This window comes from Eschscholzia californica, unplaced genomic scaffold (assembly GCF_041429995.1).
Source record: "Eschscholzia californica isolate CP2 unplaced genomic scaffold, dmEscCali1.0.p SCAF_2, whole genome shotgun sequence".
Classification (NCBI taxonomy): Eukaryota; Viridiplantae; Streptophyta; class Magnoliopsida; order Ranunculales; family Papaveraceae; genus Eschscholzia; species Eschscholzia californica.
This window is the reverse complement of record NW_028238309.1, coordinates 44,339,868-44,400,815: the sequence shown is the minus strand read 5'-3', so window position 1 is coordinate 44,400,815 and position 60,948 is coordinate 44,339,868. Positions and strand designations below refer to the sequence as shown.

General features: G+C 37.1%; 6 protein-coding genes, 1 long non-coding RNA gene and 2 other non-coding genes across 10 annotated transcripts; 6 read left to right on the top strand and 3 right to left on the bottom strand.

Moving 5' to 3' along the window:
• Window positions 1-1,325: 1,325 nt before the first annotated feature.
• LOC147558224 (uncharacterized) lies at window positions 1,326-3,265 on the bottom strand. The gene has a single exon (XM_086664597.1). The coding sequence runs from the start codon at window positions 3,216-3,218 to the stop codon at window positions 1,674-1,676; it is 1,545 nt and encodes a 514-aa protein (XP_086520723.1). The 5' UTR covers window positions 3,219-3,265; the 3' UTR covers window positions 1,326-1,673.
• An 8,884-nt stretch (window positions 3,266-12,149) lies between these two features.
• LOC147558223 (uncharacterized) lies at window positions 12,150-13,831 on the bottom strand. The gene has a single exon (XM_086664596.1). The coding sequence runs from the start codon at window positions 13,768-13,770 to the stop codon at window positions 12,484-12,486; it is 1,287 nt and encodes a 428-aa protein (XP_086520722.1). The 5' UTR covers window positions 13,771-13,831; the 3' UTR covers window positions 12,150-12,483.
• Window positions 13,832-16,917: 3,086 nt separating this feature from the next.
• Window positions 16,918-19,251, top strand: LOC147558222 (translation initiation factor). The gene is made up of 6 exons (XM_086659783.1): window positions 16,918-17,402; window positions 18,027-18,124; window positions 18,205-18,276; window positions 18,486-18,610; window positions 18,696-18,768; window positions 18,957-19,251. Exons 1-6 carry the CDS (start codon window positions 17,102-17,104, stop codon window positions 19,059-19,061), a joined length of 774 nt encoding a protein of 257 aa, XP_086515909.1. The 5' UTR covers window positions 16,918-17,101; the 3' UTR covers window positions 19,062-19,251.
• Window positions 19,252-19,452: 201 nt separating this feature from the next.
• Window positions 19,453-19,525, top strand: TRNAR-UCU (transfer RNA arginine (anticodon UCU)). Its single transcript has one exon. It is a non-coding gene; the product is annotated as a tRNA-Arg (tRNA).
• A 774-nt stretch (window positions 19,526-20,299) lies between these two features.
• On the bottom strand, window positions 20,300-27,178 carry LOC147558220 (serine carboxypeptidase-like). The gene is made up of 10 exons (XM_086659782.1): window positions 27,139-27,178; window positions 23,143-23,816; window positions 22,613-22,781; window positions 22,170-22,289; window positions 21,871-22,014; window positions 21,634-21,784; window positions 21,358-21,446; window positions 20,997-21,255; window positions 20,766-20,899; window positions 20,300-20,643 (listed from the first exon to the last, which is right to left on the bottom strand). The coding sequence occupies exons 2-10, from the start codon at window positions 23,469-23,471 to the stop codon at window positions 20,515-20,517; spliced, it is 1,524 nt and encodes a 507-aa protein (XP_086515908.1). The 5' UTR covers window positions 23,472-23,816; window positions 27,139-27,178; the 3' UTR covers window positions 20,300-20,514.
• Window positions 27,179-29,160: 1,982 nt separating this feature from the next.
• On the top strand, window positions 29,161-30,619 carry LOC147558219 (uncharacterized). The gene is made up of 3 exons (XR_015234036.1): window positions 29,161-29,279; window positions 30,154-30,237; window positions 30,514-30,619. It is a non-coding gene; the product is annotated as an uncharacterized LOC147558219 (long non-coding RNA).
• A 10,071-nt stretch (window positions 30,620-40,690) lies between these two features.
• LOC147558218 (putative xyloglucan endotransglucosylase/hydrolase protein 32) lies at window positions 40,691-42,974 on the top strand. 2 transcript variants are annotated; one of them, XM_086659780.1, is made up of 4 exons: window positions 40,691-41,182; window positions 41,290-41,390; window positions 41,484-41,701; window positions 42,180-42,974. In XM_086659780.1, exons 1-4 carry the CDS (start codon window positions 40,993-40,995, stop codon window positions 42,544-42,546), a joined length of 876 nt encoding a protein of 291 aa, XP_086515906.1. In that variant the 5' UTR covers window positions 40,691-40,992; the 3' UTR covers window positions 42,547-42,974. The 2 variants fall into 2 exon arrangements, with proteins under 2 accessions (XP_086515906.1, XP_086515907.1); XM_086659781.1 differs by having other exon boundaries at window positions 40,873-41,182; window positions 41,290-41,372.
• Window positions 42,975-46,105: 3,131 nt separating this feature from the next.
• TRNAY-GUA (transfer RNA tyrosine (anticodon GUA)) lies at window positions 46,106-46,194 on the top strand. The gene is given in 2 exon segments: window positions 46,106-46,142; window positions 46,159-46,194. It is a non-coding gene; the product is annotated as a tRNA-Tyr (tRNA).
• A 13,170-nt stretch (window positions 46,195-59,364) lies between these two features.
• Window positions 59,365-60,120, top strand: LOC147558216 (cyclin-D1-2-like). Its single transcript, XM_086658999.1, has one exon. The coding sequence runs from the start codon at window positions 59,365-59,367 to the stop codon at window positions 60,118-60,120; it is 756 nt and encodes a 251-aa protein (XP_086515125.1).
• Window positions 60,121-60,948: the final 828 nt, after the last annotated feature.

Here is a 60,948-nt window from a genome sequence, read left to right as displayed (position 1 = left end):
TCACCTAAAGGCCAAAAGTCGTCCTTAATATGTATTTAGGACGATCTCGAATCTATCGCAGATACCTTGCCACGAATGGTACTGGGGACAGAGTTCGGATGACCTGTGTTATCTGAATAATATTTGGGACGTATGGACGAGTTATATCTGTCCCGAAACATCATAGGGACGAATTTAGGGACCTATATTTGGTTGCCCCAACTAGGATTTTCCACGGATTAAGCGCAAAGTAATTCTGTCACTAATAGTTTAGTGACGGTATCGCTCCGCCACTAATAATTGTTTAATTTTGTCAGCATCCGAGAAAACCATCATTCGCTCTTAGATTCATTATATTGTGTTTAATCGATGGCTTCATACGTTCATGAATAAGTTAGGCTTATATTAACAAGATCTTTGAAGATAGGGAATTAGGGATCTTTAATACTTATATCTATGTTACTTCCAGAAGTAAGTCACTCTTTTGTGGCTTGATTATCAGTTGTTTTATTCTGAGGATTTATGATGTAAAGAATGAGTTAGGTTTGTTAATTTTTATTTAAGGAAACTGATGTAGAACGCAACGGAATTGGAAGAAGATGATAATAATAAACAAAGAACGATAAAGTAAGAATCAAATAACTCTAAATACTCAAAACTTTCTTAAACTTCAATGAGTTTTCTCTTCCACTTGTGAAATAAAGACATACTAGACCTCTTTTTATAGGATATTAGACTTTCCTAGATAGACTCAAACTAGGATTCCTAAATATTAACAATACTCAAACATAGAAACTTCCTAAATAATATAAATACTAACATAACGTAATTTCCTAAACCTGGATTCATTATGAACCTTACTAAACTAGGACTCTTTCTAAACTAATCATTATGGCCGATTGGCCTACGTGGCCGTTAGGTCCACGGTAAAAGTATCCACGCCGGGTGCCCCTGCATCAGAAACCCATCTATCTTAACATATATAATAATGGGTCCACCAGTACCCTTTGGTGTAACGGTTGGGCACCCCTCTTAAGTCCATGAGGTCGTGGGATCGAGTCTCGGTGGAAGAAGTTTCCATCAAGATTTATCCTATGTAATTTAGGCTATAAATAATGTAATAATTTGTCGTGCTTTAGGCCTCTTTGTTGTCGGGCTTTAGGCCTCTTTGTTGTCGGGCTTTAGGCCTCTTTCATTCTTGGTTTAAATTAGGCGGTTATCGTGCTTATTACATCTTCATGATGCATCAATGCCTTGTAACGACTAACGTAGATCGTAGTCGAATTATCAAAAAAAACAAACATATATAATAACGAAAAACAAATCAAATGTACTAGTAAGAACAATTGCAATAATTAAAATAATCTTTATTGAGAAAAATTGGAGCATACTCATGACATAAAATGGAAAACTAATAACTCCCCATGGGAAGGAGAAAGCTATGAAATTTTTCATAATAACTTACAAACACATCCCACTTTATAACCTTAGCACTGCAATGGGAATCAAGAAAAGAAAAATCATGTAGCCCCTGGGAACAAGTGAACACAAGTAAAAACACCCTCTAGTAGAGCAATTGTAATGCGGTGGATGATAGCTGTTGGACTAGTTAGCAGGGGGTGGTGTATAAGAGTATGGCGGTGGTGATGAATCATATTCATATTGGGAGCTATTATGAGCAATGGCGGGAATTTCTAGTAAAATGTTGGGGGTGGTGGAGAGTTGTATACGTATTTAGGAGCAACTGCCGGTGAAGGAGGAGGTGGAGAATTGTAGTAGTATGGCGAGGGTGGTGGTGGAGAACTGTATTCATATTTAGAAGCAACAATCGGTGAAGGTGGAGGTGGGGATTTGTAGTAGTATGCTGGTGGAGGTGGAGACTTATAGTAGTATGTTGGTGGGGGTGGAGAATTGTATATATATTTGGGTTCAACAACGGGTGAAGGGGGAGGTGGAGATTTGTAGTAGTATTTTGGTGGTGGTGGAGAATTGTATACGTATTTGGGAGCAACAACAGGTGAAGGAGGTGGTGGCGATTTGTAGTAGTATGTTGGTGGTGGTGGAGAATTGTATACATATTTGGGAGCAACAACTGGTGAAGGGGGAGGTGGAGATTTGTAGTAGTATGTTGGTGGTGGCGGAGAACTGTATACGTATTTGGGAGCAACAACAGGTGAAGGTGGTGGTGGGGATTTGTAATAGTATGCTGGTGGAGGTGGAGATTTGTAGTAATATGTTGGAGGTGGTGGAGAGTTGTATACATATTTGGGAGCAACAACTGGTGAAGGAGGTGGTGGCGATTTGTAGTAGTATGTTGGTGGTGGTGGAGAACTGTACACATATTTGGGAGCAACAATAGGTGAAGGAGGTGGTGGCGATTTGTAGTAGTATGGTGGTGGTGGTGGAGAGTTGTATACATATTTGGGAGCAACGACAGGTGAAGGAGGTGGTGGCGATTTGTAGTAGTATGCAGGTGGTGGTGGAGAATTGTATACATATTTGGGAGCAACCATAGGTGAAGGAGGTGGTGGCGATTTGTAGTAGTATGCTGGTGGTGGTGGAGAGTTGTATACATATTTGGGAGCAACAACTGGTGAAGGAGGTGGTGGCGATTTGTAGTAGTATGTCGGTGGTGGTGGCGAGTTGTATACATATTTGGGAGCAACGACAGGTGAAGGAGGTGGTGGAGATTTGTAGTAGTATGTTGGGGGTGGTGGAGAGTTGTATACATATTTGGGAGCAACCACAGGTGAAGGAGGTGGTGGAGATTTGTAGTAGTATGTTGGTGGTGGTGGAGAACTGTATACATATTTGGGAGCAATAACTGGCGAAGGAGGTGGTGGCGATTTGTAGTAGTATGCTGGTGGTGGTGGAGAATTGTATACATATTTGGGAGCAACAATAGGTGAAGGAGGTGGTGGCGAGTTGTAGTAGTATGCTGGTGGTGGTGGAGGAGACTTGTAGTCATAACTAGCATAATGATGTGACTTTGCCGGTGCGGGTAGAGGTTTGTGTTCTTGACCAGAGGGAGTGTACTTTGGTGGTGGTGGAGGTGAAGTGTAATGGTACGCAGGAGGTGGTGGTGGTGAATTGTAAGCGTCTGTGTGGAGGGTCGCTTCTACGTCTAGAACCGGTTTCTTTGGAGTTTCAGAGTAAGTGTAAGGGTTGTCGGCCAAGACAACTGTAGCTACCAAGCAGATAGCCAAGGCACGAACTAGACAAGGCATAAGCCGTGCCATTTGGGCAGTGAGATGAGAAGATGAAGAGAATTGGTTGGTTTTTTTTTATGAATACCAAGTGATTTCTAAACCCCTATTTATAGAAAAACACATCACATTTGTTTAATCTAAAATTGAAGGTTATACTTTGATTCTTTGAATGGGGAGGAAGATAATGGAGATACCATTCAACTGAGCACGTCTTGGTAAAATCCTTGGGAGTGGTTGGTAGTAGACGTGGTGACATGTTTGGAAATTAGTCAATAGAATATAATGTTTAATGTGCATTTGGTCTGGTAATTTTGCTCATTTGTTGTTGTGTTTCTCTTGAGGCCATGGACATCTGGAAATATGAATCTCAAAAATATGACAATGAGCTGCCAATTTTACAGTGCAAAAAGTAATGAATCTTTCAAAAGGAAACACTATGACCGTTAGCTTAGGTGCAAGTTCAGTTAGTATTTACATTTATGTTATGAATAATTAAAGATCTCTATCTCATTTGCAATCACTTGAAATCAATCAGATGAAGGTGGAAGTCAGGTAGAAATCAAACGGGTATGAGCACCCATGGACATGAACGTCATTAGGTAGTACGGGTCACGTGCAACTTCACTCTATTGCTATTAGATACGGCCCATACCGGTGGGCTCGGGTGCATGACTATACTCAAATCTCACCCTAGCCCATTTAAGAAGCCGTGTAAACTAGGTACCAATCAATAGGGCTTATAGTTTTCATCGAAATTTTGAAAAACTAATTTTTTAAAAACTCTCTCCAATGCAACACTTAACTTGGATCTCAAAATGATATGACATCATTTAATGTTAAGATATCTCAAGAAGAAATTCAATATTTGAGATTTCTTTTGAGAATCTCAACTGGCCACTCAATATTAAAAGTAAATGTACCCATTTAGGAAATGACCTAAGTTACTTTTAAGTTTTTAAAGTGTTGCATTAAAGATGTCTTTTGGATTGAGGATCTTAATATTGACATCTAGGAAAGAAAAACTCAATTGAGCCTTGACACATAGGACAAATTGAGTTTCTTTGGAGTTTTGCATTGGAGATGCTGAAAAAGCTAAAAGCTTTGAAGTTGTAATTTCTCTTATTAAGCTTGAAAAATTAATCAATCTAACAAAGTGGTAACCTATCTCTCTTTTATACTATTACAAATCAAGAAATCACTTAGAGAGAGAATGTCGGTTTAAAGAAGATTAACTAACTATTAACTAACTGGAATTAGTTGTAACTAACTGTTATTAGTTATCAACTAATTCATCTCAGGTAATTCACACATGTAAGGTGAGTGCTTCTAAAATATGCAACATTTGTGTGATACCCTTCATGTGAGTGCCTCTAGACTCTGGTAGGTAATTCAGTTATGCTTCATCCTTTTCTTCTTTACTTCTCTTCTTCCTTTTCATCTTGAGTGAGCTCTCTCTTACATCCCCCCTCAAACAAATGGTTCACAGCAGGAAGAACCATGAGTTTGCTACGTATAAAATCAAACTGAGATGAGAGTAATCCCTTGGTAAATATATCACCCAAATTAGCTTCAGAAGGAACAAATTGAATATCCAATGTAAAATCCATGACCAAATCTCTGATGAAATGGAAATCAATCTCTATGTGCTTTGTTCTTGCATGAAACACAGGATTTGAAGCAAGATATTTGGCACCCATATTATCACAAGATAAAACCATAGGTAGCTTAGTTGAAATACCCAATTCTGCAAGGAGATAGGTAAACCAAAGTAACTCAGAAGCAGCTAGAGAGAGTGCTCGATATTCAGCTGTTGTGGATGATCTGGAGACAGTTGCTTGTTTCTTAGATGACCAAGACACCAAGGTTGACCCTAAGAAAACACAATAGTCATTGGTGGATCTCCTTGTGTCAGGACATCCTCCCCAATCAGAGTCACTGAATCCAGATAGTAAAGCACAATCACCAGGTGTGATTGTTATACCAGCTCCAATAGTCCCTTTCAAATATCTCAGGACTTTCTTCAAGAGAATGAGATGCCTGGATCGAGGCTGGTGCATAAATTGAGATAAGTAGTTCACACTAAATGTCAGATCAGGCCTAGTCAATGTAACATACTGCAAACCCCCCACCGTACTCCTATAGAAGAAAGAGTTATCAATTGGTTCACCATCAAATTTCGACAGTCTTTTATCAACTGAAACAGGAGTAATGCTAGGTTTTGAATCTGAAAGACCAGCCTTCTCCAAAAGCTCATATATGTACTTCGTCTGAGTAAGAAGTAAGGAGGAAGAAGACCTTTGAACCTCTATTCCTAAGAAGTAATGGAGATCCCCAAGCTTTTTCATTGCAAACTCCTGAGTCAGATTATTGAACAACTGATTAAGGAGAGAAATATGAGAGCCTGTGAGTATTATGTCATCCACATAGAGCAAAAAGATCATCCAGTCTCTGTCATAGTGATATATAAACATAGAGGTGTCTGAAGTACTCTTCTGAAACCCCCATTGTTGAAAAAATTGAGTCATCCTATAAAACCGGGCTCTAGGAGCCTGTTTTAGGCCATAGAGAGCTTTGGAGAGATGACAAACATAATCAAGGCAATGATCATCCAAAAAACCAGGTGGTTGTTTCATGTAAACTGTCTCATTAAGCTCTCCATGAAGGAAGGCATTAGACACATCTAATTGATGAATAGGCCATTTCTTAGTGACTGCCAAAGTGAGCACAACCCTCACTGTCTGAATTTTAACAACAGGACTGAATGTCTCCAAATAATCAACACCTTCTTGTTGGTTGAACCCTTGAGCAACCAATCTTTCCTTATATCTCTGCAAAGTCCCATCTGAATTGTGCTTGACCTTAAAAACCCACTTACAACCTAAGACATTCATATGAGGTAGCCTTGGTGTTAAGGTCCAAGTTTTGTTCTTCATAAGAGCTTGAAACTCTTTTTCCATTGATTTCTTCCAATGAATATTCTGAATGGCCACTTTATAGTTTGTGGGTTCAACAATCTGATGGACAGATGTGTTAACAGACAAAGCATGAGGAACTGAGTAGTGAGCCACATGATCTGGTATACTCTCAGGTTTCAAAATACCACTTTTCAGTCTAGTTTGCATAGGATGTGCATTCAAGTTAGGTACAGGAGAAGTGGGTATGTTAGGTTGTTCAGCTATTGAGTCAGAAGGGATGGGTGAAAGAGAGCAGGTAGATGATGAGGTAGAGGGAGATAAAGGTACTGAGGAAGAGGAAGTAGTGGGTGTTGGGAAGACCTGATCCTCCAAGGAATATGATGTGTGATAAGATGGTACAGAGTTATGCACATTACTTGGTAAGGGTGGTAAGGGAAAAATTTGATAGGAAGGAGTTACTTCAGGAGAAGGGGGTGGCAGAATGGATTGGGTGGAGAAAGGAAAAGAGGTCTCATCAAAAATAACATGTCTTGACACATATTCCTTATAGTTGTTGATGTCTAGACACTTATATCCCTTATGTATAGGGCTATACCCAATGAACACACATTGAGCTGATTTGGGACTCAATTTATCAGCTTTAACAGTACCCAAATAAGGATAACATAGAGACCCAAACACCTTAATCATAGTAAATCAGGACAAGTCTGAAAAAGAACTTCATAAGGTGATTTATAAGAGAGTAACTTACTTGGAGTTCTGTTGATTAGATAAGTAGCAGTAGCATAAGCATGAAACCAGAACTCCTTTGGCATAGAGGCTTGAAACAGGAGTGTGTTTCCCACTGAGGTGACTTGCCTGTTCTATCTTTCTGCCCTTCCATTCTGCTCTGGGGTGTAGGGACAAGAGCTTCTAATCACTATGCCATGTTTGTCAAGATGAGTTTTAAATTCTCCTTTTTGTAGCTCCAAAGCTCCATCACTCTGAAAACACTTGATTGGTAGAGAGAATAGGTTTCATTCTGTGTTTGAAAATGTTAAAATCATTGGAGACTTTCTGACCTTAACTTCATGGGATATATCCAAACAAATCTACTATAGTCATCAAGGAACAAAATATAGTATCTAACTCCAAATTTAGTTTGAATAGGTGTTGGTCCCGATGTATCACAGTGAATCAATTACAATGGACAGATGAACTACTGGTTGAGATAGGAAAAGGTAACCTCTGGCTCTTACCCATCTGACAAGAAGACCACACATCTTTGAAATTTTTGGAGGTAATTTTATTCTTGTTATCTCTTTCTAGAGAGAGAATAACCTCTTTTGAAGCATGCCCAAGTCTATTGTGCCAAACTTCAGTTGTGGCTTTTGCTAAGTATGTGGATCATAATTCTTAATTTTTTGAGTTTAGTGTTTTCAGCACAAAGTAATCATAAATCTTAGTTCTTTTTACCTAAACTCACGAGTTTAATGAATTATTACGAAAGTGATAATATCTAAGTACTTTAAGGGCAAAATAGATAATTTATCATTTTTATAACATTTGGAATTAATATAAAAACAAAAATCAAGCACCTAGAAGTGATAGAAAACAAATGATATAACACTTACTAAGTGATAATCACTTAGTAAGTGGACACTTATAAGTGCTAAAAAATCAAACACCCTAACTATCATTAATTTTCTAAAATTTCTTTGTATCAACTAAATTTGGAGTTTCTTATACTCTATTTAGTCTTTCTTTTCGTATTCTATCTCTTCATTTGGTCATGTTAATTATTACTAAAAATATGCATAGAATAAAGCGAAACCGAAGAAAAAGAAAGGAGATAAGATATATATAATCAAATATACAGAGAAAGAATCGTGGAGAGCTCAATATCTCTAACATGTCAAACACTCCTGAATATGTAATGGAGAAAAGAGAGAAGGGAAATAGAGAGGAGAGAAAAGACTGTGCTGATGAAAAATGAGAATTAAGGACAGTATAGGTTTGTGGGATTAGGGTTATTAACCCTAAATTCTACCGATAAAGAATTTTGGACATCCTTCATCCCACGGTTCATGATCACCATGCGCGGTTGAGGTTGTTCGACTCCATGGTGGAAATTGAAATATAATGGAAGGTACCTAAAGACACCCATCGATGAAGACGGTGGGCTTGGGCAAGGGTGTGTTGTGCCCGTCTTTAGGTGGAGATGTAGGTAAGTCTCGCCAGATTCTGACATCATGTCGGATATTGGGCTTTCGGGCTTTTCTCTTGCTCCTAAAGAGGGGCAAGATACATCTATTTGGAGGCATTGCAACCCGAAAAACTAAAGATGACTGATTTTATGAGCTTAAGCTTATACAGAAAGTATGAGCTTGAGTTCAAAACCATTCGATTTACGTGACTTTCCACGTGTAAAGACATTCTTCTTTATTTAAGGGTTCTTTGAGCGTCCTAAATATTAAATAACAAGTCAGCTAATATTCACTTATGGTGTGTTCGGATGACGAAATCATTCACCACGGATTCACGAGACTATCGAATTCATGAGTCAAAATTATCAATTTATAATTATTTGAATTTTTTTTTTATAACAAAATTTTCAAAAACTGTATTTTCGAAAAAATAAATCCAAAAATGATTTTTTTCGAAAATCTTTTTCTTTGAAAACCATTTTTCCGAAAAGTAATTTCAGCAAAAACAATTTTTTGAGAAACACGAGTGATGGGTCATGAAAATGTCCCATCTAAGTCGTTTAATTTAGCCAAGTTAGTCGGTTTCGAGTCTTTATTATAATAAAATGGTTGATTTTTTTGATTAGGTGTCTTTTGCAGAGTTAGGTGTGAAAAACGGTTAAAAACGAGGAAAAGATGCATAAAGGGTATTTTGGTCATTTGGAGTCAAGGAAATTCTGGTAATTTGGCCAAGGTCAGTGTGTGGTAGAAAAGTAGAGGTCGAGACGAGTCCATAGGAGAAAACGGAAGTCATATCGGAGTCCGGACGAAGGAATAAATCAAAGTCAAAGGTGGGTCAAATTCTGTTGACTAGGTGGGACACATTCGGTACACATTCGGGCGTGCGGGATTCTGCGGAACACGTGTCGCTTGCCGAAGGTCGTCGCATCCAAATCCCGTGTTTCCGCTGAGCAGCGAAATAGGACCCTAAGAGCATGATCCAATGTAGCGCGTCGCATCTTGCTCCAGTAGTCCCGCTCCCACGTTATAATCTGGACCGTAGCCTTCCGCGTTTTTTAGATCGGACGGTTCCTGTGCATCCCGTCTTTTATTGCTTATTCCGTGCACCCGAAGCAACTTAAACTCCGTGCTCCCTACACGTGTCTCTCTCTCGTCCCTCCAGATCTCGTGCTCTCTTCCATCCGACGGCTGCTGTGTCTACCGCAAGATAATATGGTGAGCCGAGAAGCACAGTAGCATCCGAATCCAAACCCTAACCCAGCCGCCACATGTCCTCCTCCCTTTCACCCAGCCGACCAATTTAGGGTTTTTTGTGATTTTAACCCTTTAATTCCCAAAATGACCCTATCTTTTAATTCTTTTCACCATTTAACCCAACCAAAACCAAAACCCTATATAATAACACTTGCTCCTCCATTAAAACTTAGACTTGAAAGCCCTCTCAACCTCTTCTTACCATATCCCTCTTCTCTATTCCCGTACCTCTTTTTACCTTATCCCTCTTCTCTATTCCCATACCTCTTCTTACCTAAAATCCCTTCTTCTCTACTATTAAATCCATATTTTCCATTCTTTTTCTATCTTTCTCTACTACTAAATCCACTTTATCCATTATTTTTCCATCTTTCTCTACTACTACTTCTTCTCTACCACTATTCTTTCTTCCATTAATAGTCTTCTTCTTCTTCCTTCCATATTCTTCTATCATTTTTACCCTCTTCATCTCTTCTTTCCAACTTCTTTCTAGATCTAATTTCTTCCTTCTCTTTCTTTTTCTTATTTGGGTGGCAATAAAATAGCTATTACTTGGATTTCTTGGAGTAAAATTCTTGAGCACAAATGGAGCAAATCTTGGACAAATTGGAGATACATGGGGATATGGAATTTGAACATTCTTGGTGATTTCTTTCCATTAATTTCTTAGTATTTTGATTTATTTTACAATGTCAATGAAAGTTACTCTAAATTCCATGTATAGTTAACTTAGCAATCTAAGGTTGTGAATGAAACCCATTTTGGATCTTTATAATACTTGTTCTTGATTAATTAAATCCTTTGATGTGCTTTAATGTCTATTGATTGTTTATATATATGGATTGGATTTTCTTTCCATTACTCATGCCTCATAATTAGATATTTCATACTTTCGTTAAGTTGTTAGATGGAGTATGCTTTTTAGATGATGAATAATAGTTAAGTGATCCGAATCTTTATAAGGAAGACAATTATAATTTGTGAATATAAAATGGTTTTATCTAGAACATCATCCGGAATCCAAATAGTTCATTATATTGGATCCCGAATATATGCAAAAGAGATTTAAGTAATTAAGTGCTTGTTTTATAAAGTGAAATCATGCGGGAGATTTTATAACCTTAGATATCCTCTCACCTCTCTCTTAGATAGTTTATTTAGATTTATTCGTTTTCTTATTTCTTACAAATCAATCACCAAATTTATAAAGTGGGGTGTGTGTGTTAGTTTAAGTTAGCTATTGACATTTTGATTATTGGGCTAAACTCGCCGTCAATATCCGAAGTTGCCTACCTATTCCTTGGGACGATTTCCCGATTTACAAATTATACTATAACTTGACCCCGTATACTTGCGGGAATAGACCTATTTTTAGGCCTATCAACGAGCTTTGGGAGAAAGGGGTTCTAGATAAACGGTTTTTTTGAAAAACGTGAAGTTTAGAAAACAGTTTCTTGAAAAGCACGGGGGTTTGAAAAAATAGGGTTTGGGAAAAAAACAAGAGGTCAAAAAACAAATATTAGGAAAAAAAAATTCCAAAACAAATTGATTTTTGAAGAAACCAGTTTTTGAAAAAATGTGCTTTTAAAAAAACATTTTCTTGGTTAATTTTCCTTTTGAAATTTAGGTATAATAATCCAAAATCTAAGCAAATCTCAGGGGCACTAGAAAAATACGGCTTTTAGGGCTGACTATAAAATATCCCCTTCAGGCAAAAAGTCGTCCCTAATATATATTTGGGACGAAGACGCAGATACCTAGTCATAAATAGTATGGGGGGCAGAGTTGAGATGATTTGTTTTACCCGATTACGTATTAGGGACGCACGGATTAGTTATTGGGTCCCCAAACATCATAGGGACGAATTTAGGGGCATATGTTTGTTTGTCTCAAACAGGATTTTCGACAGATTGCGCGCAGGGCCGGCCCAAGTAGTTGGGAGGCCTAAAGCGACAAAAATTTGAGGCCCTTTTACCCTTGTTATAAAAAATAATATTTCTGTAACAAGTAAATTAGTATCAAAAGCGTAACTAAAAATCATAAAACCTAAACCATATACTGTATAAGAAGATCCATTTTACATATAGGGATGAGCTAAATATGTTCCGAACCTCTTTGAGATTTCGTTAATCGTTCTATTATTTGCGCGCAAAATAATTCTGTCACTAATAGTTTAGGGAGGAATATCACTCGGCCACGAATGATCATATAATTTTAAATGCATACGGATATGTGTGTGTATGTATGTATATATATATATATATATATATATATATATATATATCTAATAATAATCAAATAATTCTGTCAGCATCCCAGATAACCATTATTCTCTATTAGATTCATTGTATTGTGTTTAATCTATGGCTTTGTATGTCCACCAATGAGTAAGGCTTGATATTAACAAGAAGGTCTTTGAAGATAGTGATTTTCGATACTTATATCCATGTTACTTCCAGAAGTAAGTCACTCTTTTGTGGCTTGATTATCAGTTGTTTCTGAGGATTTATAATGTAACGAACGCGTTAGGTTTGTTATTTAACGAAACCCTTCTATCTTAACAGATATAATAATGAAAAACAAATCAAATGAACTAGTAAGAACAATTGCAATAATTAAAATAATGTTTATTGAAAAAAATTGGAGCATACTCGTGACATAAAATGGAAAACTGATAACTCCCCATGGGAAAGAAAGAAATATGAAAATTTTCATAATAACATACAAACACATCACACTTTATAAGCTTAGCACTGCAATGGGAATCAAGAAAAGAAAAATCATGTAGCCTCTGGGAACAAGTGAACACTTAAGTAAAGATACCCTCTAGTAGTGTATCGTAGTTATTGGACTAGTTAGGAGGGGGTGATGTATAATAGTATGGCGATATGGAGAATGATATTCATGTTTGGGAGCTATTATGAGCTATGGCGGTAATATTTAGTAATGTGCTGGTGGTGGTGGAGAGTTGTATATGTATTTAGGAGCAACTGCTGGTGAAGGAGGTGGTGGAGAATTGTAGTAGTATGGCGAGGGTGGTGGTGGAGAGTTGTATTCATATTTCGGAGCAACAATCGGTGAAGGAGGAGGTGGGGATTTGTAGTAGTATGTTGGTGGAGGTGGAGAGTAGTATGTTGGTGGGGGTGGAGAATTGTATATATATTTGGGAGCAACAACTGGTGAAGGGGGAGGTGGAGATTTGTAGTAGTATGTTGGTGGTGGTGGAGAATTGTATACGTATTTAGGAGCAACAACAGGTGAAGGTGGGGGTGGGGATTTGTAGTAGTATGCAGGTGGTGGTGGAGAATTGTATACATATTTGGGAGCAACAACAGGTGAAGGAGGTGGTGGCGATTTGTAGTAGTATGCTGGTGGTGGTGGAGATTTGTAGTAGTATGTTGGTGGTGGTGGAGAATTGTATACGTATTTGGGAGCAACAACAGGTGAAGGAGGTGGTGGCGATTTGTAGTAGTATGCTGGTGGTGGTGGAGATTTGTAGTAGTATGTTGGTGGTGGTGGAGAATTGTATACGTATTTGGGAGCAACAACAGGTGAAGGAGGTGGTGGCGATTTGTAGTAGTATGTTGGTGGTGGTGGAGAACTGTATACGTATTTAGGAGCAACGACAGGTGAAGGTGGTGGTGGAGATTTGTAGTAGTATGCTGGTGGAGGTGGAGACTTGTAGTAGTATGTTGGTGGTGGTGGAGAGTTGTATACATATTTGGGAGCAACAACAGGTGAAGGAGGTGGTGGCGATTTGTAGTAATATGTTGGTGGTGGTGGAGAGTTGTATACATATTTGGGGGCAACAATAGGCGAAGGAGGTGGTGGCGATTTGTAGTAGTATGTTGGTGGTGGTGGAGAGTTGTATACATATTTGGGAGCAACAACAGGTGAAGGAGGTGGTGGCGATTTGTAGTAGTATGCTGGTGGTGGTGGAGGAGACTTGTACTCATAACTAGCATAATGGTGTGACTTTGCCGGTGTAGGTAGAGGTTTGTGTTCTTGACCAGAGGGAGTGTACTTTGGTGGTGTTGGAGGTGAAGTGTATTGGTACGCAGGAGGTGGTGGTGGTGAACTGTAAGCGCCTGTGTGGACAGTCGCTTCTACGTCTAGAACCGGTTTCTTTGGAGTTTCGGAGTAAGTGTAAGGGTTGTCGGCCAAGACAACTGAAGCTACCAAGCAGATAGCCAAGGCACGAACCAGACAAGGCATAAGCCGTGCCATGTTGAGCGATGAGATGAGAAGATGTAAGAAGAAAAAGAGAATCGGATGGTTGTGGTTTATTATGAATATCAAGACTCTAAACCCCTTTTTATAGAAAAACACATCACATTTGTTTAATCTGAGATACCAATCAACTGAGCACGTCTTGGTAAAATCCTGGTTAGTGGTTGGTAGTAGACGTGGTGACAAGTTTGTGTTTGGGAATTAGTCAATAGTGGGAGAGAAAAGGAGAAAAAATAGAATCAAATATACAGAGAGAGACGCACACATTGGGAGCTCTATGTCTCTAACATTTTGAATGATCTCGAAATAACCACACAACTATGATGAATAAGAATCAAACTAGGAAAATCCAAAGTATGTGAAATCATTCTGGTGAGTTTACAACATTCCCAGGGGCGTGGAAGAGGGGGTGCCATAGGTGCGACGGCACCGGGCCCCCCTCAAACGACAAGAAAAATCGAAGAAATTGGGGCCCCTCGAATAACTTATCTTGGTATAAATATTTAAAGGACTAAACCATTACCATTATTTAGTTGTAGCTCATTTGGTAACATCTTTTTTTTACAAACAAGAGGTCAAGAGTTCAAATCTCACTGCTATCATTTTTTTTTCTTTTCTAAATATCAATTACAAATATATGCTTCTAGGCTAATGATTGAAGTTTAATAAGTATTGGTTTCGTCTTTTTTTTTTTCCAAAAATGATTCTTGAACATTTGAATATAATTAAAGTTAATGTTTTTTCTTTTAAAAAAAATAATTGGTTGACAAGTTCTTTTGTTCTAAATATTTTTTTGAAATTGTCTAAATACTTTGAAGCATCAAACATAGTCAATTGTTATATTCATTCACATTCATCAAAAATATATCAAAAATGGATCTAGTAACCAAAGTTAATCTGATTTGTTAACTATCATATGTATAAGAAATTATTTTCGTCTTATATTATTGAAGGGCCCCGAATAGAACTTCGCACCGGGCCCCGTTTTTCTCAGCCACGCCACTGAACATTCCACAACTTCAACCAGAGGCATCTGTAAACACTAGATAACTTTATGGTGTGTTTGGATGGCGGAATCATGAATCCGCGGATTCATGAGTCCTTGGGATTCATGATTCCGCGGAATCATGAATCCGCGGATTCATGAGTCCTTGGGATTCATGATTCCGCGGATTCATGAATTCAAGTAATATTTTTTGGCTTGTTTGGCAACTAAGAATCCTATGACTTATTATTATTTGAGTATTTCTAAACGTCTTTAAAAAAATTATGATTTTTGAAAAAAATAATGATTTTGTAGAAGGAAATATTTTTTTTGTTGATTTTAAGTTTGAAATTTAGGTTCATTAATCCAAAATCCTAACAAATCCTAGGGGATAGGGTGGGATTTTGGTCCAATACAAATTTTAGAATTAGGAATCCTTAGGATTCAATTGAGTCCTAGGATTCTTGGTAGCCAAACAGACCAAGGATTCATGAATGAAAAAATGAGTGAAAAACCCAAAAATCTAGAACCTAATAAGAAAAAAACCCACTCAAAAATAATAATGTCAAAAAAACCCATTTTTTGAACATTTTTCAAAATGTTCACAATATATGTAATTATGTTGTTAACAAGACAACATATTTTTTTCATAATTCCATTTTTACCCTTATATGTTGACAACATATATCATTGTGTTGTTATAAAATGTTGACAATATCTATAATAATGTCCCGACTTATTATAAAATGTTGGCGTCATATATAATGTTCTTAACAACATATATGATGTATTAGTCAAAATATTATTTGTTCGTTAACGGATTTGTTAAATACAAAGGATAATATGCATAACATTTTAATTTTTGTAAAGGACAAATAAATAAATGCTTTAGTCTTTATATTTATGTCGAAGGCAAAACAAAAAATGCCGAAACCATTTATTTTTTCACAAGACAAATCGAAAAATGTTGTAGCCAAAATGTTTGTGTTAGTTTGTCTATGTAAAATGCAAAAGAAAAAAATGCGAAATATTTTGGCAAAACAATGTCTAAGCAAGAACGAATGTGTTCAAAAATTTACAAATTGTTGAGACAAACTAAGATTTGTTCAGCAATTTACAAAATTGTCGAGAGCAAACCAAAGATTGTTCAGAAATGTTCAAAATTGTTTTTGACGTTGATTTGAGCGGAAAATTTCATTTTGGAGGGTAAAATTGTATTTTTACCTACTGGGTTTTTTGCTCATTATTTTTTAGTATTGGGCCTGATTCTCTTTAACTTCCCCATTTTGGGCCTTATAATTACCGGCCCAAACACACCCAAACATAGACTAAACCTTCCATCTTTGGTGTTGTCGTTTGAGGATTATGGTTCACGATTCGAAGAGAGAGAACGTATTAGGGAGAAGAGATAACGAAAGAGAGAGAGAGAGAGAGAGAGAGAGAGAGAGAGAGAAGGTTCAGTTTCGAGAGAGAAGGTTCAGTTTCGAGAGAGAAAATACAGAGATATGTAGAGAGATCTCTGCTCAAGAGAGAGATAAGGACAGAGAGATATCTAGAGAGTATCGATCATTCCCCTTTTAGGATTTCTTTTAGGCGGGATTTGGGGAGGGATGTATCAGGAAGTGGAGTTGTTATGTTGAGGGTAGTATGGACCAAACACCTAAAGGAATAAAAATCTATTTTTTGGCAAGATAAGACTCTAAATCTTTTTAGGATATTATTTTGGACTAAAAACCATATGGACCCTAAAATAATTTTATGTTTCTCGAGTGACACATTGGAGATGTCTTTTGAATTGGCGATCTCAATATTGTCATCTAGAAAGGCTGGAAGGGAATCTCAACTGAAACTTGACATATAAGAAAATTTGTATTTTTTAAAGTTTTTTATTGGACCCTTGGAGGTGATGTTTGTCATGTATTTTTTTTTTTTTTTACTTAAACCCATTTTGGTTCTGAATCCTAAACTAATATCTAAACCCATTATTTGGACCTCTATTTTTTGTGCGGGTGCAGCTAAAGACCTCCGGAAAAAAATGCTCTAAGCTCCCCAATCACAGAGAACTGTGAGAGATCCCATATATAATCCGGGGGCCTACAATATTATCACCGGGGCCCTTTAGCCCTAGGTGGAGAGCCCTTAAGATATGTTCCTCCTAAGTTGGAGGGAGAGGGCGTGTTGATAACACGTTGAAAACTTTTGGTATCACTGTCGTGTCTATTTCACATTCTCCAATTCTTCCTTGTCTATCTTTTTATCCACCTTTTCTTCTTCTTCCTCTACAACCTTATAGAGTAAGACAGAGAGTGAAGAACAAATATCTTCTCTGGTTTTGGTTCTAAAATGGCAATGCTAAGTGTATCAGCTTCTCTCCTACAACCCTTTTATCCTCTTCCTTCATCTATCAATACATATTCTCCAAAACTCCATCCCAAATCATTCTTTAATCAGACTCATCATGGGTTAAAATCACATCTAAATAAAAGAAATCTCTCAGTTTGTTCTTCTATAGTCAAGAACAATGAGAAATGCGAAAATGTAACACTAAATTCAGATGAAAAAATGGAGCAATGTGAGTCCAAAGACACATACTTGTACTCAATCAATCCTTTGCCATTGCTATTTTTAGCTGCTCTTCCTGGAGGTAACTATTATGATGTTTACTCTCTATCTCCTAAACATTAAAGATAAGCTTTTTGAATTGAAATTCATCATCTTGATTCTTTGAAATTCTTGAATTTAAAAATAGGTTTTTCTTCCTAACATATCAGAAACTAATGGTTTATCTTTAATGGCTTACTGTCAATGACTAGTCCCCCTAAATTCCATTTAGCTTCACTTGCTCCAATTTCAATTCAAATAGAATATCAATGTCTATTAGCCGACTTCGAATCTAATAGTATACTCAATTTGATACCTCTTAATGGGGGTTGGTTTTGGCAGATTTTATAACCGAGTGTCGTCGAAACCCTTTTTGTGGTGTCCTTACAACTTTGATTCACCTATTATGCATCGCGTAAATATGGTCCATGGGACTCATATTTGGTGGGGATGTGGAGTCTAGTCACTACTGAGCTTGTACTTGAAAAGTGAGACATAGTATTACTGAAGTTTAAGGCTACTAAGATCTTGAAATGAAGGATCTGCACAATAACCTTACACATAATTGGAGATTTAGTTAGCTAGATGAGGGTAAAAAACGTAAACTTAACCATTTGATTTGTGTTTAACTGTTTATGTGGGGAATGCTTGTACATGGATGCAACAGCTTCCACTGTGAGGGGTTTATTTGAGCCGTTTGTTGAGGTCATCAACTCGTTGAACCTTCCTGATTGGCTTGTGCACTGGGGTCATCCTGGCAACATGGTAACTCATTCTCTCTCTCTCTCTCACACAGTATCGTACTTCCAAATTGCAGTCACTGAAACACATGATTTTACTTGCAGGCTGTTGTGCTCTTTGCAATGGGTGGTTATGGAACATATTTAGGTTTTCGGATACGTTACTCCGACAGTGTGGTATGTAATTCATTTCTTACTCGTTGCATATATATATATATATGTGTTGCTATGAACTTTAGAAGAACCCAAACCAAATCCGTATTTAGTTATCTAAATCAACTATGAGATGTATATCGTTTTTGAAATCCACCTTTTACTAGCATACTTCCATCAAAAGTTATTCTTGATTTATGATTTTTTTGGCTTCCTATTTCACCCTTTGTCAGGAGGAAAAGGCGAATGCCAAAGATCTTCATCCAAAGCTTTTAGGAGGAATGTTTTTCTTCTTTTCGCTTGGGGCAACTGGTGGAATAATGTCTCTTCTCACTGCTGATAAACCTATCTTGGAGAGGTAAATTTTCTTCAACGTCAAACACAAGAACGATTAGTTTCTCAATTCGAATTCTAACTAGTTCGTATATGCTTACTTGTTGCAGTCCTCATGCTGTGACGGCTTTCATTGGTCTTGCTCTTCTAACCATTCAAACCATTTTACCTTCATTGTTTGAGGTACTAATTACAACTCAAACATCAGTCGAACTATATGACGAGCCAAATATACTTGCAATTAGATTCATAAATTTCATATAGTTTTTCTATATTTAGCTTCAATGAAGTTTAAGATATCATTTAGTGACGAATTTCTAGTGTGATGTGTTAGTTGGGATGGTAAACTAGTTTGTGTTATTGGTGTGCAGGGGAATCCAGGATTAAGAAATGTACATGGTGTATTAGGTAGTGGGATAATGTCTTTGTTTCTTATACATGCTGCTCTTGGTCTTCAACTTGGTCTCAGTTATTGATTATTCGATCACATTGAGGGGGATTAGTTCAAATTCTTCGAGAATTGTTAAATAACAAAAGAAGTTGCAAAGTATGTAAAAGAGGGAGAGAGAGAGAGAGAGATGTTCTCTTTGTTTTTTTCGTAATCAAACATATATTTTGGTATACAATCCAAGACATAAAGAAATAGAAATGTGAGATGTGGGTAAATTTTGGTATGTGAATTACATAAACAATTGATTTCAGGAAAGGACCAATTGCAATCTTAACTTGAATCTGTGATTATCTACAACACTTCTCAATCAAGTTTAGCTGGAAAAGTTTGAGGTTGTAAAATTTTTGAGGAAAAGTTTGAGGTTGTAAAAGTTTTGTTTCTTATAATTAATAATCGAAAGAGAGAATCTAACACGAGCACCCGTGGCCTAATGGATAAGGCGTCTGACTTCTAATCAGGCGATTGTGGGTTCGAGTCCCACCGGGTGTGCTGTGTTTTTATTGTTTTTCATTCTCTTTTGATTCTGTTTTGCCTATTATGGGCGGAAATAATTATCTCCGAATTGATCAGGACAAAGAAATTTCTCCCAACCTTGCTTCACTGGAGTGACTAGCCAGTCCTTCTCGACCGCTTGGTTGTCTTCTTAGGAACCTTCAGCTGGGGTTGCCTTCTTAGGCGTACTACCTTCATCAGTTGGCTTCTAAGGACTCTCTCTCTCTCTCGGTTTGCCTTCTTAGGCTAACTACCTTCAATCAGTTGGCCTCTCTCTCGGTTCTTTTGTGTCTGCCTTCTTAGGATAACTACCTTCATCAGTTGGCCTCTCTCGGTTCGTTTGGGGCTGCCTTCTTAGGCTTACTACCTTCATCAGTTGGCCTCTCTCGGTTCCTTTGCGTCTGCCTTCTTAGGCTTACTACCTTCATCAGTTGGCCTCCCTCTCCGTTCGTTTGGGGCTGCTTTCTTAGGCTTACTACCTTCATCAGTTAGCCTCTCTCTCTCTCTCTCTCTCTCTCTCTCTCTCTCTCTCTCTCTGCAGAAAACCATTATACACTTAGTGGACCGAGAGCTCATGGTTGTTGTGCTTTCTGTGACAAGGACACCACCAAGGTGGCAGACATGGTGTACATTAGAAGCCAGGCTCCAAGAATACTATGGCATTTGGACTTGCATAGACTCTGCTTGGGCTCATCATGAATGTACCAGAAAACAATTTGTACAGGAATGAAGAGATGCTGAAAGTATTATAAAATTCAGAACAGGAACAGATTTAACGGTAAGCCAATTAAAACATATGTTCGAACATTCAAGTCAGTTAATTAGATGAAACACATCGTTATTATTTCTTAAAGCTCAGTCGGACAAATATACACAGGATCTACTCGAAAACGAAACCAACCATAAATCCAGTACTGTGAAACCATTACACAGAAAACAACAGAGGAAATCAAGATAGTAACTAGTATGACGAAAACGGGTTTCTATTACATGAACTCGGCTCTTCCTTCGGTTTCAGTATCCTCTTCTTTAAGTTTGCCTCCAGTCCACCTCTTTAACATCTCTAATGCAGCCTTGGGTTGATCCATCGGAACCATATGACCAGCATCATGCACCTGTTTGTTGTAAGCAGTTAAGTTAGTTATAGACTAAACAATCACCTTTAGTTAGGATGGTAAATGTCGATAATAATCAATTGATATATGAGAATTTAAACAATGGCATATAAGATAAGGACCTTGAGGAAACTGAGAGGACCATAGCTTTTCAAGACTCCTGCTTCACCACCATCTACAACAAATGGAGCAGTTGGAGTTCCAATGTATTTTTCATGACCAGACCATTCCATGGCATCAACCCATCTCGAATTCCCTGCTCAATTTACAACTTAGAGAATGTAAGTAAAATGAAGTACCATTTGAGGATTTAGACGTAGTGTTTAGGGCTGAATTGAATTCAAGGTGCATACCTAACCAGTTGCATATAAGATCGTACTCCCCGGCATATACAAGAAGCTTAATTCCATCTTCAAGAAGAGTAGGGATGCCAACCTCCAGATTCCGCATCCAGTCCATCAGCATGGCTTGGTACACAGTAGGACTACACGAGACAAAATCTATATCGCCAACCCCAAGAGCACTCCTAACACTTTTCTGATTCAGGAATTTCTCCAGATTTGAGAAATCGTAACAGAGCGGACCTTCACACTTCTTTCGGATATCGTAGTGCTGCAGTGAAGAAAAAATGCTTACCGAAGTTATTGCCCATCATTGTTAAACACAATAGTCAATACATGTAGAAAAGGATGAAAAATGGATGTCCTTGCTTACGTTTATATTCCCAGCAATCATCATAATTCTACTAAATATAGAGGTGCAAAGAACATACGAGGCCATGCAAGTAACTTTCCCATCAGTACCTGAAAAGGGAAAATGAAATTTAGGCTAGGGCAGGCAACTGTGCTTATAGCAACAATCACATTATTTTGATGGAACTTTCCAATGTCAATTAACACTATATATATATATATATATATATATATATATATATATATATACTAAATAGGTACGTGTAACTGATAATAAAATAGAAGGTATGAGAATTACCGCAAAGTTTTATTGCTAATTCACAAGCTGGGAGAATGACATTAATACTCTTTTGTTGAGATTGTGTAATTATTCCCATATCCACCGCATAATCAGTGTATGCTTTATACTGGATGGCAGGATCAGTAAGTCCATTCCCAATTGCAAATCCCTGTTCAATCAATGTTCCAATTATTTTAGCCCAACAAAGTAAGCTAAAAGATGGGATATCGAATAATGTAGGCTGGGATAATATACCTTCAAGTTTATATGAATCCCTTCTTTAGCCTTGTTCCCTTGATGAACCCGGGCAGCAAACGCAGGAATGTAATGCCCAGCATAGGATTCCCCGGTTATGTAAAAATCATTATTCACAAACTCAGGGTGCTTGGTGAAGAAAGCCTAGATTTGAGAAAATTTTCAGTCTTAACCAACAAATACGAACTATATAAGAATAATAGATGATTTAAAAGTTTGGAGTTGTCAGGGACTTAATAGAATAGATAGAGGGACTTAATAGAATAGATAGTGTGACATAAAAGGATTTAGAGACACACCTGCAAGAAGTCGTACAGATCATTACTAACACCCTGCTCATCGTGACGAAGGTCACTCCTATCAGAACTATAACTAAACCCAGTGCCAGTGGGCTGATCAACATATATAAGGTTCGACACCTGCAGAATAAGAATAAATTGTTCAAGTTCCAGCCGGAAAAAAAAATTAACGGGTTGAAAAAAGAACACATAATGTGATAACGAAAGTCAAAAGCACTAAACAGTCCAATGTTATACTCCGAGAACTTCTCACAACATGCTTGATGAAATAAAAATCGTTCGATATGAATCTACTTAGAAAGAAGAAACCGAGGTAACAAAAGAGACAGTAGGAAATAGGATTACTCAATTCATACAGCTAAAATCGGCAACGTAGACATATAGAAAAGTATGTTACGTAAAGGCGATTGAAATATAAATGTAGATGAAAAAAAATATTCTACCTTGTCCCAACCATATTCGTTCCACACAAGAGAGAGGTTATTTGCAATTTTAAATGGTCCATTTTCATAGAACAAAGCCAATTCACTGCTACAACCAGGTCCTCCAGTCAACCAAATGACAACAGGATCAGACCGGCTATTCCTCGATTCGAAGAAAAAGTAGAACATCCTACAATTCATTCACAGATAATAATGTTAAACAACTAAATGATGGATAAAGTAGTACAATGAATTTCGTTGGATGAAATGGGGTCAATTCAAATTTCCCCCAATTTATTCCTCCATATCTATATCCTCATCCAAAACCCACACTTTCATAGTCTCATTCACTCAAGTTACAAAAAGGGCAAAAATTATAACCTTTATAACTTCAATTCCCATATCAAATTCTCAATTTATGTAACTAGAAGTTGATATTAACCAATTAAGGAAGAAATGAAACAGTAAACTAGATACCCTTACGATCATTTCAACAAAATTTCAACATTAATACAGAAATGGAATCTAGGGTTTTAAAAAGAAACGGTTACCTAGCAGCATGAGAGTGTTCAATCTTATAATAACCAGCATGATGACCAAGATCTTCAACAGAAAGACCAGAATCATTTGCGAGATTAGGAAACCTAAAACGGTTCTCAACAATTTTGGGAGATTCAGTGGATTGACCAAGGGTTGTTGGTTGTGCATCTTTGGGGAAAAGATTGAACTGACGAATTAACTTTTCAGCTTGTTTTGTTGTTGAAAGTTTTGAATTCCAAGGAAGAAGAAGAGATTCATCATTAAAAGTAGCAGCAGTAGTAAGATTTAAGAGGAGAAGAAGGAAGAAAGAGGTGGAAATTAGGGGGTTGAGTTTCTCCATTTTTGATCAGAAATGAAAGACTGGTTGGTTGGGAAAGAGGGATTTATATAGGATTTAGGAGAACCGACTTTTGCTAATTAAAATAGTAATTAGTTGCGGGTAACTGTAAGAGAGAAAAAGGATACGAGGGATAGAGAGTAAATTCGCAAGAAGTCGAGGGTTAGAAGCACGCTAGAATTTCTATAGGAAAAGAACGTAAATTTATTGGCACATGGGGTCTTTCCCCGTCGTCAAATTTTCATCACAGGGATGCTATTAGACTACATTGTAGTGACACGTGAGAAGCCAAGCAATGGACTTTTCATCCGAAGTTTTTATCCAGATTGGGTTAATGAAGGTAACGTTCTGATGTAGAACGCAGCGGAATTAAAAGAAGATAATAAAATAAACGAAGAACGAAAAAGAACGATAAAATAACTATAAACTTGATTAACTTCAATGGGGTTTTTCTCTTCAATGTGAATAATAAAGACAGACTGGACATCCTTTTATAGGATATTGGACTTTCCTAGATAGACTCAAACTGGACTTTCCTAAATAATAGAAATACTGAAATAATGCAACTTCCTAAACCTAGATTCATTATGAATCTTACTAAACTAGGACTCTTTCTAAACTAATCAATATGGCCGGTTGGCCTACGTGGTCGTTAGGTCCACGGTAAAAAGTGCCCACGCCGGGTGCGCCTGCATCAGCTTCCCCTTCTCCCACGAGGTTCGTCCCGAACCGTTTCGATGAAAAAAATAATGTGAGCCGCCCGTATACGCTGAATTCCGCCATGGCGATCCGTAATTCCCACTTTGCACGAACGGTGTACGAAAGCCGAAGGCTAGAGAAAGGGACCAAGTCACCAACGATAAACTGAAACCCATGATGCGAAGATTTGCACAAAATTGATAGTAGTGAATTAACGTCCACTAAATTTCGACATCTTCCAGCATCTTGTAGTTTGACGTATAAGAATGCAAATACCATATTGTTCTCCAAAAAAAAACCTTTAAATTTCTTCTGATGTATGACATTGTTTGCTTCTTCCTTTTTCTTAACTCTGACTAACTTTCCACGTTCATCTTCATGAAGTCTATAGACCATAACCAAGTTGCGGTCCCTTGTTATAGCTATCTTGCCGACATCTAGCGGAATAAACACAATGGGTTGATTGCTCGAGTAATAAAAGAGGACTTGTGCCTTCTTGGTAGGAATGGTGTTGTACCTAGGAATCAACGCAAAAATAACATCATCAGTCGTTTCCAACCCTAGAGAAAGAGGGGTGACAACCAACAAAGATAAGTCCTGAACCGTCTCAATACCCTCAACACTCACAATAGCAGCGTGGACAACAACACTATAAGCCACCAATTCATCAAGGTGGATGCGTGTGCAAAGCTCCTGTCCTTCAAAGAAATCCGGCAAAAGGAATCGATCTTTCAAAGCCCCAGTCGATCCACCAACAAGAACAACACCAGGAAAAACTATTTTGGCATCACTCAACCACTTCCCAATTGGCTTCATAAACTCTTTAAATAAATTCATGTTAATAACTTTGAAACTAGCATTGGTAAGGGTGGAGTAAAAATCAATGCCTTCAAACAGGGAATCAGTTTCCTTGTCTTCAACTACTTTTTCAATGTCACCTTCTTCTTCCCTTGTCGTTTCCTTAGTTAATTTGTTAACTGTGGTTTCGTAGATGTTTCTAGAACTAGAAATCTGTCCATTCTTCATCTCAAACTGTGCAAACTTAGTAGGCGAAACATCAATAAATTTTCCTACACCTTGGAATGCAACTTTCTGTTTCGCGTGTTGACGCTTCTCAATTTTCCTTACAACATGGTTGCTTTTATTTGCTTCCTCAACAACAGCTTCTTTCTTAGTGGAAGTACTCTTCTTCTTACGTCCAATAGCAAGACCATAATGTTGGAGATACCATTGCTTGAATGGAGCGGCATCAACCTGAACAATGGCACTCTTCGCTAGAGTTTGAGTTCGAACCAACTCGTTGTTAGATACGTTATATACCACATCAAGGATATGAGATTTTCCAGTAACAGTTTCACTTCCCCATGAGTAATTTCCAGTATCTAATCTAAGGGCTCTCCTTTTAATGTTTCCTCCACGAACCCTAACTCTTCGAACTGTGTTGGAGCTTGAAAGCTTTGTGTTTGCTGGTTGTCTTCCAAGCTTGTACTTTTGCTTCTTCCTCCAACCCGTCGTCCTAACTCCAGTTGCACGTCTCTTGTGCATAGACTCTCGTAAAATACCCATAATTGACCAATCAAGACCAGAATGACTATTCAAATCAAAGAGGGTGTGGTCATCTCCAGGACGTCTAACAACAGGTGTGACTGATTTTATGTCTGGTCGAGCAGCCATTGATTGAAACCCGGATGAAATTGAAGGTTGTTGGATAATAGATGAAATTGATGGTGGAGATAGAGGAAGAAGGGAAGGAGAAATTGATTGGAAATTAGGGTTATTGAGATTGTCGGTGAGGGGAATATTGTTCCCTAAGAAAGTAGAGACAGAAGATTCGGGATCCCAGTTATGACCTTCTAAGAAAAACAAAACTTCTTCTGTAGCGGAAGTTGTGATTTCACAAAAAGTTTGAACCAAGATTTGGATTTGATCTTCTAGATTATCCCTATGAAATCGGAAATTATCTTCTTTAATATCATCGGAGTATGGTTTTTCAACATCGAACTCATATTTTTCTATTTTCATGCCATGTCTTTGTTGAATATATGTTACTTCTTCATGGTTTGGAGATATAATAGGCGGGGAATACGATGGTGAATACGGTGGTAAATCTGGTGAAGAACAAGGTGGTGGTGGATAATAAGAGTACGGTGGTGGTGGTGGTGTTACCGAGGATGGTGTCGGGTAATAATAAGACGAAGGTGATGGTGTATAACACACGGGTGGTGGTGGTGACGGTTGGTACTGAGAAGGAGAAGGTTGTGGTGTATAATTAGAGTACGGAGGTGGTGGCGATGTTGTTGGTTCGGTTTAGGTCGGATAATAAAAAGACTGACGTGATGGTGTAGAAAACACTTGTGGTGGTGACGGTTGGTATTGACAAGGAGACGGTTGTGGTAGGTTGTCTCGTACGGTTTCTCCCGGATTCCAATGATAATTTTACGAGTCTCTATTCGCATATAAACATGATGAGCATGAGCATCGATTCGGTATCTCTTGATGAGCATAATCTGGTTGATTATAATCTTCTTGAGGGATAGAATATGATCGATACTGATTTAACTGGTCTGGAAAAAAATTTCCAGAATCATTCACCCAAAAGTTTGGTGGCTCTGAATACCACATGATGTAGAACGCAGCGGAATTAAAAGAAGATAATAAAATAAACGAAGAACGAAAAAAGAACGATAAAATAACTATAAACTTGATTAACTTCAATGGGGTTTTTCTCTTCAATGTGAATAATAAAGACAGACTGGACATCCTTTTATAGGATATTGGACTTTCCTAGATAGACTCAAACTGGACTTTCCTAAATAATAGAAATACTGAAATAATGCAACTTCCTAAACCTAGATTCATTATGAATCTTACTAAACTAGGACTCTTTCTAAACTAATCAATATGGCTGGTTGGCCTACGTGGTCGTTAGGTCCACGGTAAAAACTGCCCACGCCGGGTGCCCCTGCATCACGTTCCTTGTTTGTTTTGTTGATATTTATCGAGTTCATTACAGTATAATCCTCAAACTGTTATTAGGAGTTCAATCATTGTTAGAGACGATTTGTGTCGCAACATTTTTTTTTTTGGAAGGCCATTGGTCCGTAACATCTTCAATTTTTTCAATTAGTTCGATATTTTTTTGCTTTTTTCTTAATCTTTTTATTGTTAAAAAAGAAATAGTTATGGGGACAAAAAACAGAGGACCTAAGGGGAAGGAGTCCAATAGGGACTAACAATTATAAAATGTAAACCATCCGCTCCCAAGAAACAAGACACCAAGAGATAAAAAATGATGTAATTCCTAACCTACTGCATTTGTTTGGTCCAATGATATAAATGTTAAATTTATTTAAACTCAAAATTAATGAGTAGATATATTTTATTGGTTAAGTAATTAGAAAGTTAATTTTAGTGGTGTTAATGTGCTAGTTAGTGGAGTTAATGTACTAGTAAGTGGGTTAATGTGCTAGTTAGTGGGATGATTTTAGTAGTGGTCTTAGTTAGTGCTTGAAGTTTTAGTCTATAAATAGACAAGTCTTTGTAGTTAATTTTATATCAAATCAATTCAAGTAATTCAATTCAGATAAATATCTTCTTCATTCTTCTTTGTTTGTGCAAGTTATAATTTCTTTTATCATTCGGAATAAACTTTTTTAATTTCCAACATTTGGTATCCGAGCTAGAATTATTTTGTGATTACTAACCGAATTACAAAATGAATGGATCAATCCAACCTCAGCTTCCGCGATTTTGTGGAAAAAATTTTGATCAATGGTGTTTCCAAATGAAAGCACTATTTGGCTCCAGAAAATTTGGAAGGTTGTCGAATTTGGGTATGTAGAACCAGTTGATCAGGTAGCACATGAAGCTCTCTCTCAGGTCCAAAAAGATAGTTTGAGAGAGAACAGAAAGAAGGATAAGAAGGCAATATTCTTTCTCTATCAAGTTGTTGATGAGATTGTCTTCGAGGAAATCTCAAGAGCTGAAACAGCTAAAGAAGTGTGGGATTTGTTGCAAAGATCCTACAAAGGTGATGAGAAGGTAAAAAATGTAAGGTTGCAGACTTTACGAGGTGAATTTGAATCTCTTAATATGATTAACTCTGAAAATATTTCTGATTATTTTTCTAGAGTTCAATCTATTGTTAATCAATTGCGGGTTAATGGTGAAAAATTAACTGATCTACGTGTTATTGAGAAAATCATGAGATCATTGACAGGTCGTTTTGACTATGTTGTCGCTGCAATTGAGGAAGGAAAAGACCTCTCAACTATGTCAGTTGAAGGTTTAATGAGTTCATTATGTTCTCATGAACATAGGATGAACCAGAGAGCTGCTGCAGGGTCTATTGAACAAGTTTTTCAAAGCAAAGTGACTCCGCTTGAAAAAGGTGGTTCTAATGGTGAAGAGAGCCATGGTAAAGAATCCAAAAGAATTAGAAGGGTATGACAAATCTAAAGTTAGATGTTTTCGTTGTAAAAAATTAGGTCATTATAAGTCAGAATGTAGAGTTTCCAAAAATACTCAGAGCATGCTAACTTTGTTGAAGATGATGTAGCAGAGGGAGAAATTCTTTTATTAGCTTGCAGAATAAATGAATATTCAGATGAAGATTTAGATGATTATTCGGTTGAAAGCGATGAAGATGCAGTTTGGGACTGTCTTGTTAAAGAAGATCATCAAATAAAAATTGATATTGATGATGAGACAGTAGCTTCAGAATCTCAAGTAATTGAGATTCCACCTATTTCTCTGAATATTCATAACTCAAATCCAGAATTATGTCACAGTTCAACTTGTATTCAAGTTATGTCGTCGAGGTTTGATGCATGGGCGGACCAATGTGAGGGCAAGAAATGGCAATTGCCCCTAGGCTTTTTTGCAATTTTTATAACTGAGTAGGGGTATTTTCGTGATTTTTCTTTTTTTTGGAATGTCCGGTGTTGGGGAAGATTTGGGAGGATTTAGGGGTTTCCAAAATCCAATCGAGAGTAAGAGAGAAACCGAGAGTTTGAAGGAATAGAAGATTGGGAGGGAGGATAGAAGATTGGAAGGAACTTTGAATAACAAAATTCTTCAATGTTTCTATTGATTCAGTCATTACTCATTAAGGTAATCAAAAACTAATTTGTTTTAGTTTCTTTTGTTTTAGGGTTTTATTTTTTTTTTCTTTTGAGGTTTGATTGTTCAAGATTATTTTAACATCTCAAGAATTAAACCTAGGCAAAATTTTCAATTCATAATTGTTATGTCTTTCTAAATTGTTTTCGTTTTTTTATTTCTTTCTTTAAGTTGTTCAATAATGAATTTAATAAAGAAAATTATTTTAGGGTTTTGTTGTTTCTTTCTCTAAATTATTATATCTTGACCTTTAGATAAGAAAACATATGCAAAACCTAGATAGTTCATACTCAAAGAAAACTTACGTAAAAATATTAGAATTTGACTCTAATAGAATTTCATATAAGTAAGTGTTTCAAAATTAACCTTAAACCTAGATAAGGTATTTACTGTTTAGGTCAAACAAATAATTTGATTCCTTATTTAGTATGATGAATAGGTGAATATTGATTAGTGAATACTAGAGTGTGATTCAAAAATTCAATTTCATATTCAAAACCTCAAACCTAGATAAGGTACTTACTAGTTAGTAAATAAACAATTTGATTTCAAATTTGGTATGATGAGCATGTGATTATTGTTGGTGAACTTAATTCGTGTATCTTTTACTTCTTTCGTTCTTATCTATCTAGTATCTACTTAATTGGGTTTAGCTTGCTGAATCATTTCTATCTATGTATCTATCACCCAACTTGCAAGTGTGTTTTTCTAGTTTTCTTGGACAAATTAACAATGATTAATAAAAATTTACTTGAAATTTCTTTACTATTATATGAATTTTTAGTTGTTAAATTATTTTTTCTATTTTGAGTGTCTCAAATTAGCTCTTGTTGTGTTATATTTTACAAATATTTCGTTTTGACAGGTACCAAATTGGAAAAATAACATACTTGCAAGTTGCAATTATGCATATGTGACAAAGAAAAATAAGATGGTTCATTCTCATGAGGTATTACTGTACTCCGTTAATTTTTCCAATTTTCATTAGTAAATATAAATACTTTTGAGGGGAATCATCGAAAGCATATCAAATATAATTGAAAGTAGATTGCAGTTTATATAGTATTACATACTCGCACGTAGGAAAAAAATATGTCAAGTCCAAGTCAAAGGTTTGCCTCCCCTGACTTGAAATCCTGGTTCCGCCTCTGGTTTAATGAAAACGTTGGAAGCAATGATAATGATGATTCTGACGAAGATTTTACAAGTTTTGCAGTTTTTGCAGATTGTAATCCTATCACTTTTAAAGAAGCAGCAAAAAATGTGGGGCAAATTTCAGCTACGGATGATGAAATTCATTCAATTGAGAAAAATGATAATTCGGGGTTAAAACACTTGTACCTCTACTTTAATTGAGCCTGTATCATCGTCAAATTGAAAGAACACCCAATTATTAGGTTTACTCTCTCCTTATTCTCTATGTTAAACCCTAATATTCTTATCCTATTACTCTTGTACATATTCTATTTCCTCTTGCACATCTCTCTTTCACATACTGTCTCTACAATCTAGTTTTTTCCCTACAAAATATTTTTCTTTATATCTTGTCTCTCTCAATATTATTTCCTTTCATCCATCAGTTCAAATATTTATTGCCTTTGTTATACTAATTTTTTTATTAAAGTTTCTATGACAATCGTTAATTTTTTTTCTAAGAATACAAACTAAGATTTACGTTACTCATTACATTGTATTCATATGTCATCAAGATGTGATAAGCACGAGAATCACTATAGTTAAACTAGGAATGAAAGAAGCTTAAAGCCAAACAACATACTAAAGAGGCCTAAAACCTGACAAACATATTATTTATACTTTTAATACCCCAAATTCAATAACCATGGTTTTACCTCCTCTGCGAATCAAACCTGAGACCATCAGAGTTTTGGAGCTTATGTAAACACTTTCAACCACTTAGGCAATTATGGGTTCCACCTCCTCTGTAATTCCAATAGTTGATAACTATTTCGTTTTTAGATTTAATTTATTTATTTTAGGTCTAGATTATAAGATAATATTTAACTTTTTTTTTTGTTGCAAAATACTTAACTTACTCATTTGTTGAAGGAATTGAAATTTAGTATTTAATAAAACATATATGCATTTTGAGAGAGAGGACAAACACCAAGTTGCAATCTAAATTTATGGGGTAGTTTTGGCCCGTAACCATTAGTAGTGCATAAGGGCCCACTTTCTAACTTCCCTTTAGGCCTCCTAAAGATTTGGGTGCGCTTTGTTTTGAATTTACTTATTTATTTTGAAAATTGTTTGAACCCTTTTCAAATTTGTCTCTCTGTCTCATTCAAATTCTTTCTAACTTCTAAATCAATATTTTCTTTCATTTTCTCTTTTTTTGCTTCTTCTTCTCTCGAGATTGATCTAAAAGGAGGAAAATAAAGGGTCAATAGTTGCAGAAAAGAGAAAAAGAAAGGTCCCTTCTTTCTAATGGTGCCCCTAGACAGAGAGTGCCTTTAGCGGAGTTGCATGCCTTTCTTTGGCCACCAACAAAGTATTCATGGCTTTAACATGGGCTTGTTGTGACTTGCAAGTTGTGGGGTTATTTTGAGACACAACAGAAGGGCTGGTAGAGAAATTGCAAGGGAATTCTCACTTTTACCAATCCCACCTCTGTTATTGGCTTTGAGCCTTTGACCAAGTAATGGCCAGTCTCCAACTTTTTCCAAAAAAAAACAGAGAAATCCAAATTTTCCTTTCTTGTTATGGATAAATGGATGCCCATGTAAATTAACTTAGGAATTAAGTTATGAGATAACATGAGGTGGAGACTTGGTTGAGTCATTAAATGGAAAGCATGAGGTGCTTGTAAGAAGAAGGATCAACCTAAAGTGCTTCCACCTATCTCCCATACGTGTTGTCTCATTAGTGTTTCTTTTTGGGTATTTATACCCCCACCATGTACATTATAAGGATAAGAAATGAATTGAGAAATAGTAGAAGTTGTTAACCCACCACTTCCTCTCTCTTACATATTTAAACCATTTTGTCAAGAAGGATTTGATAAGTGAATAGCAAATCACTTTTACTATCAAATACAAAGTGAATAGAAAATCACTTTTACTACGTTATCAGCACGATTGCTTCTTCAAGCGGGTAAAGAGTTTCAGCTATAAACGAGGGATTATCTTGAAAACCATCTGAAGATAAAAGTAAGTTGTGTTATTACATTTCAAATGTCGAATCTAACCAATATAAATTTTGCAGTTCTTGACCTAACAGGAAGGAACTATATCAATTGGGCTCTTGATGTTGAATCTTATTTAGAGGAAAGAAACCTAAAGAAAACCATAGCGGAGGGAAATAATGAAACTTCTCAGAATCGTGCGGCTGCACTGAATTTTATCCGACATCATCTATGTGAAGACTTACAGTCGGAATATTTAAATACGAGAGACCCTCTATTACTATGGATTGGTTTAAAGAAACGTTTCGATCATTTAAAAAGAGTTATCCTTCCTAAGGCCCTAAATGACTGGCTACACCTAAGACTACAGGATTATAAAACTGTTTCTGAATATAGTTCTATTCTGTTTAAAATAACGACAAAACTGGCACATTGTGGTTTTCCTGTTAGTGAAGAACAAATGTTGGAGAAAACATTTTCAACTTTTCATGCTTCTAATTGGAATTTGCAAGAACAATATAGAAACATGAATTTTAAATGTCATTCGGATTTAATTTCATGTCTTTTGGTTGCGGAACAAAATAGGGAAGTAATTATGAAAAATACAGAAGTCCGTCCAACCGGATACACTAACTTTTCCGAAACATATTCCACATCCGTCTCTACTGAAAGACGGGAATGTAACCAAAAGGGTCGTGGTCGTGGCAACTACCACAATAAAAATTCGGAGAAAAATGATCGTGGTGACGATCAAAATAATGATAACAGAAGCGGTGGTTACCGTTCTAGAGGTCGCGGTCGTGGCTACGGTCGAGGCCGATGGACAAATAACTCGGCTAACAGATACAAGCCGTATGATCGACAAAATAAAGGAAAGAAGGTGGTAAATGAACCTTCTGAAATGAAGAACCAACCCTGTTTTAAATGTGGTATGACAGGGCACTGGCAAAGAACGTGTAGGACTGCTAAACATCTAGTAGATCTTTATCAGGCATCCTTAAAGAAACGTATTGCCAATGTAGAAACAAATCATATGAAAATCACTGATTCTTCATGTAACACCAGAATGGATGTATCTAACTATTTAACTGACGATGTTGAAATATATCTTACTGAAGTCAGGACCGAGTCAAAGGTCACAGATTATGGGATTAATCTGAATGGAGCTGCATCGCTGTTGCAGTACCCCATCGAAGAAAAGGATATCTATGGTAATGGATATGAAAATCTTACTAGTAATGAGTTCGATCAATTACTCGATGATGAGTTTGACGAAATGATTAATCGAATTCGTAACTCACCTTAGAAGTGTTTTTATAATATTTTCAGCTGTTGTAAATTTTGTAATGTTTCACTTTTTGACTATTATATAGCAATGTAATATATAAAATTTACATGTTTTCTATCAATATCTTATGTTTATTTTTCTTTTATGTTCATTAAGGTATGAATTCTAGAAGTACAATTTTGAGAGATGATGAAGATATTTGTCTGGCAGACAGTGGAACCACAAATTCCATCTTTCGAAGTAAAAAGTACTTCTTGATTTTGAAATTATTTAAGGCTAATGCGATTACTATCGCTGGTTCATCTAGTCTCATTGACGGCTCTGGCAGAGCAATAATAATATTACCAAGTGGTACGAAGTTAACCATTGATGACGCATTGTATTCAAACAGATCTTTGAAGAATCTGTTAAGTTTTAAAGACATACGTCGAAATGGTTATCACCTTGAGACTAGAGATGAAAATAATGAAGAATATTTATATATTACTTCAACTGCTTTAGGCCAGAAGCATGATCTCGAGAGATTGGCAACTCTCTCATCAGGATTATATATTACAAGGATAAAAACGGCTGAATCTTATGTTGTCATAAACCAGAAGTTTTATGATCCAAGTGTGACGACACTTTGGCATGATCGTTTGGGACACCCAGGATCTACCATGATGAATAGAATAATTCAAAATTCTCAAGGACACCCACTACAGAATCAAAAGATTCTAATAAGCAAGGATTTTACTTGTACACCTTGCTCATTGGGAAAATTAATTGTAAGACCGTCTCATACAAAAGTTCATATCGAATCTCCTAAATTTCTTGAAAGGATCCAAGGAGATATATGTGGTCCTATTCACCCACCATGTGGACCGTTTCGATATTTCATGATATTGATAGACGCCTCTGCTAGATGGTCTTATGTTAATCTTCTGACTACTCGTAATAATGCATTTGCAAGGTTGCTTGCCCAAATTATTAGATTACGAGCTCATTTTCCTGATTTTCCTATTAAGTCCATACGCCTTGATGGAGCAGGCGAATTTACATCAAAGGCTTTTGATGCGTACTGTATATCAGTTGGTATTGATGTTGAACATCCTGTAGCTTATGTTCATACACAGAATGGTCTAGCAGAATCATTCATAAAACATATACAACTGATTGCACGCCCAATGTTGATGAAAACCAAGTTGCCAGTTTCTGCATGGGGATCTGCAGTATTACATGCTGCTGCCTTGATCCGTCTACGACCTACAGCGAATGGTCAACATTCTCCTTTGCAACTTGTTTTGGGTCATCAACCAAACATAGCCCATTTACGTATTTTTGGATGTGCAGTGCACGTGCCAATTACACCTCCTAAACGGACAAAATTCGGACCTCAACGGCGTCTGGGGATATATGTTGGTTTTGATTCACCATCTATTATCAGGTATCTAGAACCCACGACAGGTGATACTTTCACTGCAAGATTTGCAGATTGTCATTTTGACGAGACAATTTTCCCGCCATTAGGGGGAGAAAATTCGTCTGCAGTGAATAACAAACAAATTGAATTATGTTGGAGTACACAAAGTTTATCTCATCTTGATCCTTATACAAATCAATCTGAACTAGAAGTAGAAAGGATAATACATTTGCAAGGCATTGCAAATAAACTACCGGATGCATTTAATGATGCAGCAAGGGTAACAGAATCATATATCCCTGCTGCTAATGCTCGTGCACGAATTAATATTCCTGGAGGACCAGGAAAACTGTTATAGCAAATGAGTCGTCTAAGGCACGTCAGAAACGTGGACGACCAATTGGTTCTAAAGATACTATCCCTAGAAAGAGGAAGAACCAATCACAAAATAATAGTTCTCTAGAAGAGACTATTAATGATACACCCACACTTTCTGAACAAATACCCCTTGAAGAGGGTGAAGCCCTTGATGAGGCAGAGATACCAAACAATGAGGAAATCTCTATAAATTATGAATGTTCGAAAAAAGTGTGGGACCGAAATGAAACAATTGTCGACGAGTTATTCTCTTTTGCAGTAGCAACCTCAATTCTGAAAGAGAATGGTGATTATGAACCACGCTCTATTGAGGAATGTCGACAAAGACTTGATTGGTCGAAATGGAAAGATGCAATTCAGGCAGAGCTAGATTCACTCAATAAGCGTAGTGTTTTTGGACCAGTGGTCCTCACACCTAAGGATGTAAATCCAGTTGGGTTCAAATGGGTTTTTGTGAGAAAACGCAATGAAAATAACGAAATCTTTCGCTACAAAGCACGACTTGTGGCACAGGGTTTTCTACAAAAACCTGGAATAGATTATGAGGAAACATATTCTCCTGTTATGGATGCCATTACATTCAGATATTTAATCAGTCTAACCGCTCAAGAAGGACTCGATATGCATCTACTAGATGTCGTTACTGCATATCTATATGGCAATCTAGATACTGATATTTATATGAAGGTACCTGAAGGATTCAAGTTACCTGAAGGAAAACCACGTGTCATGTATTCACTTAAACTTAATAGAGCTTTATATGGTTTAAAGCAATCAGGGCGAATGTGGTACAATCGTCTCAGTGAATACTTGACCAAGGAAGGTTATGTAAATGATCCAATTTGTCCATGTGTGTTCATCAAGAAATCAAATATTGGATTTGCTATCATTGCAATATACGTTGATGATATAAACTTAATTGGGACAGTTGAAGATGTCTCAAAAGCTGCAGAATATTTGAAGAAAGAATTTGAGATGAAAGATCTTGGAAAAACAAAATTCTGCATTGGTTTACAAATTGAGAGGAGCACAAGTGGCATACTTGTTCATCAAAATTTATATACTGAAAAAGTATTGAAAAGATTCCACATGGACACTTCATATCCTCTTAGTACTCCAATGGTCGTCAGATCTCTAGATAATATAAAAGATCCTTATCGTCCTAAAGAAGATAATGAAGCACTACTTGGTCCTGAAGTACCATATTTAAGTGCAATCGATGCTTTATTATATTTGGCTCAATGTACTAGACCTGACATCTCTTTTGCAGTAAATTTATTAGCCAGGTTCAGTTCGGCACCAACAAAACGACATTGGATGGGAATAAAACATATCCTTCGATATCTTCGCGGAACTACTAACATGGGGTTATTTTATTCGAAAAATTCGTCCGATGATTCACATATTATAGGGTACACCGATGCAGGATATCTCTCTGACCCACATAAAGGAGTTTCACAAACAGGTTATGTTTTTACTAGTGGCGGTACAGCTTTCTCATGGCGATCAAGTAAGCAAAGTATGCCCGCTACATCTTCTAACCACTCAGAGATTATAGCTCTTCATGAAGCTACCAGAGAATGTGTATGGCTCAGGTCTATTATTAGCCATATTAGAATTTCATGTGAACTCCCTGAAATTACAAAGTCACCTACCATTATTTATGAAGACAATGCGGCTTGCATTGCCCAAATCAAAGAAGGATATATCAAAGGTGACAGAACGAAACACATTTCGCCAAAGTTATTTTTCTCACACCATCGACAGAAAAATGGAGAAATTGATATTCAGAAGATACAATCATGTGAGAATTATGCTGACTTGTTTACAAAGTCTCTGCCTACTACATCGTTTAGAAAACTAGTAGAAGGCATCGGAATGCGAAGCTTGAATAATCAAATGACGTAATACTACATCGTCCACGGTATTATATTCATCAGGGGGAGAATATTATTGTGTGAAGATTTCAACATCACTAGTACTGGATATCTACGCTCTGTACTCTTTTTCCTTCGTCCAGTTTTTGTCCCAATGGGTTTTTCTGGCAAGGTTTTAACGAGGCAGCATTTTTGCGTATCCAGTGACACTTGGAATATCTCACTAGATTTTTTCTGACAGCTATAGTTAGGCGATATTTCGAGTAATGGTCATCCAAGGGGGAGTGTTATGGATAAATGGATGCCCATGTAAATTAACTTAGGAATTAAGTTATGAGATAACATGAGGTGGAGACTTGGTTGAGTCATTAAATGGAAAGCATGAGGTGCTTGTAAGAAGAAGGATCAACCTAAAGTGCTTCCACCTATCTCCCATACGTGTTGTCTCATTAGTGTTTCTTTTTGGGTATTTATACCCCCACCATGTACATTATAAGGATAAGAAATGAATTGAGAAATAGTAGAAGTTGTTAACCCACCACTTCCTCTCTCTTACATATTTAAACCATTTTGTCAAGAAGGATTTGATAAGTGAATAGCAAATCACTTTTACTATCAAATACAAAGTGAATAGAAAATCACTTTTACTATTTCTTTTGATTTTGATCATCCACAACCACCATTTTTTAATGATTGAAGAAGAATAGAAAAGAAAAAGAAGTACGTGTTAGTCGAGTAGACGAGTAGCTTAAGATCACAATCAAAACCCCATCGGACAAAGTTGATCTTCCTCCTGTGGATCCACATATAGGCCACAACTATATCGATATTTCATCACATTAACTTTGTTATGGTTTTGTATACTAAAGATGTATATTAACCGTACCCCCAGATAATTCTCAATTATAATTTGGTTTCATGATTCTTATTTGAAATTAACTCCCTAAAATTAGATCTCCACCGTATAAGATCGCTAACAAATTTTTGTCGGTGGCTTGCTTGTGATGTACATTTTCAGACACCCATTAAATATTATCTACCTTTGCATATTCAAGAATAGAATCAACCATGAACCAAGGAAGTCTTCACTTGGTCTTCCAAAAAAGGATTCTTCTTACACAATCAAATCAAACATCCATGACAAGCCCTACAACATTAAGTACCCGGAGACCTAATAAATCAGGCTTAATGAAAATATTCCATCCAAGTGTTGACATCATTTGAACTTAAATCGTATTGACATTATACTTTCTCTTTGTCACGGAGTTAATAATTTGATTCAAACAATATGGGCGATAATAGTTGTATTTTTGACAAAAAATTTTGCAATGAACCTTCAACATATATACAACTCGGGATTCATAATAAAGTAGTAAAAATAAGTACAGAATGACTGAAATTATTACAAAATGACATTTTTTACAGAACATTTGGAAAATGACCTTTTGCCCGACCAGTCTCCCAGCTGAATCCTAACTGGTGACGTAGCTCGGTAGAATTAACCGAATAAGAGTAAATCTTGTTTGGCTACGTCAGCCGGCCCGGAGACTGCAGGCTGGGCATTCTATGAGATGGGATTCTAGTAACCAAGAATATAAGGTCAAGGTCCTCTCCACTCATTGTGGATTGGTTTTGAGTTGGATGGCCACAAACTTAACATGGTATCAGAGCTAGGGCCGCACGTGATAGGTAAAAAGCCACACGTGCTCCACGTCAGGGTCAAAGAACTCTACACGTGAGGGGGCGTGTGAGAATAGTCCCACATGAGAGAATGAGATTCTAGTAACCAAGAATATAAGGTCAAGGTCCTCTCCACTTATTGGCAATTGGTTTTGATTTGGATGGCCACAAACTTTAACGGTTGATTATTTTTTTCTTTGGAATCATGGGAGCAAGATGGAAGGTGTGCCATTGATTACAGGAGATGAAAAACATTAAATAAAGAGAGAGAGAGATGTGACTCTCACTCTAGAGACTTGTCTAGGGCAGTAAGTTTTTAACGTACATTTACGTCCTTGAGGAAATTAAGCTTCTTTCAGATGTGTCGGGAAGACTGGCAGAGGTTACTACTATGCAATGGCCGACACTTTGTGTTTTGAGAGAGAGAGAGACTAGTTTAGTTGAAATTAAAGAATAGATATGAGATTTCAATAGTTTTTCAAATTAAATATGATATCTTGTCTAGATTTTCTGCAAAAAACAAATAATTGTGGTGGTTGCGATATTTAGCTATATTAATTACATTAGTATCAAGTTGAGGAATAAATTCTCATATCCTCTAAGAAACAATGATACTTTTATATGGAATATACATATGATTAGGACAATGAGCATGGGTTGAGTGTTGCCACAATCATCATTTTCCTAATGGGGCATTGTTAAGCCCTAGTGGTCTATTTTAGATACTTAGTGTTCAAAAGAAATCGTAGGTTATAAAATTAAACGTACAGAGAAATTAAAAGAACCATCGTAGAAATTAGACTTAAACTCGAACTTCGTAAGCATTATTGAAATGATATTGTAATTAACATTTTACACTAAACCTTAAAATCTTATGAGAATGATCTTAGGCATGCATATGACATATCAACTTCACTCCCTTAATGTGGTGGGCTAGAAGTGACCAACCTATCAGAGGTCTTGAATTCAAATACTTTGTCATCAATATTATTTGAGTTAGGTATTATGGAGAGAATTGTAGTTAAAGAAAAGTCTCCCAAAAGCTTTCTGCTAGACCACCACATGTAACCGAAATTCTTGAAACGACTTAAGAGAAATTGGAATTGTTGTCCTCTTTAATAATGGTGTATAAAATGGTTTCTTCGACACTTCATGAGTCTAGAAGGATGCCATGTGTTATATCTTTAACATAGCGCGTAAAAGTCGCACTTTTCTTTAAATAACATTGTCAATCTATAACTAGCACTGCTCGCTAACTCAAGAATCATATTTAAGAGTACAAAATATCAAACTGTGCATAGTCACGACAAACATTTGTTCATATAGACCTCACACCTGAAACGTAAAGTTGAAAGTTACTATTGAACTATGTGGATGCACAAACGAAATTGAACAAGTTTCTTGGTAGGTTGAAGTTCTAGAACACTCCTTAGTGGAGAGGCACTAAACATTTTAGGTGTGGCTTATCTATAAAGTTTCAAATGAGTAACCCAATAATAGTTACCTATACATTTTTTTTCCTTTTAAATATTATACTCGGTATTACTATTTTCAATTTAATGAAGATATCCACATTTTGCAGCAAAATACAACCATTAGTGTTGCTTTTAATGATTTTGTTTTCTTGGCAAAAATGTATGAAACTATGAATTTAGGTTACTTCAACAAATACATTTTACTCTGAAGTCTGAACTATTGGGTAGTACTGTTTCAACCCCAGCCACTTACCCTCCAATCCAAGCTCCTTATGACCACCTCCCTTCTAGGAGGCCCCTCCCAATCTCCTTTATTTATATCACTAGTATTGCCTTGCACTCTCAGTCTCACCTATACCTAGTAGCTGCCCATCTCTCTCTCTCTCTCTCTCTCCAAATCTAGTGTCACTCATTCTATATAATTTCCTTCTACACTTACTCTTATTTTGTAATTTGCTCTCCATGGCTCTCTTTCTTTATCTAACTATATTCTTGATGATCCCTTCAACCAATTCTATTCCTTCACCTGGCTATTACCCAAGTTCCAAATTTAAAACTATAGGGTTTTATCAAGGATTTAGAAATTTATGGGGTCCTCAACATCAGAGACTAGATCAAAACTCTTTAACAATCTGGCTTGATAGTCAAACAGGTATATATTTTCATATAAAATCACCACCCACATCTCATCCACCTATTTTAGATTTTCTTTCTTTCTTAACATTTTTCCTTATTTCCTTGATTTTGTTTTCATAACAGGAAGTGGGTTCAAGTCAATTCGCCCCTACCGATCCGGGTATTTTAGTACTGCAATCAAGCTCCAACCAGGTTATACTGCAGGAGTAATAACATCTTTTTATGTGAGAATAGGCCTAAATTTAGTATGCAGTATATAAATACTTATAGTATATAGTTTAGTTATTAATCACGATGTATTTTTGTGGAAATGATAGCTATCGAATAGTGAAGCTCATCCAGGGTTTCACGATGAAGTCGATATTGAGTTTCTTGGAACAACACCGGGAAAACCATATACATTGCAGACAAATGTATATATAAGAGGAAGCGGAGACGGTAAAATTATTGGAAGAGAGATGAAATTTCATTTATGGTTTGATCCAACTGCAAATTTTCATAATTATGCCATACTTTGGAGTCCCAAGGAGATTATGTAAGTTTCCATTTTTCTTAGTATATCTGTCTTGCAAAACTCCATTTATACTCAACTAAAGGCCAAGTCATATTAACTTCTCTTTTTTGTTACAAAAGTGATATTAACTTAAATTGTTTAAATAGAATTATGCCATTTAATTTTGTTTGATGTGTGACTATTGTTTTTTACTAAAAAATAGTAAAGTGGATCTAGTAAATTTGACAAACAAATTTATGGGAGACAAAGTGAGAAACCCTATTTTTAAAGTTAAATTCTATAAATAGCTCTCTTCTTTTCAAACCTTACCACTTTGATTATTTTATGATTTATAAATCAAATTCACTAATGAGGGTTTAAAAAGTTTAAGTTCCCACTATCACTATTAATGCCCATCAATTTAAATAGTGCTACATAAACTAACCTACACTTAAAGTGTCTGTTTGCTCTTAGTCTATGACATATGGTAGTAAATTGATTATTTATGTGGACCTGGCAGATTTTTTGTTGACAATATTCCCGTAAGGAGATATCTAAAGAAGAGCGTCTATACGTTTCCATTGAGGCCAATGTGGGTATATGGATCAATATGGGACGCATCCTCGTGGGCAACTGAAAACGGAAGATACAGAGCTAATTATCAGTACCAGCCGTTTGTTGGGCGGTATACAAATTTCAAACTAAGTGGTTGCTCTGCCTATGCAAGTCGTTCGTGCCACCCCGTTTCCGCCTCTCCCTACAGGTCCGGTGGGCTTAGCCGACGACAGTACTGGGCTATGTGGTGGGCCCAGAAGCATTACTTGGTCTACGATTATTGTAAAGATCACAACAGAGATCATTCACTCACACCAGAGTGTTGGTCTTAAAATTAATCACTCCACCTATATATTTGTTAAGCTTTCCAAGTTTACCCACACAATTTTCATTTTTACTTGGTCATTATTTGGTGTTTCTTGATATATAGTAAGTAGTATGTAAGGAGATTACGAGATGATAATTAATCATCATCCAAGCTTCTCAAAGAGAAAGGAGAAAATGAGAAGCGAATATATATATATATCATATATTCATATTCATGTTTATGGTCTTGCAAAAAGAATTCAAGGTCTCATTCTTTTAATAAGAGGGAGTTTTGAAAGTTGGCCTTGCTCTCTATAGCCCAATATATGCTACAATGGAATGTTCAACAAATGGGTTTCACATAAATAAAAATGGCGGACGACTTCGTCTTTAAGGCCTAATAGTCTTGGTGTAAAACTTTTGATGAATAATGTATAATTTACTTTCTTTGTAATGTCTTAGTACTATTAATTTCGTTTTCTCAAACTAGCAAATATTGATTGTGGTGGGATGGGGAAACATTTAGAACTTGTTAGATACTCAAAAGTATGGGAAAAGTAATGGACAAATAAGGTGGGGAACCACCTCAAAGCAAGTTTTCTTTAATTATCATATAAGTCTTTTCCTTTGTTTTCATTGAAAAGGAATCCCAAAAGTGGATCTGATTATGATCCCTTAATCATTGATTTAGAAACGGATACTCATATTTTGAGTAAGAAAACGAGAAGGATCTAAAACTTATATTATGGATAAAGCGTTGTCACAAAAAAGAACAACAAAAATGCATCTGCATCTAAATTCTCCATTGTCCTCTTGCTAAGAATATCTGGTTCCATTTTAACATTATTTCGGAGAAAATAGAGAATTTGACAGAATAGATATTTTCATGGGAATACACCCCTCAATTCAGCGATACATCTTATCAGAATCTTCTATCAACGATTTTATGAATTATATGGAAAACCAGATGTGATCATTGCTTTCAACACGAAATTATTGATCTATCTCACATCATTAAAATGATTTATAAATTCCCTAAACATACGATATCGAAAAATAAAAACATCAAACCCATGAATAACAAATGGAATCCCCCAGAACCTTCTTGGCTGAAAATTAATGTAGACGCATCTTTTACTAATGTGAATGAAATGACAGGTATAAGTTTAATTATTCATGATGCTGGGGCAAATTTCGTTGAAGCTCACACCTCTACTACCAGAAGCAGGAATAGCGAAGAAGGGGAGGCACTAGCCATCCTTAATGGTCTTCTTTGGGCGGCTGAACATAGTTATAAAGACATTTATATCATCAGACATTTACAGAATCCCAAGCATGAAATTCAGTGGCAATCGCGAGTACACATCAAGAAAATCCATGAAACCAAAAATGAACTCGATCGAGTGAAATTCAACTATGTCAATCGGAAATTCAACATGCCAGCAGACAGGCTTGCGAAGCGAGCGAGAAAGAAGAATAAATCTGAATCTTGGTGTAGAATCCCTTTCTTTTTAATTTCTTTGTACTGTAAGAACACGTTGGTTTTTTAATTTGATCCGTACTACTTAACAAAAAAAAAGTATATGTTAGTAGTGTGAGGGAAATACGAAGTGATGTCACATACAAAATTTGATAGTTCAGTTTGTTCTAGTTTTTCTGAAAACGACTAGTCTAGCAAAGCATAAATAATGAAGTTTTGGTTGGATTTTTAGTAGGAGTTTAATTTAAGATCATATAAGGTTAGATGTGGTTCAATACGAAGGATGTTTTTGACACAAACTGTTTCAAAGTTTTAACTTGATTCCCACCGTTAGATGAGTTTCTGAACGGTGGATAGGATACAAATAGAATGACGTATGAGAATTTTAGTATATGATGACATGGTAGGCCATAGGAACAGCTGGAGCATCCGTGTGGGGTTTTGTACCAGTGGAGTAGTCACTACTCGTAGTAGTGGTGGGTCCGTTGGGAAAAGAATAGGTGAGCTGTTACTTCAGACTTTCTTTCGATGTTTTGTAAAATGAGGGTCCACATCGTACATTGAGAATTGACATGGGTCCTAGTCATGTACATATATGACTATGAGGTCCATGAAATCAAAGGCAACATTTTATCACGTGTCCCGCATCTATTTTTCACTAATTACCAAGTTAAGGAAAGTTTATAGCATTGCTTTAAGAAATCGGCACACAACTTTCATCCAAAATTTGGTTAACCTCTGTTATGGTCAGAGGCAATGCTCTTTCTTCTTGTCTGACAAAAAGTAATCGGCAAACAATTTTCGACTGATAAAAAAATAAAAAGTTCCCTCCTTAATTAAAAAAGAACGGCTCTCTTTTTTCTCTCTTTAGAGAAGCGGTAGAGCCTCTTAACCGAAATTTCGGGTGTCGCTGGGAACCATACATTTTTGGCAAATGAGTTGTTCCCTTTCGCGGGAGAAAGACGAGAAAGAAAGTAGAAAGAAGAAAAAGGGAATTGTTGTCTTGTTTTTGTTATGATCGTCGGATGGAAATTGTCTGCCGATGACCTTTTGCGAATAAGAAGGAAGATGGGCATTGCCCCAAGACCACATTGCCACTAACCGTTTGCGGGATTGCCTTTATCTGAGATTGTCTTTATCAACTTTGGACATTGCCTCTAAAGTTAATTTCAATTTATCCCCTAATTTGTGACAAACTCTCTATTTTGGACCCCATGAGTGTCACGCAGTAAGATTTGGTCATTTGGCCACTAATGATAATATTTTTTAATTTATTCCAAAAATACTTTTAGGGGCTAAAACAGAATTAATTCTAAAAAAATTGAAACATTTATATCCACCTCATTTCTCCTCTATTTCATCACTTCTTTCCTCCACTTCATCTTTCTCCTAACTCCTCGTCATCTTCTCTTACAGAAGGTTGCCAACCGATCACTTTTTGTGGCGAGCTCTAAACTTCATTTTCTTTCCTTTTATCTAATCGCCCTCTATCTAGACTACGGTTTGGGTTTCCCCAAACCCTTAATCTAGTTTCCCAAAATCTTTCATTTGATTTAGAGAAACCCAAACCAGATTTGAAGCTTCAAGGAAGCCTCAAACAAATGCTTCATTGGAGCTTTGTTTCGAAGCTTCAACAAAGCTTATGATTTGGTTTGGGAAAATACCAAACCAGATTTAGAGTTTGGGAAAACCCAAACTCTAATGTAGAGAGAATAAGGAAGAAAAAGAAAATAGTTTGAGGATCGTAAAAAAAAGTGATCGGTCGATGACTTTCTGTCAGCGACTTTCTGTAGGAAAAGATGTTTGAGAGAGATAGATAGAGAGACACAAAGTGAGGAGAAAATGATGAAATGAAAGAGAGAAATCATTAAATGGAATAGAGAAGTGATTAAATGGCGGGAGAGATGAGGTGGATATAAATGTTTTAAGATTATTTATTTTAGAATTAATTCTGTTTTAGCCTTAAAGATATTTCTAAAAAAAAAATCTCTTGGAACCCAATCAAATTGTCCCACACTTAAAAGGGACAAAATAGGAGTTGGTCACAAATTGGGATCAAGAGAAAATTAACATCAAAGTACGGTGAGGTGATAAAAAACAAAAAGCCGACCTTAGCTCAGTTGGTAGAGCGGAGGACTGTAGTGTGTTCTCACAGATTATCCTTAGGTCACTGGTTCGAATCCGGTAGGTCGGAATTTTCTTATCACCTCAAACTTACAATTCCTTATTATTCTTTTTGTTGAATGGTTGGAGTAAAGTTCTGTTAAAAATGCCAATAACAATTTAAATTATGTGAGAAATGGAGGGTTCCCAAATCTTTAGTAGTCTTCATAAAATATCCCTGGATATCAAACGTAACCCCTTGGATATGTGGGAGGTTTTGGAGGCGCTTGTCTTACTGAAAAATTGAATTCGCAGTTGAACAGATCATGTCACAATCGCGGGGAAATGATAAACCAAAGAACCGAAACACCACTTGCAGCTCCGTCAATAAAGGCTTCCGTGCAAGTCAGGGTCCACCCAAATGCTGAGTACAATATTGAAGATGTCATCTCCCATGGGTGGGAGGATAGGCCCCTATTCCCTTAAAGGGGAGAATTAAGCTATAATGCACCAGAAACGGATGAAAGGAATATCATTTTTCCTAACGATAAGTTAATGTGAATAGTGTAGTTTTCACATGCCCGGGTCAGGAGGTTGTGATGTAGATTGTTGCGGAAGCGAATTAAATTTAGAATCCATTACTAGAATTAAGAAGAGAGAGAAGAAATAACTAAAGATAAACTAAAATAACTGTAAAGAAAGAAGATGCAATCAAGGGATTTGTTTATAACTCAATTCAATGTCTTACAAGATAAACTGAACTTCTCTTATATAGAGATTATGCTTTCCTAATTAGACTCAAAGTGGGAAACAAGATAACTACTAATATTACTTTCCTTGATTGCTAATATTCCTAAACATAGAAACCCTAAATAATAAAATAGGAAACTTATAATAATATAACTTCTAGGCCGGTGGGCCTATAGTTGGGCTGGCCGTGAAGCCCATAGGAGGATGGCCGCCATCATACTCCCCCTCCGTGGAACAACTTGCCCCCAAGTTGGTGTCTTCATAAATTGGTTCGTCCGGAAAAAATGGATAAATATCGGAAACATTAAAAGTGTTGGAAATATTGAAATCCGATGGAAGATCAATCACGAACGCATTATCATTGATTTTGAAAGGACCAAATTTCTTTTGGCCTAACTTCTTGAAAGTACCCACGGGAGTACGTTGCTTCGAAATATAAATCATTACCAAATCACCTTCTTTGAAGTCTTTATGAACACGACGACGGTCGGCGGACGCCTTGTAGGACGAATTGGCCAAAGAAATATTATGACGAACCTCATCATGTAAAGCTAAGATATGAGAAGCGAAAGTGTCGGCAAGAGGATCGAACTCGGCAATAGAAGGGAGAGGGACGAGGTCGACCACATGGTTCGGCCGAGAGGTGTATACTATCTCAATAGGTGTCTTTCGCGTAGTACGGTTAACGGTGCTATTATAAACGAACTCTGCATGAGGAATAGCCGTTTCCCAATTGATACCTTTATCTTTGATAATACAACGAAGTAGATTACCAAGAGAACGGTTTACAACTTCTGTTTGACCGTCACTTTAAGGGTGACAAGTACTACTGAAATTAAGCTTAGTATTGAGTCTCTTCCATAAAAAGCGCCAAAAGTGGCTTTGAAATTTCACATCTCGATCAGAAACTATACTTTTAGGTAACCCGTGAAGACGAACAACCTCCCAAAAGAATAAATTAGCAATATTAGAAGCATTGTCAGTTTTCCTGCATGGGATAAAGTGAGCCATCTTGCTAAAACGGTCAACGACTACCATAATTGAATCTCGTCCTTTCTGAGAACGGGGAAGACCAAGAACAAAATCCATCGATAAATCTTCCCAAATAGTTCCCGGAGTGGGTAACGGTAAGTAAAGGCCTGAATTTTGTGTTTTGCCTTTACTTGATTGACAAACGTAGCAACGTTCGACAATTCGGGAGACATCTCTTTTGAGCTTAGGCCAATAAAATCTTTCCGAAACTAACATGAATGTTTTATCACGTCCTACGTGGCCCTCGTTGTGTAATTCTCGAATAATATGTTCTCGAAGAGAAGAGATAGGAATACATAACTGATTACCACGAAATAAAAAACCGGAAGAGATAAAGAACTCACCTGAAGAACGATTTTGACTGCAAGAATCCCAAATTGGACCAAAATCGGGGTCATCTTTATATTGTTCGGGTAATAATTCAAACCCCGGAACGTGAACGGTCATGGTAGTTAACAGACTAGCTCGCCGACTAAGGGCGTCGGCTACTGTGTTAGAAGACCCGGATTTATGCTTGATAACGAAGTTGAAACGTTGAATAAACGAAATCCATCTCATATGCATAGGGTCCGCGGTTCTTTGATCGTTAAGTGTTTGTAACGCTTTATGGTCCGTATATAGGACAAACTCTACCCCGAGGAGAAAACGCTGCCAATGACGTAATGCTCGGTATAGGGCCTAAAATTCGGATTCATAGACCGTCCACTTTCGTCTTGCGTCCCCTAATTTTTCACTCATAAATTCAATAGGTCTTTTATGTTGAGATAGTACTGCTCCAATACCTAAACCTGAAGCGTCACATTCCACTTCAAAAAGTTTGGAGAAATCTGGGAATGCCAAGACTGGAGCTGAACATAATCTTTGTTTAATTGTAGAGAAACTCTCATCCTGTTCAGGTCCCCATAAAAATTTACCCTTCTTTAAGCAATCAGTAAGTGGTGCCATAACCGTACTGAAATCCCGAATAAAACGTCTGTAGAAAGAGGCCAAACCATTGAAGCTACGAACTTCTGACGGTGAGGATGGAACAGGCCACTCAGAAATAGCTCGGACTTTAGCGGGATCAACTTTCATACCGCTCTTACTGATAATGAAACCTAAAAAATAAACTTCATCCAAGAAGAAAAAACTTTTGGGAATATTCATGAAAAGTGAGTTTTGTCTCATAACCTCAAAAACTGCTCGAATATGGTCCAAGTGATCGTTTCTTGATTTGCTAAAGATGAGGATATCATCGAAGTAAACGACCACAAATTTGTTCAAAAACGGTTTAAGAATTTGATTCATGAAACGCATAAAAGTACTAGGAGCGTTAGAGAGGCCAAAAGGCATTACTAACCATTCATAAAGTCCTTCCTTTGTTTTGAAAGCGGTCTTCCATTCATCTCCTTCTCTAATCCTTATTTGGTGATAACCTGATTTTAGATCGATTTTGGAAAAAATTGTAGCCCCAGTGAGGTGATCAAGCATGTCTTCTAAACGAGGGATTGGGAAACCATACTTGATGGTAATTTTGTTGATAGCTCTACTGTCAACACACATACGCCATGTACCGTCTTTCTTTGGAACCAAAAGTGTCGGGACTGCACATGGACTAAGGCTTTCCCGAATAAAGCCTTTAGATAATAAATCTTCTACCTGTTCCTGGAGTAATTTATGTTCCTGAGGGCTCATCCTGTGGTGAGGTAAATTAGGTAAATTTGCTGCCGGTATAAGGTCGATTTGGTGTTGAATATCCCTTAATGGTGGAAGAGAAGGTGGTGTGATGGATGGTATAAGATCATGGAATTCTTCAAGAAGGGGTTTAACGGATGGGTGTGGTGGTCGGTTGGGTGTGGTGGTCGGTTGGGTGGTGGAAGTATCTTTGGTTGCTAGCAAAAAGCCGCGAAGTGGGGCTATTTCGGTAGGGGTAGGCTTCGGTTGTGGTGTGACGGTGGTGGGTTTCGGTTGTTGTTGTAGGTGTTGATCGGTGATGGGTGAGGTTTCGGTGGGGAGATCGTTGATGGTGATCGATCGGTGATCGGTGATGATGATCGGTTGTGGTGTAGGTGGAGTTCGGTGATGGTGATCGTTGAGGTTTCGGTGTGGTATAGTGGATGGAACTGGAGTTTTGTTGGTGGTCGTTTGCGGTTGTCGTTGGTGGTGATGATCGGTGATAGTTTTAGTGGCTTGCCGTGGTGGTTCCGTGTTGAAAGTTTGAACCGAGAGATCGGTCTTTCCCGTTAACGGTAATAGTTTAAGGGTACGGTTTGACCAAGAAAACTCGAATATATTTGCCCGACAATAATATGTGGCGTCGACGTCAAAAATCCATGGTCTTCCGAAAATAAGATGACAATTATCCATATCGACGACGTCACAACAAATTGAATCACGATAATAAGAGCCAATGGAGAACGGGAATGTGCATTGGGTTCTTACCGATAATTCTTTTTGATTAGAAATCCAACCAACTTTGTAAGGATTTGGGTGTTCAGTTGTAGGTAGTTGTAGTGCATTAACAAGTCGTTGAGAAATCATGTTTTCTTCACTACCATTATCGATGATGAAATCACATACCTTTTTATTGATTGTAAGTCTTGATTTGAACACCTTATTCCTCTCTGGATGATTTGTTGGAAAAAAAATTTCAGGATTTTGAAGGCTCATGATACCAGCTGATGTAGATTGTTGCGGAAGCGAATTAAATTTAGAATCCATTACTAGAATTAAGAAGAGAGAGAAGAAATAACTAAAGATAAACTAAAATAACTGTAAAGAAAGAAGATGCAATCAAGGGATTTGTTTATAACTCAATTCAATGTCTTACAAGATAAACTGAACTTCTCTTATATAGAGATTATGCTTTCCTAATTAGACTCAAAGTGGGAAACAAAATAACTACTAATATTACTTTCTTTGATTGCTAATATTCCTAAACATAGAAACCCTAAATAATAAAATAGGAAACTTATAATAATAGAACTTCTAGGCCGGTGGGCCTATAGTTGGGCTGGCAGTGAAGCCCATAGGAGGATGGCCGCCATCAGGTTGTTACATGAAGGAGGTCGATCTTGAGCAGTCTTAGATCAGTTACCTCGGCACCGAAGAGTTCGGTCGAGGAGTTTCCCAAGTATACTTTAAACAGGAAAAGAAGGGAAGGCTAAAAAAAGAAAAAGTTATTTTATTTATAACTAGGGTATAACTCGTGCCTCCGGCACGAATAATATTATTATGACTAATTCGGTTTCATTTTTCATTGAAATTTTCGAAACTCCAAAAAAAATTCGAAGACAAAATGAATAATCAGAGAAATTTACACGATTATGAACAAAAATTCTCATGTGAAAGTAGTATCCACATTAATTACGTCTCTCAAGATCTATTTTGTTTGGCATATTTGCTTTTAGGAAGGTTTTAAATAGAGTTGATTGAAGAACACCGACGGTTTCATTTTTCATTGAAATTCTCGAAAAAAAAAAAATCGAAGACAAAATGAATAATAAGAGAAATTTACACGATCATGATAAAAAAATTTCCACGTGAAAGTAGTATCCACATTAAGAATGTCTCTGAAGATCTAATTTATTTGGCATATTAGCTTTTAGGAAGGATTTAAACAGAGTTCGTATGGTAAGCTATCTAGAGTGGATTCAAAATGATTATGAGATCTTCACAATTCTTTGAAGAATTCCAAGTGATCTCACATAAGAATGAGTTCCAAACTTCTCCAATAGATTCCTCAATGCTTAATTTTTTATATACACATATTTGTTATGCTCGTGCGGATTCGACAATCTCTTAATTTTCTTTTGGTATCGATTCATTTTTTTTAATTTGCTTCGAATCCTTGACTCCTAGAAAACTAAACCTCTTTCAACCGAGAATTGAAGTAAATCATGTAGCAAAATCAATTCATTTTAATTGCTTTTGCTATCCGATTCATTTTAATTCATAAAATTAGTACAAATACCACGGTAAATTCAATATCATTCACTACTAACGCTCTAAATTCACACATCTGTCGATCGAGTAGTTGTGTACCTCATCATCCTAAAACCTTCCATGAGCATAAGCAATAGACTCTGTTGTGTAATAGAGAAAATGCATATACTGGTTGTCGCAATAGAATCCCCCTGTAGCATTATTCATTTTGTACAGGTATAAAGAGAACGCAAAACTTTTGCAGTTAAACAGATAATGAGAATGGTTAAGTTTTATTTACAATCCTCAACGAAAACATGGTTTTCCTGGCACCGAAGCTGAAAGGGTTAAGAAGTTAAATTCTTACCTAACTTGAATTAGCTAGGGTCAAATTGTTAAAATATTAATTCCAGCACTTTATTGTATTGAATTAAAGGTGATGTTAATTGATATTGGATACAGACTTATAGACTTTACAAGAAGGGAAATTAACCTAATTAGAAATGTAAGAATGGTAATTCTAATTACAAGTAAAGGAAGGAAATATTGGTATTTACAAAATCTAATCAAGAAATAAGGAAACATTTCTTATTCTCTTGCTTCAATGCTGCAGCCGTGTGATTGTGGATATGGAAGATGCCATATGTTGAAGGCACCTCCATATTTACTTCATTACCCCCCCGCAAGTTGGAGCTGAGGAAGAAATCTGAGTCAAGCCTAACTTGGAAGTTAACCGGTGAAATTGGTTAGACCCAAGAGGTTTTGTGAAAATATCAGCAACTTGATCTGCAGAGGGAACATGAGAGATCTGAATAAGACCACTTTCGAGTTTCTCACGGACAAAGTGGCAATCGAGTTCAATGTGCTTTGTTCGTTCGTGAAAAACTGGATTAGCAGCTATATGCATAGCTGCCGTATTGTCACAGAAAACCTGAAAAGGTTCTGGAATGGGAATCCGAAGATCTTGGAAAAGATATTTCAACCATTGGAGCTCGGCAGTAAGGAAAGCGAGTGCACGATATTCTGCCTCAGCATATGATCGGGAAACGGTCGGTTGTTTCTTGGATTTCCAAGACAACGGACTCACACCAAGCATTGTGAAGTAGCCGGTGGTGGAGCGACGGGTAATAGGGCAGCTAGCCCAATCAGAGTCAGCAAAGCCCGAAAGTGTCAAAGAGCTAGAAGATGAAAGGAGGATCCCATGATCGAGGGTCCCCTTCAAATATCTCAGCACTCGAGTCGCAGCATCCATATGTGTGGAACGGGGATGCTGCATAAATTGACTTAAATAATTCACTGAAAAAACGATATCGGGTCTTGTTACAGTGACGTAGAGAAGTCGACCAATGAGACGTCTAAATGAAGTGGGGTCGTCTAAAGGTGTACCATCCGTAGGTAACAGTTTCAAATGCTGTTCCATAGGAAATAGACTCGGTTTTGAACCGAGAAGTCCAGAATCACGGATAATATCTAAAGTGTATTTCCGTTGACAGAGGAAAATACCCTTAGGGGACCTAGATACTTCTAAGCCTAAAAAATATTGAAGTCGCCCGAGATTTTTAAGAGAAAATCGTTTCTCGAGACGTTGTCGAAGGGAGTCAATTTCCTTGTTGTCATTGCCTGTAATGATGATATCATCTACATAGACAAGAATATGGATAGTGGTCGGACCATTAAAATAACTAAAAAGAGAATGGTCTGACGAAGATTGAGAAAAACCTTCGGCTTTTAAACAAGAGGAAAATTTGGCAAACCATTGCCTAGAAGCTTGTTTCAAGCCATATAAAGATTTGTTCAAGCGACAAACTCTAGTGTCATCTTTGTTGGTAAAACCTGGAGGAACGGTCATATAGACTTCTTCTTCCAAGTCTCCTTGGAGGAAAGCATTATTGACATCTAACTGATGCAACGACCATCCTTGGATAGACGCAATGGATAAGAGGACACGAACAGTTACCAATTTGGCAACTGGAGCAAAAGTATCATGATAGTCGACACCTTCAACCTGGGTATACCCTTTGGCGACGAGGCGTGCCTTATAACGTTTGATGGACCCATCCGAACGATACTTAATTTTGTAAACCCACTTGCAACCTATGGGTTTCTTACCAGATGGCAAGGAAGTCAGAGACCAAGTATTATTTGTCTCGAGGGCAGAAATTTCTTTAGCCATCGCCTCACGCCATTCTGGGGAAGCAGAGGCGATTTTGTAAGTTTTGGGTTCTTCCGTGGTGATAACGGATGTAAGAAAAGCCTTATGAGAAGGACTAAAACGGTCGAAGCTGATATAGTCGACCAGTGGATAAGGAGTACGCGAAGGAGTCGTTTCTGAACTAGAAAGAATATAGTCAGCCAGATGAGCAGGCGGATGACGAGTTCGAACAGGTCGCGAAGATTGAACATTATCCTCATGGGAAGTGTCAAGAGATTGTGAATCTCCGAGTTCTGATGATATAGGGGATGCGAAAGCGGGAAGTTCTAGAGAAGCGGTGTTATCAGAAGAGACTAAAGGCACCTCCCTAGAAGAAGGGAGAGAAATGTCTCCGTCGATCGGTGGCAATGGGGAGGAAGTGACAGACACTGGACCATCTGAGGACGAACTAGAAACCGGGACCGATCGACTAATCGGAGGAGAATAGTCGAATGAGTCATCCACGGGATTAAGAGGTGTGTAGCTCGGGGAGGGAAGTGTGGAGAGAGATTAGAAAGGAAAAGTGTCTTCGAAAAACTTGACATTACGAGAGTCGTAGAGAGATTTGGTCTCTAGGTCGTAAATGGTATAACCCTTTTTACCGGAGGGATAACCAACAAAAATTCCAGGTTTGGAACGCATGTCAAATTTATTTTTTATGGTGATATTGTGAGCAAAGCAAAGACACCCGAAAACACGGAGGTGTAAGTAATCCGGAGGAGCCGCATATAGAACTTCGTGCGGAGACTTATGCGATAGAATAGGGGTCGGCATCTTATTTATAAGATAAGTTGCCGTTTTTAAACATTCACCCCAAAACGTGAGGGGAAGGTGAGCTTGAAAACGTAAGGCCCGAGCAACATCGAGCAAGTGCTGGTGTTTTCGTTCAACAACTCCGTTTTGTTGTGGTGTTGAAACACAACTACGTTGATGAATAATACCGTTGGAATGGAACCAGGATTGTAAGTCCTTTGTGAGAAATTCAGCTCCATTGTCAGATCGAAAGGTCTGAATAGGGCAGAACAAAGTAGAAGATGGGGTGGAAGAAACGGTCTTGATAGAATGTTGATATTGTTTTATTGTAAAATGAAAGAAAAAATCAAGATATTTCTTAGTCTCTGATTTCGACGTCATCAGAAAAGTCCACGTGTAACGAGAGTAGTCATCAACAATAGTGAGGAAGTATCGTTTGTTTGAAAGAGACAAAACGGGAAAAGGGCCCCATATGTCAGCATGAATTAATTGAAAAATAAAAGTACTACGAGAAATACTATTATTAAATGGAAATTTAGGTTGTTTAGCCATAGGACAAACAAAACAGTCATCAGAATGTTCACATGAAATAAAATCAAATTGCTGAGATAAAAAACGTAAACGACCTAAGTTAGGGTGTCCAAGACGACGATGCCAAACGCCGTGTGACTTATTCAAAGAAAATGCTGAGAAAGTCCTACATAGAATGTAGAGGCCACCAATTTCATCAGCCTGACCAATCAGCCTGTTCGTCGAAAGTGCCTGAAAAAGATAAGAAAAGTTAACAGTGCAATCCAAGGCTTTACTCGATTGACTGACAGAAATCAAGTTAAAATAAAAACTTGGAATATGATAGACATTGTCAATTGAAAAGGTGTTAGAAAAAACAACTTTGCCAATATGTTTAACTAGGTAAGTGCTCCCATCAGGAATCTGGACATAACAAAATGGAGGAGCGGTGTCATAAGAGCTAAAAGCACTTAGAGAAAAACAAACGTGGTTAGAGGCATCACTATCAACAACCCAAGAATGAGGGTGAGTGAGAAGAATTGTACCTGTCAATAAAGATGTGGATGTGGAGGCCTGACCAGAAGTCCCTTGGGATTGGTTTTGAATAAGGTGCATGATTTTGTCGTAGTCTGCCCGAGATAGGATGGGGTTGGCAGAGTTGTGTGACTCCGTAGATCCAGAGATGGCCAAAGTCTTGTGGCCACCTTGTTTATGACCAGGATATCCATGCAACTGGAAACAACGTTCAATAGGATGACCTGGTTTCTTACAGTGGTCACACACAACCTTCTTGTTGCATTTATCAGTTGAATGACCATGCATCTTACAAGAGTCACAATAAGGACGAGATCGCTTTCTCTGTTGACCAGTTGAGGAATTTTGGGCAGCAGAGGCCATAACTCGAGCCGAGAGGGCCGAATAGTCAAATGGGGAGCCGGCAGATATATGTTGCTGCTTTTCTTCCTGTTTGATTAAATTGTAAATTTTAGCAAGAGAAGGAAGAGGTTCCATTAGAAGGATGTTGCTACGTGTGGGCGAAAAACGATCATGGAGGCCCTGCAAAAATTCCATTGCACGAATAGCATGATTATAGTGAAGAGTATCCTTGCCAGCACCACAAGAGCAGGGTTGAGGAGTCATAATGGCGTCTAATTCATCCCAGAGAGTCTTCAATTGGGAAAAGTAGGCAGAAACTGTCAAATTATCCTGACGGAGGTCACAAATAGATTTGCGTAATTCAAACATATGGGGGTAATTGGATTGACTGTACCGTTCCTTGAGACTTTGCCACATTACCAGGGCAGAGGGAGAGTGTTGTATACTGCGACGAATTTCCTGACAAACTGAATGGAGGATCCAGCTGGAGACCAGAACGTTACAACGGGTCCAGGCATGAAGTGTGGCCGGGTCCGTTGGTTGAGGAAGAGAGCCATCAATAAATCCTTGTTTATTCTTGGCAATAATCGCCATCTTCATGCCACGAGCCCATCCGAAATAGTCGTCGCCGGTGAAAATTGGCGAGTAAAAAACTGACGTCGCACTGTCAGATGGATGGACATAGTAAACATCATCAGTTTGATGAGGAGTCAGCTCCGGTCGGGAGGAATTGTCAAGAACCACATTATCATTGACTGGGATTGATTCTTCAGACATAGTGATTGTGGTCTGAGAGAGAAAAAAAAATTAATCACGGAGTGAGAAACTGGAAAATGAGACAAACAATATAAGTATTGTAGCAAAAAATTAAGTGAAATAAAAATTATTTGCAACGACAGAAAAATAACAGTATAATCACTGTAGCAAAATCAGTGATATGTATTTACTGTAGCAAAATTCAGTGACATAAAGTTACTGTAGCAAAATCAGTGACAGATAGTCGCCGTAGCAAAAACAGTGACAGATAGTCACTGTAGCAAAATCAGTGAATAGTACTGTAGCAAAATCAATGACAGATATCTATTGTAACAAAATCAGTGACACAAATAAGTTGCTACAGTGTTAGATGTAGCAAAAATAAATATAGTGACAGGGGGCTGCTGTCACGAATAATATGAAAAACTCCCAAAAAATTGGTCTCTATCGTGAAGAAACTAGAGAGAGAAAACTATTATTTCTCACGATTGATTATTAAACTAAGGTCTCTGTCGTGATGAAACTAGAGAGGGAAAACGATTGTATCTCACGATTGATTATTAGATTAAGTCTATGTCGTGATGAAACTAGAGAGAGGAAATCATTTGATTTCACAATTGATTATTAAACTAAGGTCTCTGTTCTAATGAAACTAGAGAGAGAAAACATTGCATCTCACGATTGATTTATTAAACTAAGGTCTCTGTCGTGATTACTAACTCGATTCCATCGTGATTACTCAAGTCCGGTGTTAGATCTGATTTAGGGATAAAACGAGAACTACCTAAGAACTACACTCAAACAAGCCAGCCAGAATCAGTAAACTAGATAAAATTGATTCTCTGGAAATCAGGACCAGAGAAATAAGTCGAGAAGCAAAGGTTGGGTCAAAAACTAAACCTAATCTTTGGTCTGGTAAGAAAAAAAACTAAACCTAGTCTGAGATGAATTGTAAAAAAAACTATTGTAGTAAATAATTGAAGAAGATTAAATCAAAACCTTCAGTATGATGAGAAGAATAAAGGACTGACCTTTGAGTGCGGATAAGAAGCTTAGAATGAAGATAAAAATCCCAAACAATATCGTAGAGACGAGAGAATTCCTTATGACAAAATCGTAGAGACGAGAGAATTCCTTATGCTCGTGATACCATGTTAAAATATTAAATCCAGCACTTTATTGTATTGAATCAAAGGTGATGTTAATTGATTAGGGGTGGGAAAACGGTCCGGGAACCCGATATCCGGCCCAATCCGCCCGGACCGTTTACACCCGAAACCGATTGCTACCCGAGCCGGGTATACCCGGCCCGATGGCTCGGGCTATATGGGCCGGGACTCGGACAGGAGCTCATATCCGAGTCCCGGCCCGAAATACCCGTCCGAAACCCGTCCGTGAAGATCCGCCCGCTATAACCCGCCCGTTAGCTACCCGAAAGCTGCTACCCAAACACCCTTTTCATACCATATCACCAACACAAGTTTATATGATCCAAAGGTGTGGGACTAAAGAGCTTGAGTTACTTAAAATTTTAGCTTTTACCAAGCATTGTTTTGGGATGCAATGGAAGGGATAGGTAGACATAACTTCCCTCTTGCTTCTTTTATCCTTATCCCAACAATGTGGGACTAATAGATGAAGCTTATTTAAAGTTTTAGACTTTAAAGAAACATGTCTTCCAAAGCAAATGAGGAGGTTATATATAACCTATCTCCTTGCTTCTTTTATTTCTAACTCAAAGGTGTGGGACTAAAAGCTGAAGTTTGCTTAAAGTTTGTTTTGTGATGTTCGCCTTCTTGTGACCTTGACTTACTATGGGGCATGGTCAATAGTAATTGACTATATGAAATGGTCCTAAGACCATGTTTTTTTTCCTCCTAACTTTGATGTATTTTATTTTCAACACAAAAAAAAACTTGGGTATATTTTGCTAAACAAAATTTTGTAAGACATTATAAATAGTTAATAAACTTTAGTGGTCACGGTCACCATGTCTATTCCGTACTAGCAGTGACTGTAGTGTGTAGTCGGTCATAGCTTGAAACACACGACCTTAAGGCTCTACTTTAAATTCCCCTCGATGACAAAAATTAAAAAATTGCAAAACATTCATTTTGTTTAGTGATTAATAAGTAAGAATGGTTGGGATATAGAGTGAGTTGATCTATAGGAGCAGTTCTGTTTACACATGAAGTGTAGAAATTAGAATCCACACATGCATACTATCTAGACTTTGACCCATTTGTCTTCTCAATAAAAATTATTCGAGATATGTAATGGGTCTAATACTCCAGTCGAGTGTTCGGATGTTCCTGGTTGGAGATTTTTTAGAAATAGAGAATTCCTAATGTTTTGAAGTTACTAGACATTTTGCTAAAGAAAGCTAAGTATCTCATAGCCTTTAAATAGGTTTAATTACTTAATAGGACACTTCGATCCTGCTTGGTTAATCATAGAGGGTTGCTTGATCACGATAATTACACACATAATATGGAGAAGAAGAAGAAGAAAATCAGTCTACTCTGTGAGGAAGATAATTATTGGCTTATTAATTCTTCTCCCACTTTCCCTAACTACTATTCTACTACTACTACTACTATAATGGGTTCATCATCATTCTACAACACCACCTCCAAAGAAGACTCCAAGAACTCTTTCATGGTTTTCTTACAGAAAGAACTCCAGCTCATGCCCACAAACATTAATCATCTTCACTCACCATTTTTCCAAGCTTCTAGAGTCAGAGCTATATTATGGTTTCTCAAGTCTCAACGACGATTGAATCTATCCATAGATACAGTGTTCCGTGCTTCGAGTTACTTCCATCGATTTGTCTCTATCAACAACTATAATATGAAATGGAAAGCCGCATTCATGGAGCTACTTGCTGTTGTATGTTTATATATTGCGGCAAAGTTTGGTGAAGTCTCTATCCCTACTTTGCATGAACTCCAGATGGAGGATCTGAACAATTCATTTGAAGTGAGTAGAATTCAAGAGATGGAACTTACTGTATTGAAGGCATTGGAGTGGAGAGTCGGTTGTGTTACGAGTTACTCTTATCTGGAGTTGTTGATCCACCAACTTGATTCTTCTCTTCGATACGATTATCACCAATGCACCATAAGTCACCGAGTTGCTCCTGTGCACTCTACTAGATTCAAAGTTCACCGAGTTCCGGCCATCCACAATCACACTAGCAGCACTCAGATGCAGTCTAGAGGAAATATTTCTATCAAAACTTGAAGCATATCTCTCTGATATCGCCAGTTTCATCCCGCAAGATCAAATGGGGGAAGTTGTCAACTGTTATAATATTATGGAAGAACAAGTAGCTGATCCAAATTACACTTTAATAGCTCGTGGGAGCTCTTACTTACCTTCTAGTCCTGTAACTGTTATGGCAATGGAGGTAACTGATACATACAATTCTCATGTTGGTCTCTTAATCAAGGTATCTGATCCAATATCAAACACAAAAAAGAGAAAGAGGGAAGACAATCAAGATTGATCTTGGACTGAACGACCATTCATCTCATTGTTGTTATTGATATATTTGCAAATGTTGATTTGTTTATAAATGATAAATGTAAGTTTTCATCAAAAAAAAAAAAAAAAAATATGGTACTATTGAATTAATGAAAGCCTTGTACTGAAAACCAAGAGATTATACTATAACTTATTCAATTGTTTCATTATCGTTAATATGTGGTACTAAAGAATGTGGTACTAAAGAATTGCAAGGGTGTTAAATTTTGAAATGCAAGCTTTCTTTTTTAAAGCAAAGTTTGCTTTCTTTATCTTCAACACCATCAATGTGGCACTAAAGAGTTAGTAAAAATTAAAATCTAAGTAAGGAGGAGTAACATTCTACATAGTCCCACATCATTGAGTGAAAAGAAAAAGAGGTTAGAGAATGGTTATTTATACCATCCTTAGTCTAACCCATTAATTGTACATGCATTTAATGTACAAGTTAAAACTTGGTAATTTATAAGGTAAAACTTGTTAATAAAGAGTCAATATTAATATTTTAATTAATCAAAATTTTTTATAAATAATCCGAACCCGTTC

Bases quoted from the DNA above. Each gene is read 5' to 3' on its own strand.
- LOC147558224 (XM_086664597.1), bottom strand. From the start codon at position 3,218: ATGGCACGGCTTATGCCTTGTCTAGTTCGTGCCTTGGCTATCTGCTTG.
- LOC147558223 (XM_086664596.1), bottom strand. From the start codon at position 13,770: ATGGCACGGCTTATGCCTTGTCTGGTTCGTGCCTTGGCTATCTGCTTG.
- LOC147558222 (XM_086659783.1), top strand. From the start codon at position 17,102: ATGGCAATGCTAAGTGTATCAGCTTCTCTCCTACAACCCTTTTATCCT. The intron at 18,277-18,485 runs GTATGTAATTCA...ACCCTTTGTCAG, and splicing joins TACGTTACTCCGACAGTGTG to GAGGAAAAGGCGAATGCCAA. The intron at 18,611-18,695 runs GTAAATTTTCTT...TACTTGTTGCAG, and splicing joins GATAAACCTATCTTGGAGAG to TCCTCATGCTGTGACGGCTT.
- LOC147558220 (XM_086659782.1), bottom strand. From the start codon at position 23,471: ATGGAGAAACTCAACCCCCTAATTTCCACCTCTTTCTTCCTTCTTCTC. The intron at 20,900-20,996 runs GTATGCACCTTG...TAAATTGAGCAG, and splicing joins TCTTATATGCAACTGGTTAG to GGAATTCGAGATGGGTTGAT. The intron at 20,644-20,765 runs GTCCTTATCTTA...TACAACAAACAG, and splicing joins GTCCTCTCAGTTTCCTCAAG to GTGCATGATGCTGGTCATAT.
- LOC147558218 (XM_086659780.1), top strand. From the start codon at position 40,993: ATGGCTCTCTTTCTTTATCTAACTATATTCTTGATGATCCCTTCAACC. The intron at 41,183-41,289 runs GTATATATTTTC...TTTTCATAACAG, and splicing joins CTGGCTTGATAGTCAAACAG to GAAGTGGGTTCAAGTCAATT. The intron at 41,702-42,179 runs GTAAGTTTCCAT...TGGACCTGGCAG, and splicing joins TGGAGTCCCAAGGAGATTAT to ATTTTTTGTTGACAATATTC.
- LOC147558216 (XM_086658999.1), top strand. From the start codon at position 59,365: ATGGAGAAGAAGAAGAAGAAAATCAGTCTACTCTGTGAGGAAGATAAT.